The sequence below is a fragment of the Anomaloglossus baeobatrachus genome, chromosome 7, assembly GCF_048569485.1.
Source record: "Anomaloglossus baeobatrachus isolate aAnoBae1 chromosome 7, aAnoBae1.hap1, whole genome shotgun sequence".
Taxonomy (NCBI): Eukaryota; Metazoa; Chordata; class Amphibia; order Anura; family Aromobatidae; genus Anomaloglossus; species Anomaloglossus baeobatrachus.
The window spans coordinates 141,349,899-141,421,987 of NC_134359.1; positions in this window are offsets into that span (position 1 = coordinate 141,349,899).

Sequence of the window (72,089 nt, forward strand, 5' to 3'; positions counted from 1 at the left end):
GGACTTGGTCCGCATGGCTGCGCAAGACACATGAGTGCCTTCTTGTTGCACTACCTCCAACATGACCCTCGTATTGTCAAAATTAGAAGTGATGATGACTACTGGCTTGCCACACTATTAGATCCTTGGTACAAATCCAAATTTTGTGACATAATTCCAGCCATAGAAAGGGACGCACGTATGCAGGAGTATCAGCAGAAGCTGTTACTCGATCTTAGATCCGCTTTTCCACCAAACAACCGTGCAGGTGCAGGGAGTGAATCTCCCAGTTGTAACTTGACAAACATGGGACGGTCTCGTCATCTTCAACTGTCTACCCGTACCAGTAGGACCGTATCTGGTGCTGGTAACAGCAATTTTATGGAATCTTTTCATAATTTTTTTAGACCCTCCTTTGCAAGGCCACCAGAGACAACAAGTCTGACACATAGTCAACGGCTGGAGAGGATGATACAGGAGTATCTAAAATTGAACATCGATGCCATGACTTTGCAAATGGAGCCTTGCTCATTTTGGGCTTTAAATCTAGAAAAATGGCCAGAGCTCTCCAGTTACGCCTTGGAGATTTTGTCGTGTCCAGCTGCCAGCGTTGTCTCTGAACGTGTCTTCAGTGCTGCTGGGTGTGTGCTGACAGATAAGCGCACGCATCTGTCCAGTGACAATGTGGACAGACTGACGTTCATCAAAATGAACAAGTCATGGATCCAGAAGGAATTTACTACCCCTGTGTCATCCTGGGGAGAGTAAATGCTTGTGGATTTGGAATGTGCTTGATGCAAATCTAGCTGTGAAGTGTACAACTAGGGCACAAGTGCTGCCACTGAATGGGTGGGTGTGTGTGGGGCACAATTTTTGGAAAAAAGGGAGGCTCCGCTTGGAGTAACCCTTGCTTGATGTGTTTTTAAAAGAAGCCAAGATGAACAGAGCTGGGATCAGGAAAGACTTTGCTACCTACCCCGGTGTCATCCTGGGGACGGTTAATTATGGCGTATTTTTGAATGTGCTTGATGCAAATCTAGCTGTGAAGTGTACAACTAGGGCACAAGTGCTGTCACTGAATGGGTGGGTGTGTGTGGGGCACAATTTTTGGAAAAAAGGGAGGCTCCACTTGGAGTAACCCTTGCTTGATGTGTTTTTAAAAGAAGCCAAGATGAACAGAGCTGGGATCAGGAAAGACTTTGCTACCTACCCTGGTGTCATCCTGGGGATGGTTAATTATGGCGTATTTTTTAATGTGCTTGATGCAAATCTAGCTGTGAAGTGTACAACTAGGGCACAAGTGCTGCCACTGAATGGGTGGGTGTGTGTGGGTCAGAATTTTTGGAAAAAAGGGAGGCTCCGCTTGGAGTAACCCTTGCTTGATGTGTTTTTAAAAGAAGCCAAGATGAACAGAGCTGGGATCAGGAAAGACTTTGCTACCTACCCCGGTGTCATCCTGGGGACGGATATGAATGGCGTATTTTGGAATGTGCTTGATGCAAATCTAGCTGTGAAGTGTACAACTAGGGCACAAGTGCTGCCACTGAATGGGTGGGTGTGTGTGGGGCCCAATTTTTGGAAAAAAGGGAGACTCCGCTTGGAGTAACTCTTGCTTGCTGTGTTTTTTAAAAGGAGCCAAGATGAACAAGTCATGGTTCAGCAAAGACTTTTACCTACCCCGGTGTCTTCCTGGGGACGGTTAATTATGGCGTATTTTTGAATGTGCTTGATGCAAATCTAGCTGTGAAGTGTACAACTGGAGCACAACTGCTGCCACTGAAAGGGTGGGTGTGTGTGGGGCCCAATTTTTGGAAAAAAGGGAGACTCCGCTTGGAGTAACCCTTGCTTGATGTGTTTTTTAAAAGGAGCCAAGATGAACAGAGCTGGGATCAGGAAAGACTTTGCTACTTACCCCGGTGTCATCCGGGGGACGGATAAGAATGGCGTATTTTGGAATGTGCTTGATGCAAATCTAGCTGTGAAGTGTACAACTAGGGCACAAGTGCTGCCACTGAATGGGTGGGTGTGTGTGGGGCCCAATTTTTGGAAAAAAGGGAGGCTCCGCTTGGAGTAACCCTTGCTTGATGTGTTTTTAAAAGAAGCCAAGATGAACAGAGCTGGGATCAGGAAAGACTTTGCTACCTACCCCGGTGTCATCCTGGGGACGGATAAGAATGGCGTATTTTGGAATGTGCTTGATGCAAATCTAGCTGTGAAGTGTACAACTCGGGCACAAGTGCTGCCACTGATGGGGTGTCTGTGTGGCCCAATTTTTGGAAAAAAGGGAGACTCCGCTTGGAGTAACCCTTGCTTGCTGTTTTTTTTAAAAGGTGCCAAGATGAACAAGTCATGGTTCAGCAAATACTTTGCTACCTACCCCGGAGTCATCCTGGGGACGGTTAAGTATGGCGTATTTTTGAATGTGCTTGATGCAAATCTAGCTGTGAAGTGTACAACTAGGGCACAAGTGCTGCCACTGAATGGGTGGGTGTGTGTGGGGCACAATTTTTGGAAAAAAGGGAGACTCCGCTTGGAGTAACCCTTGCTTGCTGTGTTTTTAAAAGAAGCCAAGATGAACAGAGCTGGGATCAGGAAAGACTTTGCTACCTACCCTGGTGTCATCCTGGGGACGGTTAATTAGGCCGTATTTTTGAATGTGCTTGATGCAAATCAAAACATCATGTTTGCAACTAGGGCACAAGTGCTGCCACTGATGGGGTGTCTGTGTGGCACAATTTTTGGAAAAAAGGGAGGCTCCGCTTGGAGTAACCCTTGCTTGATGTGTTTTTAAAAGAAGCCAAGATGAACAGAGCTGGGATCAGGAAAGACTTTGCTACCTACCCTGGTGTCATCCTGGGGACGGTTAATTATGGCGTATTTTTGAATGTGCTTGATGCAAATCTATCTGTGAAGTGTACAACTAGGGCACAAGTGCTGCCACTGAATGGGTGGGTGTGTGTGGGTCACAATTTTTGGAAAAAAGGGAGGCTCCACTTGGAGTAACCCTTGCTTGATGTGTTTTTAAAAGAAGCCAAGATGAACAGAGCTGGGATCAGGAAAGACTTTGCTACCTACCCCGGTGTCATCCTGGGGACGGATAAGACTGGCGTATTTTGGAATGTGCTTGATGCAAATCTAGCTGTGAAGTGTACAACTAGGGCACAAGTGCTGCCACTGAATGGGTGGGTGTGTGTGGGGCCCAATTTTTGGAAAAAAAGGGAGACTACACTTGGAGTCACCTTGCGGTGTTTTACATGATTTTAGAAGGGCGTGCGATGCCTATATCTGTGTGTCCTCCTCTTTTTCCTTGTCCAGCTCTTTTGTTTTCGCATGAGTATATGTCCTTGTCACTTTCCCATGTGTTTGTGTTGTGTTGTGAGTTGTTTGTCACCTTTTGGACACCTTTGAGGGTGTTTTCTAGGTGTTTTTATGTGTTTGTGATTGCCTGCCATTGTTTCCTATGCAGTTCGAGTTCGGTTCGTCGAACGTTCGACGAGCCGAACTCGAACGGGACCTCCGTTCGGCGAACCGACCTCGAGCCGAACCGGGACCGGTTCGCTCATCTCTAGTTGTGAGTTGTTTGTCACCTTTCGGACACCTTTGAGGGTGTTTTCTAGGTGTTTTTTTATGTGTTTGTGAATGCCTGCCATTGTTTCCTATGCGGTACGAGTTCGGTTCGTCGAATGTTCGACGAACCGAACTCGAACGGGACCTCCGTTCAGCGAACCGACCTCGAGCCAAACCGGGACCGGTTCGCTCATCTCTAATGGTGACACTAAGGAACATGCATAATAAACCAAACAGAAATACAACTCAAAATGTATAGACAAATCACAGCACATTTGCAATAGACAATGCACAGACATGCAAACCACAAAAAAACCCAAACATGTTTAATAGTGGCTTAACCACCCTGAAATGCCTTTTGTACATGCATAAAATGCTTTGCAGACCACATATACACATGATGACATTACTAGTAAACTGCAATGAATACTTCAAAAGGCCAAATAAATACACTCTCCTGTTTGTGAGTCTCCAGTGTATCTCAAAATGAATCAGGCCCATTAATACATGCCAAACAAACAATACAAATATATTTATACTCTGCCTACAGAATGTGCACATGTAGGTAAAGACAGAAGCAAGGCAAATATCTGTACTCACCATATCTATTTTTCTTTCCAGCGGTACATTGAGACCATCCATTCCTAGGGCAGACTACCTCTGCCACAGATATCCATGCTCGTTCCACCATTAACCTGTCATGATAGCCATCAACACGTGTGTCCCACAGCTCTGGATACCTCTCCACTTCTCCAATCAGCCTCTCTGTATCGATTCTGGGCGCCATACTCAGTACCTGTGTTGTTCTCTGTGCTCAAAGTTCCCCTGCAGTGAGAGGACAGGTGCCCAGCTGCTGTCTGGCGTGCAAATGAGACACGGAATGTATGTTTGGCGCCAGAATTAATGGCCATCAATTGACCTAATAGATTGGTAACAAGTGTTTCAGATTTTGTGATGAAAAACGGACACGGACGATACGTGCTGAACACGGACATACTCCGTGTGCGGTCCGTGCAGGCACGGACCCATAGACTAAAGCGGGTCTGTGCCTGCGTGTTGCCGGCCAAAAACGGACATGTCGTCCGTGTAGAAGAGCGCACACACGTACTTACCACACGGACACACGTTCCGTGTGATTTTACGTACGTGTGCCATATTCCATTGAATAACATGGGTCTCCGTGTGTACGTGTCTCCGGTACGTGCAAATGCGTACCGCACACGTACAAATTACACGGATGTGTGTTGCGGGTCTATCAGTGTAAGGTTATATTCAGACATGTGTGCCGCAACCTGGTGCTGTCCATTTGTTCTTATACAGCATAATGACCCAAAGAGTTTCATTGAGCTATACATACATCAGTTTTCAAAACAGATCCATATTTCTGGTCCGTAATACTCAAAGCTTGTCCAACTCTCATCTTTTTTGGTAATCACATTCAGCCGTTAAAGTCTATGTTGATTCGTGAAAAATGGATGGTACACTCAAATAATATTTTGTATTTTCAAGTTTCTTCAGAATTTCCATCCATTCTTAACTGGTACATTTTTAAAAGTCAATGGATAAAAAAATTCCAGATAATCCATCTTATCAGTGAAAAAAAATCAAATGAGAAAAAAAAATGGAAGCTATTAATATGCAACTAGGATGCAATCAGGATCACACTTGTATGAATATCGCTTTACACTGACAGGTATTATACTGCAAATTATGAAAGTCTTTAAGTGATCGAATGTATTCAGGGTAAAATGGGTCAACAAAAAGTAAAGAAAATCAAATAACATTTTTGGAAACTTATTCAAAATATTAAGAACATAAAAACAGTCCCTCTTTTACAATGTGTTAAAATTAAATAAATACAGTATATATTAAAAAAAATACAAAAAGCGAACATATCTTGTTCTCCTGCATCCATATGAAACTGTATTACATATAAGAAATTAATTCACTGGCGGGCACAGATAGAAAATTGCCCTTGTCAATATTTGATCCCACTGCAACCCAAAAGCTCATCATAATGTACAATTCCTCCTACTTTGGAGGTAGAGCTGGGCCTCCTTACCTTTAAGGCCCCTGTGTGGCTCTATAGATTGCACTAATGATTTGTCAGCCCTGAATTAAATATCAACTAAAAAATAAAAGAAACAATACCAGAATTGCTGTTGTTTTTTCATCTTCATCAAGAATAACATTTGTTTTTTTATAAAAAGTTATACGTAACCTAAGTTGGGATTAGTGAACAGATGACATTTTAACAGTAGAATGCAGCCTAGTAGAACAGCCTTTCAGTAGAATACAACTTGAGCTCTAGGGCAACCTTTTGAACATAGCATTCCTATCAATATTGAAATATTAAAAAGCCTTGCCATATGCATCCCGAGTGTAAAGAGACTTATAGGCCAGCACTCATATAGCCACACTCACTGAAAAATAAAAATGTAAATTGTACATACAAAGGTTCATAGTGCTGGAAGTAAAGTTATAATAGCTATAACACAGATGTTAAAAATATTGTACTATTCCTTAATAGAGATGACAAACCCTATGAAGAAAATAGCCAAAAACAAAGAATACAATGTATAAAGTTTATTAGTACAATATAAAAATATATAAAACGGCAAGGTAGAAGCTAATGATTAAAGTGCAATTAGCACCACAGAAATCGACACAGAAGGAGGACAAAGAGCAGCAAATGTTATATCACAAAAAACAGTGTAAGGCCCCCTTCACATGTCAGTGAAAAACACTGACGTTCTTCACTGATGTGTAAAACACGCACATGTCCCTCCGAGTTCTGTGATTCACGGCATACGTGGGTTGTCCATGTGCAATCCGTGATCTGTGATCCTTGATTGCATTTGGACATTACTCACCTGCCTTCGCTCTTGCTGTCCATGGTGCTGAACTCCTCGGCTCTGCAGCGTCCGCCCACCACTCTCTGCAGCTACTTCAGGGTCGGCTGTTCCTGCTTTCATGAATATTCATGAGCCGGGCAGGAGCTGCAGAGAGCGGAGGCTGCACAGCGAATCACTGGAAAGGTTAGTTGAAAATGTTTATTATTTAAAATGTCAGTGTTTCTCTGGTACGTGTTTCACAGATCACACATGGATCACACCATAGTGTGGTTCGTGGGTCATCAGTGATGCCAGAAAAAAATGGACTTGTCTCTGTGCAGAATCACGGACACGCGTGTACGCTGTGCGGATACACGGTCAGTGAAAAATCACTGATGTGTGAGCAGACCCATTGATTATAATGTGTCTGCGTATGTCAGTGATTCTGGTACGTACAAAAAAAAGCACATACGTACCAGAATCACTGACGTGTAAAGGGGGCCTAAGAAAGTGTATACAGTATATGTGTGTATATGGCTCTGGAAATGTGTCTCTAAATAGGTAGACACGATTCCCATACAGCACAGGTGTATCATGGCTTCAGGTATACACCTCTAATTCTGGGCATTGTCTTTCTTCTTACATATTGGGGTACTCTGCCCGATTGTTCTACTCTGCCATGTCTACTCCCTGAGCAGTTTATATGTTTTTAGGCAAAAACACTGACATCCTATAAGCAAACACATTGGCATTTGGCCCTATATAATGTATTGTAACCAGGGGATTTTTTGATTGATATTTTTTTTGATCCGCCTATAATATATATTTGTATGTACTCTGTGGGAATTGTGTATACCTATTTAGGGACACTTTTTCACAGCCATATACACACACATATATATACACTTCCTTACACTATTTTTTTGTGATATAACATTTGCTGGTCTTTGTCCTCCTCCTGTATCATTTTTTGTGGTGCTAATTGCACTTTAATCGTTACCTTCTACCATGCCATTTTATATACTGTATTTTTATATTGTACTATTACTGAGATATTGGTAGTGCATTGACATCATCAGATATATTATCTTAATATCTTCTATAGAGATACAATTTGGGTCTTAATAGAGATGAGCGAACTTGTTCGAAAAAGGTTCTCCAATTTCAAATTTGCTATGAACCTTGGCTCATTAAGCTAATGTTCGGATTCATGAAAATGTTCTCAAAAATCATCAAAGATCAGTTTTGTTCAGTAACTGTTCACACTTGCACTAATTTTCCTCTAAGGCCATCATCCTTTTGGGTTCCAGCACCTGACCTCGGACCTCCATGATTTTTATTCACCGTTTTCAATAAAGTCTGGATGTTATTTTACATCAGGTGCAGCTTCTTTCCTCTCTTCACTGGCTCACTTTTAGGCCCCCTTCACACACACGTGTCTCCGGTACGTGCTAGGTCCATTTCCGCATGTACAGGAGACACGGGCATACGTATACCCATTAAAATCAATGGGTTTATGTGCACGCACGTGTTCAGCCATTGGCTCGTGCCCGTGGAGAACATGCATGTGCCACAAACACGGCACATGGGGAGCAAAGCACCCCTTTAATACGTCAGTGAAAAAACGTTGTTTTTTTTTCACGTGCGTGTGAAAGGGGGCCTTAGATGTATATACACTGAAGTAGGAGAAAATTAAATACGAAACACAGTATGTAAAAAAATACTAAAAAAGTATATATATATATATATATATATATATATATATATATATATATATATATATATATATATATATATATATTGTAACATCCTGGAGGTGGATTATTCACTGGGCCGTGCACAGGACTCCCCCCCGAGGCAACCTGGAGCTAACGCCTATACAGGGACTGTCCAATCACCCCACCAGAGGGCCTAGATGCACTGTAGCCGGAACACTAGGGGTACGGGATAAGAGTCCTTCAGGGATCTGTACAGGAATGTCTCTGAGTCCAACGGGCACTGTAGGCAGGACGGATAACTGGTACCAGATTCAGGTGCCGGGTAGGAACAGCAGACAGGGTCTGGGTCCAGCGAGACGTGCAGGCTGATGTTACCAGGTGAAGTCGGGGATCGGTGATGGGTTCAGGCTGATGGGAGATGGCGGGATCCTCAGCAGACAGTCACTGGGAGACTTCCTGGGAAATCAGCCATCAGGACCGGGTTAGGGTGGCAGGCAGGCTCTGCGGAAGAGACAGAGTTAAACAGAGAAAAGGCACAGAGGGACCTGAACATCTAGCTATGGGAACACGTTGATCAGGCACCACCCACATGGAAAGGAAGTCCTAATATACCCTGTACCTGTAATTGGCCACATCCTGTTTCCGGGATGCTGGCCCTTTAAGAAGAGGTGAGTGAACGCACACGCGCCCTAATGCGCAAGTGCGAGGTTCGTCTGCCGGAGACCAGAGCAGGAAGCGGTGCAGGAGATGCAGGGGGACCAGACAGAGTGTCCTTGGTCGCAGGGATACGCCGGGACCGGCGGGCAGAAGGCACGGAGGACACAGAAGAGTGAGGGGAGCAGCCGCGGGCAGGAGGACCGGGAACCGGAGCGGTGAGTGACAGATGGCGCCGGGACCCGGGGAGCGTGACAGTACCCCCTCCCTCACGTCCCCCTCCCCACAATCGGGACAAGAAGTCGCGTAGTAGAGGAGTGCTAACGTTCTTCGGGGTTCCCAGGATCGGTCCTCGGGACTGTAGCCCTCCCAATCAACAAGGAAAAACTGCTTACCCCGCATGGTCTTCATGGCCACTACATCTCTTACCGCGTACACATCATCGTCAGCAATGGGAGGAGGACGCCGGGACCCGGGGAGCGTGACAGTACCCCCTCCCTCACGCCCCCCTCCCCACAACCGGGACAAGAAGTCACATAGTAGAGGAGTGCTAACGTTCTTCGGGGTTCCCAGGATCGGTCCTCGTGACCGTAGCCCTCCCAATCAACAAGGAAAAACTGCTTACCCCGCATGGTCTTCATGGCCACTACATCTCTTACCGGGTACACATCGTCGTCAGCAATTGGAGGAGTACGAGTACCGGCTTCAGAGGAGAAGGGACCAAGGACGACAGGCTTGAGCAAGGAGACGTGGAAGGAGATAGGGATCCGCATTGTGGCCGGGAGCTGCAGTTTGTATGAAACCTCATTGATCCGTTTGACAATTTTGAAAGGACCGATGTACTGTGGACCCAACTTGTAAGATGGAATCTTCAACCAGACGTGTTTGGAGGCAAGCAACACCAAATCCCCAGGAGAGAAGCGAGGAGGGTCAAGGCATCTGTTGTCCGCATGTTTCTTCATCTGGAAGGAAGCACGTTCAAGGGAGGTTTTGACAGAACTCCATATAGTAGAGAAGTCCCGGGACAGAGCATCTGCAGCGGGAACATCAGAAGTCGAGGATACCGGTAATGGAACAGAAGGCTGAAGACCGTAGCCAACATAGAAGGGAGAGCTGGAGGAGGATTCACTGACGTGATGATTATGGGAGAACTCAGCCCAAGGGAGTAGCATGGACCAGTCGTCATGATGGCCGTTGATGTAGTGTCGAAGGAAGGAAGTCAGGACCTGGTTGACACGTTCCACTTGGCCATTCGACTGGGGATGGTAGGCAGAGGAAAAGCCCAGGGATACTCCCAGATGTTTACAGAGCGCCCTCCAGAAGCGCGAGGTGAACGGAGGTCCCCTGTCGGACACTAATGCAAGGGAAAGCCGTGCAGCCGGAAGATATACTGAATGAAGGCATCAGCAAGCTCCTGGGCAGAGGGCAGTCCGACCATGGGGACGAAATGAGCCATCTTCGAGAAATGATCCACCACGACTTAGATGACCGTATGTCCGGAAGACAAAGGCAAGTCCGTGATAAAATCCATGGCAATGTGTTGCCATGGAATGGAGGGAATCGGCAGAGGCAGGAGATGGCCATAGGGTAAGTGCTTGGCCGTCTTGTTCCGGGCACAGGATGGACAAGCAGAGAAAAAGGAAACGACATCCTTACGGAGAGACGGCCACCAATAGTGACGAACGATAGCACTCCACGTTTTCTTCTGACCGGCATGTCCGGCCACTTTCGAAGAATGCCCCCATTGAAGGACTTTAAGTTTGTCGTTCTCCGTGACGAAAGTCTTCCCAGGGGGTATCTGTGCCAGAGTGACGGGAGCCACCGGAAGGCCGTTACTGGGACAGATAATGGACTGGTTTGTCTCTTCTTCTTGTTCTACTGGAACAAAGGACCGGGACAAGGCATTAGCCCGCACGTTCTTGTCTGCGGGCCGAAAATGTAGTTGGAAGTCAAACCGGGCAAAGAACAGAGACCAACGGGCTTGTCGCAGGTTCAGTCTTCGAGCAGATCGCAGATACTCCAGGTTCTTATGGTCGGTGTAAATGATAACCGGGTATACCGCACCCTCCAAGAGGTAACGTCATTCCTCCAAAGCCAGCTTGACAGCCAGGAGCTCTCGATCGCCAATGGTATAGTTGCGTTCGGGTGCCGAGAAGATTTTGGAGAAGAAGCCGCAGATGATTATCTTCCCAGTGGACGACCTCTGCATGAGCACGGCCCCAGCCCCTGAAGAGGAGGCATCCACCTCCTATGGGAATTGTCTGTTCAACTCTGATCTGTGGAGAACGGGAGAGGAGGAAAACGCCCGCTTCAGGGAACAGAAAGCAGCGTCGACCTCAGGTGACCAGTCTTTCGGGTTGGCCCCCTTCTTGGTCAAAGCGGAGAGAGGCGCCGTCAGAGCAGAGAAGTGAGGGATGAACTGGCGATAATAATTAATGAAGCCTAGGAAATGTTGGATGGCTTTCAGTCTGGAAGGAGGGGGCCACTTAAGGATAGAAGACACCTTCTCAGGAACCATCTGCAAGCCCGTGTCGGAGATCACATAGCCCAGAAAGGGGAAGGGACGTCCGTTCAAACACATATTTCTCGTACGTAGCGTACAGGCGGTTCTCCCTAAGCCTTTGAAGAACAAGTCGCATGTGAAGATGAGCGAACCGGCCGTGGTTCGGCTCGAGTTCGGTTCGCCGAACGGAGGTCTCGTTCGGTTCGGCGAACCACTCGAACCGCATAGGAAACAATGGGAGGCAAACACAAACACATAAAAACACCTAGAAAACACCCTCAAAGGTGTCCAAAAGGTGAAAAACAACTCACAACACAACACAAACACATGGGAAAGTGACAAGAACAAATTCTCATGCTTAAACAAAACAGCGTTACAAGGAAAAAAAGATGAGACACAGATATAGGCATGGCATGCCCTTCTAAAAATCATGCAAAACACCGCAAGGGTTACTCCAAGCGGAGTGGCAGCACTTGTGCCCCAGCTGTACACTTCACAGGTAGATTTGCATCAAGCACATTCAAAAATACGCCACACTTAACCGATCCCAGGATGACACCGGGGTAGGTAGCTAAGTCTTTCCTGATCCCAGCTCTGTTCATCTTGGATCATTTTTAAAAACAATGTAAGCAAGGGTTACTCCAAGCGGAGTCTCCCTTTTTTCCAAAAATTGGACCACACACACACCCACCCCTTCAGTAGCAGCACTTGTGCCCCAGTTGTACACTTCACAGGTAAATTTGCATCAAGCACATTCAAAAATACGCCATACTTAACCGTCCCCAGGATGACACCGGGGTAGGTAGCAAAGTCTTTGCTGAACCATGACTTGTTCATCTTGGCTCCTTTTAAAAAACACAGCAAGCAAGGGTTACTCCAAGCGGAGTCTCCCTTTTTTCCAAAAATTGGAGCACACACACACACCCACTCCTTCAGTGGCAGCACTTGTGCCCCAGTTGTACACTTCACAGGTAGATTTGCATCAAGCACATTCAAAAATACGCCATACTTAACCGTCCCCAGGATGACACCGGGTTAGGTAGCTAAGTCTTTCCTGATCCCAGCTCTGTTCATCTTGGATCAATTTTAAAAACACAGCAAGCAAGGGTTACTCCAAGCGGAGTCTCCCTTTTTTCCAAAAATTGGGCCCCACACACACACACCCACCCCTTCAGTGGCAGCACTTGTGCCCCAGTTGTACACTTCACAGGTAGATTTGCATCAAGCACATTAAAAAATACACCATACTTAACCGTCCCCAGGATGACCCCGGGGTAGGTAGCTAAGTCTTTGCTGAACCATGACTTGTTCATCTTGGCTCCTTTTAAAAAACACAGCAAGCAAGAGTTACTCCAAGCGGAGTCTCCCTTTTTTCCAAAAATTGGGCCACACACACACACCCACCCCTTCAGTGGCAGCACTTGTGCCCCAGTTGTACACTTCACAGGTAGATTTGCATCAAGCACATTCAAAAATATGCCATACTTAACCATCCCCAGGATGACACCGGGGTAGGTAGCTAAGTCTTTCCTGATCCCAGCTCTGTTCATCTTGGATCATTTTTAAAAACTATGTAAGCAAGGGTTACTCCAAGCGGAGTCTCCCTTTTTTCCAAAAATTGGGCCACACACACCCACCCCTTCAGTGGCAGCACTTGTGCCCCAGTTGTACACTTCACAGGTAGATTTGCATCAAGCACATTCAAAATCCACAAGCATTTACTCTCCCCAGGATGACACAGCGGTAGTAAATTCCTTGTGGATCTATGACTTGTTCATTTTAATGAACGTTAGTCTGTCCACATTGTCACTGGACAGACGCGTGCGCTTATCTGTCAGCACACACCCAGCAGCACTGAAGACACGTTCAGAGACAACGCTGGCAGCTGGACACAACAAAATCTCCAAGGCGTAAGTGGAGAGCTTTGGCCATTTTTCAAGATTTGAAGCCCAAAATGAGCAAGGCTCCATTTGCAAAGTCATGGCATCGATGTTCATTTAGAGATACTCCTGTATCATCCTCTCCAGCCGTTGACTATGTGTCAGACTTGTTGTCTCTGGTGGCCTTGCAAAGGATGGTCTAAAAAAATTATGAAAAGATTCAATAAAATTGCTATTACCAGCTCCAGATATGGTGCTGCTGGTACGGGTAGACTTTTGAAGATGACGAGACCGTCCCATGTTTGTCAAGTTACAACTGGGAGATTCACTCCATGCACCACGGTTGTTTGGTGGAAAAGCCGAGTTAAGATCGAGTAACAGCTTTTCCTGATACTCCTGCATACGTGCGTCCCTTTCTATGGCTGGAATTATGTCACAAAATTTGGAATTGTACCGGGGATCCAATAGTGTGGCAAGCCAGTACTAATCATCACTTTTAATTTTGACAGTAAGAGGGTCATGTCGAAGGTAGTGCAGCAAGAAGGCGCTCATGTGTCTTGCGCAGCCATGCCGACCAAGTCCACGCTTTGTTTGTGGCATAGAGGTGGTAACCATTCTTTCTTCCTCTGACATCTCCCCCCAACCTCTTTCAACTGAAATTTGACCAAGGTCTCCCTTATCCGCTGAGTCTTCCATGTCCATGGACAGTTAGTCCTCCATTTCTTCATGTTCTCCTGCACCTTCCTCAACATTTCGCCTGCTACCATGCGCCCTTGTTGATCCCTGTCCCCCATGGTCCCATGCCTGCCGCCTTGGTAATGATGAACGTCTGGACCTTGGTGATGTTGTTGTCTCTTGCGCAAATGAATCCTCCTGTAGTTCCTCCCCTTCCTGTTGTCCCACCCCCTGACTCCGAATAGTGTTTAGTGTGTGCTCCAGCATGTAAATGACTGGAATTGTCATGCTGATAATGGCATTGTCAGCGCTAAACATATTCGTCGCCATGTTGAAACTATGCAGAAGGGTGCATAGGTCCTTGATCTGAGACCACTTCATCAGGGTAATCTGCCCCACCTCTGCATCTCGTTGGCCCAGGCTATTCGTAATCACGTTTTGCACCAGGGCTCGATGGTGCTGCCACAGTCGCTGTAACATGTGGAGAGTCGAATTCCAGTGTGTCGGCACATCGCATTTCAGGCGATGAACCGGCAGGCCGAAAGACTTCTGGAGCGATGCAAATCGCTCAGCAGCGGTGGTTGAACGGCGGAAGTGAGCAGACAGTTTTCGTGCCCTGTTCAGAAGGCCATCTAGGCCGGGATAGTGTGTTAAAAATTGCTGGACAACAAGGTTCAACACGTGAGCCATACAAGGCACTTGTGTCACCTTGCCCAGGTGAAGGGCCGCACCCAGATTTGCAGCATTGTGGCACATGGCCTTAGCAGGTTGCAGGTTGAGTGGAGACAACCATTTACTAAACTCAGTCTCCAGAGCTGCCCACAACTCAGCCGCTGTGTGACTCTTATTTCCAAGACATTTCAAGCTAAAGACCGCCTGATGCCGTTGCGCTCTGCTGCCAGCATAGTAATGAGGGGTGCGTGATTCCTTCTGCGCAGTTACAATGCTGGTGGCCTGACCAGGCAGGCTTGGGGCGGAGGTGGAGGACCCAGACGAGGTGGAGGAGGCAGAAGCAGTGGCGGAACTTGGACAGACAGAGGATTGACCCACAAGTCGTGGGGACGCAAGACCCTTCACTAGCTATCACCATAGTTACCCAGTGCCCAGTCAGCGACATGTAACGTCCCTGTCCATGCTTACTGGTCCAAGAATCTGTGGTGAACTGCACCCGTTCACACACAGAGTTTCTCAAGGAAGCGGTGATGTAGTGTGCGACATGCTGGTGTAGCGCAGGCACACCTTTCTTAGAGAAGTAGTGGCGACTGGGCATCTGGTACTGGGGCACAGCGACAGACATAAGGTCTCTAAAATCCTGTGTGTCCACCAGGCGGAAAGGCAGCATTTCGGTAGCCAAGAGCGTACAGAGGGATAAAGTCAACCTCTTAGCTTTGTCATGGGTCGCAGGAAATGGCCTTTTATTTGTCCGCATCTGAGGGACAGAGATCTGGCTGCGGTGTGTAGATGGTGGTGAGTAAGGTGTCCCTGAAAAAATGCAGGTTTGTGAGGAAAGTGCAGGCGTAGACATGATGTTGCCTTCATCCAACGTTGATGCTATCGATGTCTGAGAGAGCTGTACACACGCACTTTTTTCCTCTTCCAAACCAACTGACGACCTACCAAGAAAACTGCCTGTTGCGGTTACAGTGGTGGAAATTGTGCGTGGAAAACCAGGTGTGACATCTGTCCCCACAGTCCTAGAAGATGAAGAGCGCGCGGATGCACTTGAAGGGGCAGGCGGTGGATGGTTCGCTCCGCTAGACCGCATTGCAGCACGGTGAGCTTCCCACTGGGACATATGATATTTATTCATGTGATGATTCATGGAAGAAGTTGTCAAACTCCTGAGGTTTTGCCCTCTACTAACAGAATCACTACAAATTTTACATATCACATGATTTGGGCGATCTTTTGCTATGTCAAAAAAAGTCCAGGCTAGGCAAGGCTTAGAGGGCATGCGACCTGCTGAGCCCCCCCGACTAGTGCTCAGAGACAGAGTGGTGGCTGAGGTTGCAGTTGTAGACGTGCTACCAGTACTACTCCTCTGTCCAGGAAGGCGCAAGGTAATTTCGTCATCAGTAGCATCCTCCTCCACCGCCTCTGTTGACCTGCTCAAGTGCCTGACTGTGGGTTGACGGTAGGTGGGATCTAGAACTTCCTCATCAAGCATTGTGTTTGCACTCCCCTCACCCTCAGACCGAGCCTCTTCCTGACGTGAACCAATATTTAAGTTGTCATCCCAATCTGGTATTACAGTTACAATCAGGTGTTACAGTTTGTGAATAAGGGTCAACATTATGCTCTGAAACTTTGTCCTCACGGCCTGAATCTGAGTCACAAAGGTTCTGGGCATCACTGCAGGCCATTTCCTGGTCTGTACTCACTGTAGCTTGGGAGCAGACCAACTGCATGTATTTACGCAACGTGCGCACATAGCCTTAAACTGTATGACTTAGGTCAAATGTTTTGGATATGCTTTCTTAAGCTTTTCACAATAGTTGGTAGGAATTTGGGCCCATTCCTCCTGACAGACAGGTGTATTGAGTCATGTCTTTAGGTCGCCTTGCTCGCACCTGCCTTTTCAGCTTTGCCCATAAACTTTCAATAGGACTGAGATCAGGGTTTTGTGATGGTCACTCCAAAACATTGACTTTGTTATCCTTAGGTAACTTTGTAACCAGTTTAGCAGTATACTTCTGGTCATTGTCCATTTGGAAGACCCAATTCTGCCAAAGCTTTAAGTTCCTTGGTGATGTCTTGAGATGATGCTTCAGTATTGCCACATAATCTTCTTTCCTCATGATGCCATCTATTTTGTGAAGTGCACCAGTCCCTCCTGCAGCAAAACAAACCCACAACATGATGCTGCCACCCTGTGTTTCACAGTTGGGATTGTGTTCTTAGGCTTCAATGCTTCTCCCTTTCTCCTCAAAAGGTAGCAGTGGTCATTATGGCCAAACAGTCAATTTCATTTTAATCAGACCACAGGACATGTCTCCGAAAATTAAGGTGTTTGTTCCTGTGTGCATTTGCAAACATTAATCTGGCTTTTTATGTTTCTTTTGGAGTAATGGCCTCTTCTTGGCAGAGTGGCTTTTCAGCCCATTTTGATACAGTACTAATTTCACTCTGGATAATGAGACAATCTTCAGAACGTCTGCCAGCATCTTCACAAGGTCTTTTGCTTTGTTCTTCGGTTGATATGCACATGTCTTACCAAAGCATGTTCACCTCTGGTACTCAGAACCCATCTCCTTCCTGAGCGGCATGATGGTTACACATTCCCGTTTTGTTTGTACTTGCATATAATTGTTTGTACAGATGAACGAGGCACCTTCAGGTATCTGGAAATTGCACTCAACGATAAACCAGGCTTGTGCAAGTCCATAATTCTCTTCCTGAGACCTTGGCTTATTTATTTTGACTTCCCATGATGCTACATAAAGAAGCAGTGTGTTTCAGGTGTGCATTAACCCTAGAACGCATACCTGGGGCCTCGCAGGCCTGCTAGGTTACTTGTATTCTATTGTAGATTTCTATGGTTGCGCATTCTAGGGTTAAAATACATCCACAGGTGTGTCTCTAATTAACACACATGTTACCAATAAACCTATCAGAAGCTTCCAACGACATGACATCATTATATGGGCTTTTCCATATTGTTTTCTAGACATAACACTTTTAGTGTACTGTATGTAAACTTTTGACTTTGCAGAAAGTAATAAAAATGGCTTAAAACATTCTCATTATTCTGGCATTTGTTTAAAGTGTAGTATACTATTTGTATAGAGTCTAGAGCATGGGTGCAAAGGGAAAACAGGAGACACAGATTCTGCAAATAGTTTTTCTATTACGTCATACAAGTAAATGCACAGAGCAGAAGATTGTTTTAATGGGCTGCAGAATACAAAAGCTCAGTGTCTAAGTAAGCAGGCAGATACTTCCAAGGTATAACAGATGTCTCTATAAATAGTCCAGATTCTGTCTTACTTCCTTATAAGCGTCAGTGGTGATGCAGGAGGGTAGCTGTGTGGAGATGAGCTCCAGTAATCCGAGGCGGAGTACAGCTCAGGTTATCAGAGGAATCAGGAACGCTGGCAGGTAGCAAGGGAACCCTTAGCGGAGCAAGAACCGGCTGGAAAGTAGTCAGTCCTAGTAGTTTCAGGAGGGATGTTTACAGACAGGCTGCCAACAGGATTCAAAAGCACTGGTCAATCAGCTGAGCCATCTTAAGCAGGTAATTGGCAGGAACAGGATGGGAATGTAGAAACTGAGAAATCCATATTGACTGAGGGCAAGGTGTGGACAGCAGAACAGGAAACAAGATGGCCAATGGAAAAAAAACAGATTAAAGCAAAAATTACAGAAAACATGGCAAAAAGTCTGAAAACTTCACAATTTGGCAAATATAAATAATTTTGGTAATCCTAATTGACCTAAACCGGGAAAGGTTTATTTTGATTTCATGTCAGATAGTGAGAAAAACATGCATATGTGTATGTAAACTTCTGGTTTCAACTGTATATAAATAAATAATAGCAGCATATGAATCTCATAATAAATAGCTCTAATAGCAGCAAATGAGTACAATTAAAAACATATAGTCACAAATAATGTGTAGTTTACACTAGAAAGTGCCAAAAGAAAAAATAATTAAGATGTAGGACTTTAAATTACAATGCAATTTCCTCATATACCAATAATATATTGGTATAGTTATAGCAGTATATGGACAATGCACACTTACATTACTCTTAATATTTGTATTCACATTATTTCACTTTATAATATATTTTCACTTTATTTATACCGTATTTTTTGCTTTATAAGACGCACTTTTGTTCCCCCAAATTTTGGGGGAAAGTAGTGGGTGCGTCTTATAATCCGAATATATGGGTCCAGGGGAAGTGGGGGCAGCTCTGGAGTGGTGCTGGGGGCTGGTGGAGGCTGGTAGAGGCTTGTGAAGGCTGCTGGAGGCAGCGAGAGATCTCCTGCTCCCGCTCATATAATATACACTGCCGCTGTCCATCACCGTGGTGCTGAAACCGCACCGCGGTGATGGGCTGGGGGAGCAGCGCATATTATATCTACCTGCGTCCCCCTTTGATCGCACATGCCCCCCCCTTTGATAGATATGGCCCCCATGCTGCTGCCCATCCTAAAAAAACCTCTTTACTTACCTCCTCCAGCGTGTCTCCCGGTGTCTTCCCGATCTCACTGCTGCCGCTGTGATCAGGCACGCAGAGATCATGTCACTCTGCTGTGCTAAATGCCGATCAAATGACCGGCACCGAGAGCCAGGAAGTGCAGGAGATCAGAGCACGGAGGGAGACACAAGGGATTACAGCACTGGAGAAGGTAAAGTAGAGTGTTTATTTTACTATGGGTATCAGCATGAGGGCCATATCTAACACAGGGGGACGTGTGTCAGCAATAGGAGACCTGTGCCAGCTGTATTGGATGTGTGCCAGCAACAGGAAACCTGTACCAGCTGTATTGGACGTGTGCCAGCAATAGGAGACCTGTGCCAGCTGTATTGGATGTGTGCCAGCAATAGGAGACCTGTGCCGCCTGTATTGAATGTGTGCCAGCAATAGGAGACCTGTGCCACCTGTATTGGATGTGTGCCAGCAATAGGAGAGCTGTGCCAGCTGTATTGGATGTGTGCCAGCAATAGGAGACCTGTGCCAGCTGTATTGATGTGTGCCAGCAATAGGAGACCTGTGCCACCTGTATTGGATGTGTGCCAGCAATAGGAGACCTGTACCACCTGTATTGGATGTGTGCCAGCAATAGGACAGCTGTGCCACCTGTATTGGATGTGTGCCAGCAATAGGAGACCTGTGCCAGCTGTATTGATGTGTGCCAGCAATAGGAGACCTGTGCCACCTGTATTGGATGTGTGCCAGCAATAGGTGACCTGTGCCACCTGTATTGATGTGTGACAGCAATAGGAGACCTGTGCCAGCTGTATTGGATGTGTGCCAGCAATAGGAGACCTGTGCCACCTGTATTGGATGTGTGCCAGCAATAGGAGACCTGTGCCACCTGTATTTGATGTGTGTCAGCAATAGGAGACCTGTGCCAGCTGTATTGATATGTGACAGCAATAAGAGACCTGTGCCAGCTGTATTGATGTGTGCCAGCAATAGGAGACTTGTGCCACCTGTATTGGATGTGTGCCAGCAATAGAAGAACTATGCCACCTGTATTGGATGTGTGGCAGCAATAGGAGACCTGTGCCACCTGTATTGGATGTGTGTCTGTAATAGGAGACCTGTGCCAGCTGTATTGATGTGTGCCAGCAATAGGTGACCTGTGCCACCTGTATTGATGTGTGACAGCAATAGGAGACCTGTGCCACCTGTATTGGATGTGTGCCAGCAATAGGAGACCTGTGCCACCTGTATTTGATGTGTGTCAGCAATAGGAGACCTGTGCTAGCAGTATTGATATGTGACAGCAATAAGAGACCTGTGCCAGCTGTATTGATGTGTGCCAGCAATAGGAGACTTGTGCCACCTGTATTGGATGTGTGCCAGCAATAGAAGAACTGTGCCACCTGTATTGGATGTGTGGCAGCAATAGGAGACCTGTGCCACCTGTATTGGATGTGTGTCTGTAATAGGAGACCTGTGCCAGCTGTATTGATGTGTGACAGCAATAGGAGACCTGTGCCACCTGTATTGGATGTGTGCCAGCAATAGGATGCCTGTGCCACCTGTTTTGGATGTGTGCCAGCAATAGGAGACCTGTGCCAGCTGTATTGATGTTTGCCAGCAATAGGAGACCTGTGCCACCTGTATTGGATGTGTGTCAGCAATAGGAGACCTGTGCCAGCTGTATTGATGTGTGACAGCAATAAGAGACCTGTGCCAGCTGTATTGATGTGTGCTAGCAATAGGAAACCTGTGCCAGCTGTATTGATGTGTGCCAGCAATCGGAGACCTGTGCCACCTGTATTGGATGTGTGCCAGCAATAGGACACCTGTGCCAGCTGTATTGATGTGTGCCAGCAATAGGAGACCTGTGCCACCTGTATTGGATGTGTGCCAGCAATAGGAGACCTGTGCCAGCTGTATTGATGTGTGCCAGCAATAGAAGACATGTGCCAGCTGTATTGGATGTGTGCCAGCAATAGGAGACCTGTGCCACCTGTATGGGATGTGTGCCAGCTATAGGAGACTTGTGCCAGCACAGGGGAACATGTGGCATCACAGGGGGACATGTGCAAGCACAAGGGGGCTATATTCAATATAAGGGGGGGCTATAAGAGACATATACCCTATATGATTTGTTAGACGGACACTGGCATTATAAGACGGACGCCATTTAACATTAAAAAAAAAATTCTCTTTACGTTCACCAAATTTGGGGATGCGTCTTATTATCAGGTGCGTCTTATAAAGCGAAAATACGGTATATACATATTTATATTTATATTTGTTATTGTATTTCATCATACATCTGTGAATTATACACATTTTGGTTGGCAACTATTTTTTCACTATATATTTTTGTGTTCACATTTATATTTTTGATATATTCACGTCATTCATATTCATACTCTTTAGACAATATATTACAATTTACACTACTTCATTTTCCCTTTCTATATAAATGTTATATATATTTCTTATTTCACATTACACTTGATAATTTATTAATATATACATACTCACATTCATATATATTATTTATATATTTTATTTATATTATAATATAAATTCATGTAATATACATATATGGACTGACATTTATTTTTCACTATATAATTTTGATAATTTATGTTTTGATTTTTTTAAAGATATGTCTGTTATTAATGTATTCATTTTTTACATTCACTTTGTTCTTCTGTGTATTATCTAATATATAAAGCTCAGTGTATGAGTGTATGTTTGTGTGTATGTGTGTGTGTGTGTGTGTGTGTGTGTATGTCCGCTAAAGGAATCCGCACCGTCGCATGTACAATCATGAAATTTTGCACAGACACTCCATGTGACTCAGGGAACGTCATAGACTATGTTTGGGTGGGAAAATTTAACCCCGTGCTTTCCAGTTACTCTACAAAAATCCTGCAGCCATTAAACTGAATGAAGCTGGGAGCTGTAGTAGACTATAAATAGCAACTGTCAGTGGTTGCTATACGAACAAAATAAACTGTTAGTATAAGATAGGATAGACGGATAGAGAGAGACAGAAAAAGACAGACAGACAGAGAGACAGACTGGGAAAAAGACAGCCTGGCAAACAGACAGCCGGGCAAACAGACAGCCGGGCAAACAGACAGCCGGGCTAAGAGACAGTCGGGCAAAGAGACAGTCGGGCAAAGAGACAGCCGGGGAAAGAGACAGCCGGGGAAAGAGACAGCCGGGGAAAGAGACAGCCCGGGAAAGAGACAGCGCGGGAAAGAGACAGCGTGGGAAAGAGACAGAGCGGGAAAGAGACAGAGCAGGAAAGAGACAGACGGGGAAAGAGACAGACGGGGAAAGAGACAGACCTGGAAAGAGACAGACTTGGAAAGAGACAGACCTGGAAAGAGACAGATGGGCAAAGAGACAGACGGACAAAGGGACAGAGAGAAAGAGAGAGACAGATACAGAGATTAAGACAGATAGACATGCAAATACAAAGAGATAGAAACAGACAGACAAGGAAAGAGACAGACAGCGAGACAGACAAACAGCGACACACAGACAGAGACTGGGAGAGAGACAGTTACTATCCCGGGCAACGACCGGGTACTACAGCTAGTATAGAATATTGTACTCTTTTAAAAATTGTAGGTCCACAAGTTAATATTTACTTATGGCACTCTCCCTTCAGCATGTGTCTCTGTCACTAATCTGTGCCCAGGTGTGTTCTACAGTGGAACGCATTCTCCCTTTCAAATGGGGCGCCATTACTTCTGGAGATCTCTGCTAATGACTTGCACCTGGGTGCGTTCCACAGTGGAACACATTATCTTTTCTACTTGAGGTTATGTCATTGACTTTCCTCTTGGTGTGTTCCACTGTGGAAGGTACACTGAGATCATCCTCCTGCATTGGAACGCACTCTGCTGACGCGCTCTGATAGCGGGATATGATGTCAGACTCTGCACGGCTGTGCAGCGCTGACTTTCTATTGGTGTGACGACCTGGCAAAACCAGGTAGTCACAGATAGGCCCCCGCATAACACCCTTCCCTCACTAAGGAAACACACAGCCGACCTGAAACCCTAGTCACCCCCCCTTAGGGCAAGATAGACACACCAGTGGGCGTTGCCAGGTGTTTGGACATACCCACCCAGGGGTCTAGACAGCCCGGGGCGGGAAAACAGTTAGTTCAGTTTGTAGTTCAAGTGGAGAGGAGTGTGGGCTGGAGCTAAGTGTAGCTCCAGCAGAGAAAGTTCAAGTTTAACGGTGCCAGGGTAGAAGCTCTGGTGCCACTGGCTAGGTGGCAGACGGTGGTTTCCGTCAGCAGGAGATGGGAAGACGGCTCGGCAGAACCGAGGTGAAAAGGGACAGGGTTGTAGCCCGCCGGTACTGACACGGGGAACCAACCTGGTCCATCTTACACAAAGTCAATGCTGAGGAAAAGGATAGAGACCACCAGCCAGGGTGGGGGATCCGAATGCAACCGGCCGTCAGCACCTTGGTTTACCAGAAACTCGTGTGACTTATTGACTGTGAGTAATCAAGCATCCCCTTGCCATTGCTATACCCTGCACCAGACACTGGGCCCCGGGAAACCATCCCTACCCATGGAGGGGTTAACATCCAGCTGCCACTACACCTCTCCCGGGTGCCCCATAACAGCAGCGGTGGTGTCCCAACTCACCACACACTGTGGGTGGCGTCACGAACTTAATACAGCCTAGCCCGTACATCTACGTCCCCCCATTTATTCGGCGTGTCCGCGAGACCCCGGGGTCCGGGGACCCTCGAGCCACCACCCCGGAAGGCCCGGACCCGAGCAGCCCCAACTGCTGGCACGGGGGCGGCACACCCCGAAAACTTGGCGTCACGAACAGGATACTTACTTATCCACTTACCTTGTGGAAGTGCGCCTTTTATTGGAGAGTCAGTGGTGATACGTTGAGAAATTTTCAGAAGTCACCATTTTTGCCGCCATTTTTAGGTGCGAAAACTGCAGCCCAGCGTCTTCTTCCCTGAGGAAGGGCACGAAAGCCGAATTCCCGCCCCCTGGGAACATGGCCGGAAGGTGAACCCCGAGGTCGTAAAACGAAACTAACAAGAAGCATGAAGGAGTGCCGGAAAAAGACCGAGGGGGAGAAGCGAGAAGATGCCTGCCCCTAAACCTGAAGCTGGTGCCGCGCCGACCACTTTTGCAGCGGTGCCCCGATGCGGAGCGGAGATCCCTGTGGAGGAACACGAGTCAGATCGCTTACCGATGGGGACCGCTGCCTGGCTGGAGCGAGAGCTGGCGAGATTCTGTGTCCGGGTGCAGTTGCAGTCTCCGCAACAAGTGCTGGAGTGAAAAGCGGAGGTCCGGAGAATGGTGGCCGTGGTGTGGGCCCGTGAGAGCCGAGCTACCCGTACAGTGTCGCGACGGGAGAAAGGTACCCAGACCGTTTCGTCATCGCTGACCTGCCCGGAGCTGGAGCCTGTTTCCTATGTGATGGGAGAGTGCCGGCCGGCACTGCTCCCAGGAGCAGCGGTATCACCTGCTCTACCACCTCCGTTCCCGATGGAAGTTCAAAGCTCCGGGATGCATTGCAGCTGGTCCCGGAATGCTGACCCCCGGGGACCAAATGAGCCATATGGCCCCATGCAGCAGTGGTAGTGGTTCCCGGCTACCTCCAGGTAAAGTCTCCCGTTGGGACCGTCTATTGTTCCCAGTTTTCAGTTAAAAAAGGCCCATGGCTTTGAACTTGCAGGCCAACACATAAACTACTGGGTTTTGTAAATAGTCCCTGACCAACCTTCTCACCTAGCCGCAGTCTCTGGAGAGGCTGATTGGAGGATGGGCCTGTGTTAGAGTCGGCCGAGGCCCTGTCACCAGCAAAACCGGTGACTAATCTCCGGGTCAGGGGTCCCCTGGATGTGGGGCCCTTGAAAAAGAACTGCCGGGTAAGGAACTTTTTACCCGGCCCGTTTGGGCAACACCTAGACCTACCCTGGACTTGGGCAAGGAGTGCCAACCTGTGTTTTAGGAGTGGCATCAGGGCTAGGTTGTTTTGGGTGGGTGAGGTGAGAAGGACCCGGTCCGCCCCATCCCGGTTTTTATATGTGCAACGTTTAAGAAAAATGCCTCCCGTAAGGGAAGAAACCAAATAGTACTTGAATGTAAATATGTTAGTATACATGTAATCTGTTTTACCCTTTTTCATCTTTTTCAGTTCCTGTTCAATAAATATTGGTGGTCAGACAGCCCGCTGGCGGTCTGTGTTAAACCAAGGGGGGATGTGACGCCCTGACAAAACCAGGTAGTCATAGATAGGCCCCCGCATAACACCCTTCCCTCACTAAGGAAACACACAGCCGACCTGAAACCCTAGTCACCCCCCCTTAGGGAAAGATAGACACACCACTGGGCGTGACCAGGCAGTTGGACATGTCCCACCCAGGGGTCTAGACAGCCCAGGGTGGGAAAACAGTTCAGTTTGTAGTTCAAGTGGAGAGGAGTGTGGGCTGGAGCTAAGTGTAGCTCCAGCAGAGAAAGTTCAAGTTGAACGGTGCCAGGGTAGGAGCCCTGGTGCCTCTGGCTAGGTGGCAGACGGTGGTCTCCGTCAACAGGAGACGGGAAGACGGCTCCACAGAACCAAGGTGGACCGGGACAGGGTTGTAGCCCGCCGGTACCGACACGGGGAATCGACCCGTAAACCAGAGCACAAAGGGGGGTACATGGACCATGAAGCCAGGACTGGAAACCAGCGGCCTGGTTAATTAACCAATTGAGGCCAGGATTATAGGTCCTGTCCCACCCAAAGTCCCTCATAGAAGACAACAGCTCATCGATAGGGATAAGAGGTCACCGCCAGGGCCCATAGATCCCACAGGCCAGCATCTGCGGGCACGGCTCCTTAGGCCACATCCACCTAGGAACAGACTCCTGAGTTCCAGACTAGGAAGTCCATCTTACACAAAGTCAGTGCAGAGGAAAAGGATAGAGACCACCAGCCCGGGTGGGGGATCCAAATGCAACCAGCCGCGGTGTCGGCCACCAGAACCTTGGTTTACCAGAGACTCGTGTGATTTATTGACTGTGAGTAATCAAGCATCCCCTTGCCGTCGCTATACCCTGCACCAGACACTGGGCCCCGGGCAACCATCCCTACCCACGGAGGGGTTAACATCCAGCTGCCACTACACCTCTCCTGGGTGACCCATAACAGCAGCGGTGGTGTCCCAACTCACCACACACCATGGGTGGCGTCACAAACTTAATATGGCCTAGCCCGTAAATCTACGTCCCCCCATTTATTCGGCATGTCCACGAGACCCCCGGGTCCGGGGACCCTTGATCCACCACCTCGGAAGGCCCGGACCCGAGCAGTGCCGGAGGGCGGCATATTGGCACCACCACCATTAAAATACCCCATAATTTTAATTTAATACATGTATTTCCTTGAAAAAGTGAAAAAGACAGCAAAACAAGCGTTGGCGGTGCTCCCTGGCTATATAGGTGTGCATTTTACATATAATTTCTATAACTGTGCCAATATATTAATGGTATGTAGGGATATTACATTGTAATTTAAAGTCCTACACCTTAATTATTTTTCTTTTGGCACATTCTAGTGTAAACTACACATTATTTGTGACTATATGTTTTCAATTGTACTCATATGCTGCTATTAGAACAATTTATAATCTAAATGAGATTCATATGCTGCTATTATTTATACAGTGTGTCCACCCATATCCTGTCCACCGCCATTAACTTGAGAATGGTGGCAGCTATAGGCATAGAAGTAGTGTCTAGGTATAGTTGTGCCGCACCCGGGGAAGCAGCCGAGATGCTCGGATCCGGATTCGCTGTGGCTCGAGAGTCTCCGGACCCGGGGTCGTGCAGCAACTCAAATGAAGGGGGAGTATGTACAGGGGAATGTAGATATAGTTCGTGACGCCACCCGTGGTGTACGGTAATTGGGAGTACCGCCGCTGCCGTTGGGAGTACCCGTAGTGAGGATTTGGGGCAGCAAGGTGTTGTAGCTCTCTACGGGTAGGGGGAATGCCCCGGAACTCGGTGTGGGATGCTGTGGGATGCAGGGGTCACTCTCGTACTCACTCAGTCAATAAGCAGACGCTAACAACTATGTAAACCAACTCTCTGGGTGCCGCTGGGGCTGAGAGGAGCTTGCAGGGTCCCGTCCCTTATAGTGTTGCCATGTGATCCATGACCTTCCTCCTGGCACTAAGTTTAACTTCAATGTGGTGACCCATGAGTCTGAAACTTGCCGGGCCCCGCTCCCTACTATGGCTAAGTGTGGGAGCTTGCTCTCAGGGCTCACACTTGGGATTTTCTGGATCGTTTTGGATTGGAAAGTCCTTTCCCCCTCGTTGCGCTAATGCCCCGATTCTGGAGCGGGTGGGAACAGATCATAAAGGCTCCGTTCTCCTCTGGTGAATTGTCTGGTTGCCTGAAGCTTCGCGCCGACTTAGGATCCGTGTACCCCGCTGTGCCTTTGGTCCCGGACCGGTGATAGTGATAGGCTTCCGGCTGTCCTCCTCAATAGCTCCAGGCACCTTGCCACAATCCCCTGCGACCGGGTCCGACTCCTCTAGGTCAAGACCATGGTCTGCAACCTTGACAGCTTTTCTTAGGAGTCACGGTTCCCGACCTCCTCTTACCCACTCTCTCTGACTGCTCTCTGACTACACTCCTCACCTCCCCTCCCTGACCCCCCGGGTGGGTGACTCTATTCCACTCAAGCCGTCCACTGGTGGGCCTGGTGGGTGTGGTGCAGGGTGTATCTAGGATTTGATTTGCTGTTGGATGCAACACTACCAAGATTGGGACCCAGAACCAAAAGGTAGGTGGAATACTGCATGGGAGGATAGATTGTGCAGTAACCTGTGATGACCTGGTAGTCCAGGGACGTCACATTCCCCCTTGGTTAAACATAGCTCGTCCTCAAGCTACATGACATCCAGAGGTTTATTTTTGTAACTGAAAGGAAAAAAGGTATAACATTTTATTTACAGGTTTTATGTCCCACATTAGGGAGGCACATTACTTAAATGTTACTTTAACTTTTGGAGTTCATCCTTTACCATGGAACACTGCCGGTTATGCTAGTAGCGGAGCCTCAACATGCTCTGTTGCAGCCTCTTCCTGTGACAGTCCAGTCCCAACGTCCCGGATCCCATCAACCCGCCACCCAAACAACCTGACCCGCTGCATTCCTATCCGTGGGTCCGTGACCAGGTTAAGGTCCCGGGTGTTGAAAAGACGACTCTGGCGGGCACAAGAGGTGCAACTATTTACAATAACACATGTCCGTGCTGGCCGCAACCAGTCCAGCAGTCATGGTCCATTTTTACTGATAAAATATATCTTAAGGAAACAAGATCCATGCACCTGGTGCAAACATTATATAAACTTTTTCTTAATCTAGTGAGGTTCTCTGTTGATTTAACCCGGTATGATTATTCATCATTTTTTTCTTTTTATAAACACCACTATTTATTATTATTCAAGAAAAATTACAAACTATGAAAAATAATAAAGGAAAACACAGATCTTTCTTAACATTCCTAACTTTAAATAGCAGGACCCCGCTCACATTCTTCCCTATACCTCAGTAGGGGCTGACCAAAATTAACCCGGGTCGACCTTCTCAATATTGGACCCTCTTCCTCCCCCTGTGATATGGTAATGCTTCCTACAGGTCCCTCACCCTCAGTGGCATGGGTGGCTGATAGGACCCTACGTGTGCGGGGTAAAGCCCGCTACACACGCTTCAATATATCTCACAATCTGTCGTTGGGGTCAAGTTGTAAGTGACGCACATCCAGCATCGTTTGTGAGGTATCTGCGTGTGACAGCTACGTGCGATCAGGATTGAACGCAAAACCGTTGATCGCAAACACATCGTATCATTCTCTAGAATTGAGCGTTTTGTTGCACGAACCTAGTCAATTGTAACGTGTGACATCCCTCATACGATTTTTGTGTCTGAGGCTATGTGCGCAGGTGTGCGCTCTGCACCGCAGCTTAAGAAAGGTCCGCTTCAGAGCACAGCTGAAAAGCTGCGTTCTGAAGCGCCTCACAATGTCTGTCATTCACTAATCTCTGTCAGTCCGTCACTATCTCTGTCCCTCACTCTCAGTCCATGTCAGTCTATCCCCCTCTCTCATATACTCACCGATCCCCGATCCCCGGCGCTGCACGGCGTTCACACTGCTCCAGCGGCTTTTACTGTTTTGAAAAAGCCGGCCGCCCATTAAACAATTTCGTATTCCCTGCTTTCCCCGCCCACCGGCGCCTATGATTGGTTACAGTGAGACACGCCCCCACGCTGAGTGACAGGTGTCACACTGCACCCAATCACAGCAGCCGGTGGGCGTGTCTATACTGTGTAGTGAAATAAATAATTAAATAATTAAAAAAAACGGCGTGCGGTTCCCCCCCAATTTTAAAACCAGCCAGATAAAGCCATACGGCTGAAGGCTGGTATTCTCAGGATGGGGAGCTCCACGTTATGGGGAGCCCCCCAGCCTAACAATATCAGCCAACAGCCGCCCAGAATTACCGCATACATTAGATGCGACAGTTCTGGGGCTGTACCCGGCTCTTCCCGATTTACCCTGGTGCGTTGGCAAATCGGGGTAATAAGGAGTTATTGGCAGCCCATAGCTGCCAATAAGTCCTAGATTAATCATGTCAGGCGTCTATGAGACACCCTCCATGATTAATCTGTAAATTACAGTAAATAAACACACACACCCGAAAAAATCCTTTATTGGAAATAAAAAACACACACACATTCCCTGGTTCACCACTTTAATCAGCCCCAAAAAGCCCTCCTTGTCCGGCGTAATCCAGGATGCTCCAGCGTCGCTTCCAGCGCTGCTGCATGGAGGTGACCGGAGCTGCAGAAGACACCGCCGCTCCGGTCACCTCCACGCAGGTAATGAAGACAGCCGCGCGATCAGCTGCTGTCACTGAGGTTACCCGCTGTCACTGGATCCAGCGGTGGATGCAGCGGGTAACCTCAGTGACAGCTCAGCTGATCGCGCGGCTCACCTCAGTTGCTGACTGGAGCTGACCGGAGCGGCGGTGAGTAGCGCGATCAGCTGATCTGTCACTGAGGTTACCCGCGGCCACCGCTGGATCCAGTGACAGCGGGTAACCTCAGTGACAGATCAGCTGATCGCGCGGCTGTCTTCATTACCTGCGTGGAGGTGACCGGAGCGGCTGTGTGTGCTGCAGCTCCGGTCACCTCCATGCAGCAGCGCTGGATGCGTCGCTGGACCATCCTGGATTACCGGGGATCGGTGAGTATGAGAGAGGGCTGCTAACTTCAGTAACTTAGGAGATTAGCGGTCACCGGTGAGTCCTTCACTGGTGACCGCTAATCAGGGCGCGGCACAGACAGAGCCGCAGCATGACCATGAAGTCGAGTGAAGTTCACCCGAGTTCATTCTGACAGTGCGGCTCTGTCTGTGTCTGCTGTCATCTGCCATTCAGCTCTGCTACATGGCTGTCTGTGTCTGCTGTTAGCGGCCATGTAGCAGAGCTGAATGGCAGATGACATAGTAAAAACACATCCCTACACATTACACACGCTTGGCAAGTCAATAAATAATAAAAAAAAAAGGTGCCCAATGCATACGTCACAGAACACATGATCTAAAGGAGCGCACACAAAATTGATCAATTTAACATAGACTACTAACGCTCGTGAGACAGCAAATGAGCGACCTACGTGCAATCTCATAAGATCCCGTATGCAACCTGGGCGTGTCACATCGCAAATGCGATTGTACAACTGATTGCAACGTGTAAAGTGGGCTTAAGGGTATAGGTGCTACTCCAGGTGCTGAAGTGGGTGCAGTGTCAGTAAGCCTTTCCTTTTTTGGTTCTTCCACGGGTTTTGGGTATTGTTAACACAGGGACTATCACTGCTGCATTTTGCATAGGTCAATCTTCTGGAAAATCACCTAGATTGGTACGGATCATCCTCTTCTTTCTTTCCACTACTTGAGGTTGGGGCTGGGGTTCATCTGCAACTCTTAAGGGCTCTGGTCATTTCTTCAGGTGGTCTCAGGAGATGGTAGCCGTGGTTCTTTCCTGATCCTTGCTGATAAGGCAAGTCGTTTGGTTGTCGAAGTTGGATAGTTGCACCACATAAGGCTCCTTTTCCCATTGATCGTCCAGTTTGTGCAGCTTCCTCTTCGGGGTACTTTGCACACTACGACATTGCAAGCCGATGCTTGCGATGCTGAGCGCGATAGTACCCGCCCCCGTCGCAGCAGCGATATCTTGTGATCGCTGCCATAGCGAACATTATCGCTACAGCAGCTTCACATGCACTCACCTGCCATGCGTCGTCGCTCTGGCCTGCGACCCACCTCCTTCCTAAGGGGGTGGGTTGTGCTCCGTCACAGCGATGTCACACGGCATGCGGCCAATAGAAGCAGAGGGGCGGAGATGAGCGGGACGTAAACATCCCGCCCACCTCCGTCCTTCTGCATAGCCGGCGTGAGCCGCGGTGACGCAGGTAGGAGATGTTCCTCGCTCCTGCGGGTTCTCACACAGCGATGTGTGCTGCCACAGGGGAACGAGGAACAACATCGTACCATCGCTGCCGTGCAATTATGAAAATGTCAGACACTACACCGATGATACGATTACGACGCTTTTGCGCTCATTAATCATATCAAAAACGCTTTACCCACTACGATATCGACAGCGACGCCGGATGTGTGTCACTTTCGATTTGACTCCACCGACATCGCAGCTGCGATGTCGTAGTGTGCAAAGTACCCCTTCCTCTTCAGTACCACCTCACCTGGTGAGAAAGGGATTGCTTTTGCCTTCTTGTTAAAGTATCTCTCTTGCCTTTCTCTATTCTGATTCAAATTCTCTTCAACACACTTTTGAATCTGCTTATACTGGATCTGACGACGTGAGTCCCAATCCGCCTCGGGCAAGTAGACCTCAGGCAATTCGACTCCCATCTCTAAGTCCACTGGGAGTCTTCCAGGTCTGGCTCTCATCAAGTAAGCGGGTGTACAGTTGATGGATCCCACAGGAATATTGTTGTAGATATCTACAAGGTCTGGCAGTTTTTCAGGCCACTGGTTTCGCTCCTCAAGTGGAAGAGTCTTCAGCAGATTGATCACCAAATGGTTCATCTTCTCGCACATCCTATTCGTCTGCACATGATAGGGTGTAGTGCGTATCTTCTTGCACCTGTACAGACTACAGAATTCCTGGAAGATTTCAGCCTCAAACGCTTGACCTTGATCGGTGAGGACTCGATCGGGATATCCATGCAGCCTGCAGAAGTGCGTTTGGAATGCCTTCGTCGCTGTGCTGGCAGTTAATTCCTTATCGGGTACCACCACCAGGAATCAAGAGTAGTGGTCTACAATCGTGAGTGCATAGGTGTAACCACTTCTGCTTGGGGTTAGATTGACGTGATCCAAGGCTACAATCTGCAGGGGCTGCTTGGTGACTATCGGTTGGAGTGGTGCTCGCTGCCTGGTGCCATCTTGTCTCCTCAAGGTGCAGTGTCTTTCACCAGGCTTCTATCGAATCTCTCATCCCTATCCAGTAGAAGCGACTTCTCAGCAACATCTCCAACTTCTTTCATCCAAAGTGCCCTGCTCCATCGTGGTACGCTTCCAGGACCACCGGGACATACGCTTGGGATATCACAATCTGGCAGATTCTTTCATGTGTCTTGGGATTGGTTAGACTCCTGCACAATTTACCTTGGTGAAGATGTAGCTAACTCCTGTCCTGCCACAACCTCTTTGCTTCTACTGGGGAGCCCGGCTCGAGGTGGGAACCGGCCCAGGCTAGCAATGTTTTAACCAGCCTGATTGCAGGGTCACCATCCTGGGCCTCTTGCCAACGGTGATGGGGCAATGGATCTGTAGCGCCCTGGAAAACCAGGTAGGTGTACATATAGGCCCCCGCATAACACCTATCCCACAAAGGGTTAAAGCAGTTGACCTGAAACCCTAGTCACCCCCCTCAGGGAAAGACGGACACACCAGTGGGTGGGACCAGGCAGTTGGAAACGCCCACCTAGGTGTCTGGGGCGGGAAAACAGTCAGATCAGATCAGGTTGAGTTCAAGTTTGGAGGTGAAGTCTGGCAGGTGCCAGGGTCGGAGCCCTGACACCTTGGCTAGGTGGCAGACGGTAGCCAGAGTCTGCAGGAGACGGGAAGATGGCAGCCGGAGATCCGAGGTGGACCGGGACATGGTTGGAGCCCGCCGGTACTGACATCGGAGAACCGACCCGGAAACCGTGTGCACAGAGAGGGTACTTGGACCCTGAAGCCAGGACCGGCAGTGACGGCCTAGCTAATTAACCAATTGAGGGCAGGATTTTAGGTCCTGTCCTAACCTAAGTCCCGAAAAGTAGACAACCACCCACAGAGAGGGATAGGGCCACTGCCGGGGCCCATAGATCCCAAGGGTCAGCGTCAGACGGGCACGGCTCTCAACCAAAGGACCGGGAGCGGACTCCCGTGTTTCACACCGGGAAGTCCTACTTACAAAACAGAGTGCAGAGGAGTGAGACTTTGACTACCAACCCAGGTGTGGGATCAGATACACCCGTCTGCGGCAGCCGGCCACCATCACCTTGGTTTACCACAGGACTTGTGTACTTTATTCGACCATGATAAACATCCCTGGCACCGTCCCCTGCAATCACCATCCTCAGCATAGAGACACTGGGCCCCGGGACATCCAACCCTATCCACGGAGGGGTTAACATCCAGCTGCCAGCCCAACGTTCCCGAGAGCCCCGCAGTGGCAGCGGTGGTGCTACATCTCACCACACACCGTGGGTGGCGTCACAAACATTCTACAACCAATCCCGTATAAATATGTCCCCTTTTATTTGGAGTGCCCGCGTGACCCCGGGTCCGGAGAACCCCTCGAGCCGTACCGTAGATCCAAATCCGAGCAGCACCGGCTGCTGGCACGGGGGCGGCACAGATCAAAGGCCGCTTCTTGCTGATGGCTCCAGGGCCGAGATTGTTCTATGTCAGTGGGCCGGTGAAAAGCAGGTAATTCAATTTCCTCCAGGTCATCCTCATCCTTCCCATCGTCAGACAAATGGGGCATCCTGGACACCTGGACAAAGCATCTGCATTAGTGTTCTTGCGGTCAGCCCTGTATTTTATGATGAAATCATAGTTCGCCAACCTTCCAATCCAGCGTTGTTCCAATGCTCCCAGCTTCGCCGTGTCCAGATTGGTTGGTAGATTATTGTCCGTGTACACGGTAGACTTCGTAGCAGCAAGGTAGTGCTAAAACTTCTCTGTCACGGCCCATACAAGTGCCAGGATCTCTAGCTTGAAAGAACTTTAGTTCTCTGAGTTCCTTTCGGTGGGCCTAAGGTTCTGGCTGGCGTAGGCGATTACCTTTTCTTTGCCTTTTTGCACTTGTGACAGGACCGCTCCCAGTCCTACATTGCTAGCATCCGTATACAGTATAAATAGGAGACCGTAGTCAGGATATGCAATGATCTCATCATCCGTCAGGACTGACTTCATCTGCTCAAAGGAATCTTCCTGTTCCTTACCCCACTTGAACGGAGGGCCAGAGGACTTGCCATGCATGGGTTGTCCCACCAGGAGGTCTTGTAAGGGGGCTGCCATCTGAATGTAACCCTTGACAAACCTTCGGTAGTACCCCATCAGGCCTAGGAACTGCTGCACCTCCCTGACAGTGTTGGGCCTTAGCCAGTTCTGGATGGTGGTGATCTTCTCAGGATCCGGTGCCACACCCTCAGCGCTGACCACATGTAACAGGTATTGCACCTTAGGCTTCAGTAGATGACACTTGGATGGATAGTGCCTCAAATACCTCTGCCAGATGTTCCAGATGTGCCTCGTATGTCTAAAGGGGGTGTTACACGCAGCAATATGGTTAGTGATATTGCTGGTGAAAGCACCCGCTTCCGTTGTTTGTGCGTCACGGGCAAATCGCTGCCCGTGGCTCACAATATCGTTCAGAGCCGTCACACGGACTTACCTATCTAGCGATGTCGCTGTTGCCGGCGAACCGCCTCCTTTCTAAGGGGGTGGTTCGTGCGGCATCACAGCGGCATCACTAAGCGGCAGCCCAATAGAAGCGGAGGGGCGGAGATGAGCAGCCGTAACATCCCGCCCACCTCCTTCCTTCCTCATTGCCAGCGGCTGCAGGTAAGCTGCAGCTCGTCGTTCCCGAGGTGTCACACATAGCGATGTGTGCTGCCACGGGAACGACGAACAACCTGCGACCTCAACAATCAACGATTTTATGAAAATGAACGATGTGTCAACGATCAACGATAAGGTGAGTATTTTTGATTGTTAATGGCTGTTCGTTGGTGTCACACGCAACGACGTCGCTAACGATGCCGGATGTGCGTCACGGAATCCGTGACCCCGGCGATATATCGTGAGATACGTTGTTGTGTGTAATGGGGACTTTAGAGTACACAATGACATTGCCCAAGTACAGCAGGACAATTTCAAAATTACAGTGACCCAAGCAGCACTCCATGATCCTCTGGAACGTCCCTGGTGCATTGCACAGACCGAAAGGCATGCTGTTGAATTCACACAGTCCCATCGGGGTAGGAAACGCAGTCTTCTCATGGTCCTCCTCAGCAACAGCCACTTGCCAGTATCCACTAGTGAGATCAAGAGTAGAGAAATAAGTAGCAGACTTTAGGGCAGCCAACGATTCCTCAATGCGGGGTAAGGGGTAGGCATCTTTATGCATGATCTTATCGATTTGTCTGTAATCCACACACATCCTCAGAGTGCCGTCCTTCTTCGTCACTAGTACCAGAGGGGCTGCCCAGGGGCTGCAACTATCACGGATTACCTCAGCTTCCTTCCGTGCTGCCCCCGTGCCAGCAGCCGGCGCTGCTCGGATCCGGGCCTTCAGGGGAGGTGGCTCGAGGGTCTCCGGACCCGGGGGTCTCGCGGACACGCCGAATAAATGGGGGGACGTATATGTACGGGCTAGGCCGTAATAAGTTCATGACGCCACCCACGGTGTGTGGTGAGTTGGGACACCACCGCTGCTGTTATGGGGCACCCGGGGGAGATGTTGTGCAGCAAGTTGTTAACCCCTCCGTGGGCAGGGATGGTGGCCCCGGGACCCTGTGGCTCAGTGCACGGTATAGCGACTGCAGGGAATGTTGGTGTACTCACTGTTAATAAACCACACAAGTCTCTGGTAAATCAAGGTGATGGTGGCCAGTGCCGCGGCCGGTTGCATTCAGGTCCCCCACCTGGCTGGTGGTCTCTATCCTTTTCCTGCAGTGCTTGTGTAAGGTGGACTTTCCTAGTGTGAAACTCAGGAGTCTTATCCCGGCTGGATGTGGGCTAAGGAGCCATGCCCGCAGACACTGGCCCATGAGATCTATGGGCCCTGGCGGTGGCCTCTTATCCCTATCGGTGGAATCTTGTCTTCTATGAAGGACTTTAAGTGGGACAGAACCTGTAGTCCTGGCCTCAAGCAGTTAATTAACCAGTCCGCTTGGTTCTGTTTTCTGGCTTCAGAGTCCGAGTACCCCCCTTTGTGCTACGGTTTTCGGGTCGGTTCCCCGTGTCAGTACCGGCGGGCTACAACCCTGTCCCGGTCCACCTCATTTCTGCTGAGCCGTTTTCCCGCCTCCTGCTGATGGAGACCACCGTTTGCCACCTAGCCAGTGGCACCAGGGCTCCTATGCTGGTACCGTTCAACTTGAACTCTCCTGCTGGAGCTACACTTAGCTCCAGCCCACACTCATCTCCAAACTGAACTGCAAACTTCTCTGCTTGTTTTCCCACCCCGAGCTGTCTAGACCCCTGGGTGGGCGTGTCCCAATTGCCTGGTCAAACCCACTGGTGTGTCTATCTTTCCCTAAGGGGGGGGTGACTAGGGTTTCTGGTTGACTGTGTGTTTCCTAGTGAGGGAAGGGTGTAATGCTGGGGCCTATTTGTGACTACCTGGTTTTGCCAGGGCGTCACATCCCCCCTTGGTTAAATACAGACCGTCCACGGGCTGTCCAATCACCACCATTTATTTAACTGCAAAAAATAAAAAGATGAACAGTTTACAAGTATAATAACATATTTACAATCATGTATATTTTGTTTCTTCCCTTATGGGAGGCATTTTACTTAAACGTTGCACATTTAAAACCGGGACGGGACGGATCGGGTCCTTGTCACCTCACCCACCCAAAACAACCTAGCCCTGATGCCACCTCTAAAACATAGGTTGGCCCCCCTTTCCCAAGTCCAGGGTAGATACGGGTGTTGCCCAAACAGGCCAGGTAAAAAGTTCCTTACCTGGCAGTCTTTTACAGGGACCCCACGTCAAGGGGACCCCTAACCCGGAGGTTAGTCACCGGTTTTGCTGGTGACAGGGCCTCGGCCGTCTCTACCACAGGCCCATCCTCCAATCAGCCTCTCCAGAAAATGCTGAAACTTAGTAGCATCCAAAAAGTGTCTGTTGTACTCCATTTGTGTCCCACTGGTGCCAACTAATTTCCAGCACCTCTGCATTACACCCTCCTGCTCATTTTTAATAAGCTATTATAATAGCAAAAAAATGCGGAAACTTAGTGGCATCCAAAAAGTGGCTGTTGTACTCCATTTGTGTCCTATTGGTGCCAAGCAATTTCTAGCACCTCTGCATTACAACCTCCTGCTCATTTTTAATAAGATATTATAATAGCAAAAAATGCTAAAACTTAGTAGCATCCAAAAAGTGGCTGTTGTACTCCATTTGTGTCCCACTGGTGCCAAGAAATTTCCAGCACCTCTGCATTACAACCTCCTGCTCATTTTTAATAAGATATTATAATAGCAAAAAATGCTAAAACTTAGTGGCATCCACAAAGTGGCTGTTGTACTCCATTTGTGTCCCACTGGTGCCAAGCAATTTCCAGCACCTCTGCATTACACCCTCCTGCTCATTTTTAATAAGCTATTATAATTAGAGATGAGCGAACCGGCCGTGGTTCGGCTCGAGTTCGGTTCGCCGAACCGTTTCGGCGAACCATTCGAACCGCATAGGAAACAATGGGAGGCAATCACAAACACATAAAAACACCTAGAAAACACCCTCAAAGGTGTCCAATAGGTGACAAACAACTCACAACACAACACAAACACATGGTAAAGTGACAAGAACAAATCCTCATGCTTAAACAAAACAGCGTTACAAGGAAAAGAGGATGAGACACAGATATAGGCAAGGCATGCCCTTCTAAAATCATGCAAAACACCGCAAGGGTTACTCCAAGCGGAGTCTCCCTTTTTTTCCAAAAATTGGGCCACACAGACACCCACCCCTTCAGTGGCAGCACTTGTGCCCCAGTTGTACACTTAACAGGTAGATTTGCATCAAGCACATTCAAAAATACACCATCCTTAACTGTCCCCAGGATGACACCGGGGTAGGTAGCAAAGTCTTTGCTGAACCATGACTTGTTCATCTTGGCTCCTTTTTAAAAACACTGCAAGCAAGAGATATTCCAAGCCGAGTCTCCCTTTTTTCCAAAAATTGGGCCACACACACCCACCCCTTCAGTGGCAGCACTTGTGCCCCAGTTGTACACTTCACAGGTAGATTTGCATCTAGCATATTCAAAATCCACAAGCATTTACTCTCCCCAGGATGACACAGGGGTAGTAAATTTCTTGTGGATCCATGACTTGTTCATTTTGATGAGCGTTAGTCTGTCCACATTTTCACTGGACAGACGCGTGCGCTTATCTGTCAGCACACACCCAGCAGCACTGAAGACACGTTCAGAGACAACGCTGGCAGCTGGACACGACAAAATCTCCAAGGCGTAAGTGGAGAGCTCTGGCCATTTTTCAAGATTTGAAGCCCAAAATGAGCAAGGCTCCATTTGCAAAGTCATGGCATCGATGTTCATTTGGAGATACTCCTGTATCATCCTCTCCAGCCGTTGACTATGTGTCAGACTTGTTGTCTCTGGTGGCCTTGCAAAGGATGGTCTAAAAAAATTATGAAAAGATTCAATAAAATTACTGTTACCAGCACCAGATACGGTGCTGCTGGTATGGGTAGACCGTCCCATGTTTGTCAAGTTACAACTGGGAGATTCACTCCCTGCATCACGGTTGTTTGGTGGAAAAGCCGAGCTAAGATCGAGTAACAGCTTTTGCTGATACTCCTGCATATGTGCGTCCCTTTCTATGGCTGGAATTATGTCACAAAATTTGGACTTGTACTGGGGATCTAATAGTGTGGCAAGCCAGTACTCATCATCACTTCTAATTTTGACAACATGAGGGTCATGTTGGAGGTAGTGCAGCAAGAAGGCGCTCATGTGTCTTGCGCAGCCATGCGGACCAAGTCCACGCTGTGTTTGTGGCATAGAGGTGCTAACCGTTCTTTCTTCCTCTGACATCTCCCTCCAACCTCTTTCAACTGAAATTTGACCAAGGTCTCCCTCATCCGCTGAGTCTTCTATGTCCATGGACAGTTCGTCCTCCATTTCTTCATGTTCTCCTGCACCTTCCTCAACATTTCGCCTGCTACCATGCGCCCTTGTTGATCCCTGTGCCCCATGGTCCCATGCCTGCCGCGTTGGTGATGATGAACATCTGGACCTTGGTGATGTTGTTGTCTCTTGCGCATATGAATCCTCATGTAGTTCCTCTTCTTCCTGTTGTCCCACCCCCCGACTCCGAATAGTGTTTAGCGTGTGCTCCAGCATGTAAATGACTGGAATTGTCATGCTGATAATGGCATTGTCAGCGCTAAACATATTTGTCGCCATGTCGAAACTGTGCAGAAGGGTGCATAAGTCCTTGATCTGAGACCACTCCATCAGGGTGATCTGCCCCACCTCTGCATCTCGTTGGCCCAGGTTATACGTCATGACGTATTGCACCAGGGCTCGACGGTGCTGCCACAGTCGCTGTAACATGTGGAGAGTCGAATTCCAGCGTGTCGGCACATCGCATTTCAGGCGATGAACCGGCAGGCCGAAAGACTTCTGGAGCGATGCAAGTCGCTCAGCAGCAGTGGTTGAACGGCGGAAGTGAGCAGACAGTTTTCGTGCCCTGTTCAGAAGGCCATCTAGGCCGGGATAGTGTGTTAAAAATTGCTGGACAACAAGGTTCAACACGTGAGCCATACAAGGCACGTGTGTCACCTTGCCCAGGCAAAGGGCCGCACCCAGGTTTGCAGCATTGTCGCACACGGCCTTACCAGGCTGTAGGTTGTGTGGAGACAACCATTTATTAAACTCAGTCTCCAGAGCCGCTCACAACTCAGCCGCTGTGTGACTCTTATTTCCAAGACATTTTAAGCTAAAGACCGCCTGATGCCGTTGCGCTCTGCTGCCAGCATAGTAATGAGGGGTGCATGATTCCTTCTGCGCAGTTAGAATGCTGGTGGCCTGACCAGGCAGGATTGGGGCGGAGGTATTGGACCCAGACGAGGTGGAGGAGGCAGAAGCAGTGGCGGAACTTGGACAGACAGAGGATTGACACACAAGTCGTGGGGATGGCAAGACTTGTGCAGCAGACCCTTCACCATCTATTACCATAGTTACCCAGTGCCCAGTCAGCGACATGTAACGTCCCTGTCCTTGCTTACTGGTCCAAGTATCGGTGGTGAAATGCACCCGTTCACACACAGAGTTTCTCAAATATGCGGTGATGTTGTGGGCGACATGCTGGTGTAGCGCAGGCACACCTTTCTTAGAGAATACCTATAATCAGGAGGACATTCATCCCAAAAATAACTTATGGAAAAGTTGAGCTCAGGAACACAAGCAATAATTAACCTCAAAATATTCCATAAACATGATATGATAAATAATCAGTATTTTATTGATTAAAACTATACACACATTTTAAAAACAAAAACATAGACCAGACAAATGAGGGAAAAGGCAAAAGTACATATGAAGGGTGGCCTATAGAAAAATACAATGGTACAAACTTTCTTTGATTCACCAGTGTAGAATGCTGTTCATGATATTAATCACGTATATGATGTATAGAGTTAAATAAACAAGCAAACACTGCGCCAACATTCTATGATACAAATCAGATATATATAGTATACCACAAAGTGCAAGGTGCAAAAAATAATGATAGTAGCGGCCTGCACTAACACTTTCATAGTATAGATGTGCTATTAAGCATACAATAAAGTGCAGGGTGCAAAAACGTAGCAGCATACATAGATCATGAGGTAGTAAAAAAATTAGCAGCAGTTAAACCAGTATAAGAATGACCAAAAGTTGCTCAAGCCATATCCAGAGATTAGTAGCCAACCCTCACCAGACACTCCAACGACCGTTTCTCTACCGCTTCGTCAGGGAGTGAGGTGGGAAGGTTTTTGGGTGCTTTAAATACCTGTGGTGGCAGCTGTATCTAATGAAAAACGTGGAGACACCATATTATTGGGCGTCGTGGTTCGCGCATGCACAAAGCCCCGCTTCCGCGTCCGGAAGTCCACCCGCGTGCATCAAGGGCGACGTTGTCACCGTTGATGACGCAAGCAGAACAGCCACACACGGATCACGGCCCGTGCATGCGCGCCGCGCCGCACAATGTCATCCGCCGACATCTTAGTAAAGGTATAGGCCGTACATCATTGCAGAAAGACATCCAAAGAGAACAGAATATATAATCTAAAATATTCTTGCATATATTGCATACATACGTTTATCCTTAAAAAGTGACCTTTTATAATATGGAATAACTATCCAAGGCATATAATGTATAATGATGTATGCGCAGATATAACAATAAAATCATAAGTCAATCAATATTTTTGGCAATACAAGGTACAAATATAAAACCTGGACTAAGAGAACAAATATCAATTCATAAGTAAATCAATATATCTGACAATATGTGCAATTTTAGAATCTTTGAATATTATTAAGGGCAAGCATGCATAGACTATAACAATCCATATATCTTATATAGTCATATCAGTACATAATCAGATAAAGAAATGTTTATATTAGCATAAACCAACAGTTGGGATGCTCACATTCCAAATTCTCTCGGATGCTTAACAAACTACAAGGGGGCAACACAGAGCACTCTCGTAATCAGATCCCAGGAGCCAATCCAGATTATGTGTATAAGTGCCCAACTATAATTATCACAAGGAGGAAAAAAAACCACAAAAACCTACCCATCAAAAAGCAAGGAGCTCTATGAATAGGTGGAAATAAAGAAAAGGAGATAAAAATTGTACATAGTACAGCATATCAAGAGAAAGTATATGGATGGTGAGGACAATGAGACCGAGAGAGAACAAACATTTCATCGAACGTAAGTATGTGGATAGAGGGAACAAAACTACAGAAAACTGGAGAAACCCCACTGGTCATTAAGACCCCTTGGTTTCATGCACTTCAAAAGTGTGATCCACCTGCATGCCCTCTGACTGAGTTTTTTAAAAAGGTCTCCTCTTCTATTACCTGGATAAAGTCGATCTATCCCACTGAATCTCAGTAGGTGTGACTGCCCAGGGTGGCAATCTCTGAAGTGTCTAGCAAGAGGTTTAAGTTTTGCAATCGTAAACACCTGATCAGCGGGAACCTTCTCTGCTGCCCTTATGTCTCTAATGTGTTCCTGTAAACGGACACGAAATTCTCTTGTAGTCATACCTACATACTGTAGGTTACATGGACATTTCGCCACATAAATAACCATTGATGTTTTACAGTTAATAAAATGCAAGATTCTGTATTCTCGTTCATTGTTGGAATCTGAGAATACACTAACCTTAGAGACATAATGGCAGGCAGTACAGCCCCCACAAGACCAGCAACCCCATTTAGGGCCTTTGGAACCAAATAGAAAATTAGATGGAGAAGGTACATGATGACTATGCACTAATAAATCCCTTAGGGTTTTCCCCCATTTTGCAACGAAATAAGGTTTCTCTGGGACAATCTCAGCCAGAGATGAGTCCTCTCTGAGGATAGGCCAGAACTTAGTAACCGCATTGGTAAGCTCCCGCCATCTGGATTGATAGTTAGAGATGAAGCGAGTGATGTCCTCCGATTCTTTCTTCTTTTTAGAATATAGTAATGAATGTCTCCCAATATTCCTGGAGGCCTGATATGCATTATTGATATTATCAATACGGTAACCTCGTTGTGAAAATCTCTTTTTGAGCTCTTGCGCTTGAATCTCAAAATCTTCGTCCCTGTCACAAATCCGTCTGGTATGAATAAATTGTCCCTTTGGGATTGCTCGGATGACGTGAGAGGGGTGAGCAGAGCGTGCGTGTAGGAGAAAATTCACACTGGTGTCCTTTCGAAAGACGGTGGTATGTAGGTGACCTTCTGTGTCGGCCAGAATGTGTAGATCCAAAAAATCTTGATGTTCCTTGAATTCGTGTTAAGATGAAGAAGAAATTGGTCCAGGAGTGATCTTTTACCCTGCCAAATAAACAGCACGTCATCAATATAACGGGTCCACAATATGACCGACGTACAGAAGTCATCATTATTTTGTATGAATTCTCTCTCCCATAATCCCAAAAAGAGGTTAGCGTAGCAGGGGGCACAAGCTGCCCCCATTGCCACGCCCCTCTTCTGTAGGTAAAACCTATCCTTAAAACTGAAATAATTGTGTAATAACACAAAATTTATCAAGGATAAGAGAAATTCCACCATTTTGGGATCCAAGTCTCGGCCACAGAGAAAGAATTTCAATGCAGACAAACCCAAATTGTGACTAATACATGTGTACAAAGATTCTACGTCACAAGTAACTAGAAACATATTGGGAGCCATACAGTATGTATTCCCTCCAATCTTTGAAGGACTTCAGTGGAATCTCGCACATAAGAGGGCAGTTCCATAATGATTGGTTTGAGGACGTGATCCAAGAGTCTGGAGATGGGTTCCAGGAGACCCCCCATTCCCAGACACAATTAGTCTGCCCGGGGGATTGTGCAGGTCTTTATGCACTTTGGGCAATAAGTATAGTGTGGGCACTGAGGGGTTCTTGGTCTTCAAACCTTCCCATGTTTTTTTAGGGAGAATACAATCCTTATATGCATCATCCAAAACTATCCCCAACTCAGTTTGAAATATTATCTTTTTGTAGTTTCTGATAGCATAAGGGATCCCCTAACTGTCTAAACACCTCCCTCTCATAGAGCTTATTCGGCCACACTACTATATTGCCCCCTTTGTCCGCTGGCTTGAAAGTGACTCCCTTCATCCTCCTCAATTTCCCCAAAGCCTGTCTCTGCTCCTTGGTCAGATTATCATATGGTCTGTGTCCAGGAATCCTAAATATGTCCCCCACAACCATCTTTACAAAAACCTCAATAGAGGCGCTCATAGAAAAAGGTGGAAAGAAAGAGCTTTTTTTGTTTAAAAATTCCGGGAATTTACCTGGTTGTATTTCCATTTGCTCCATCAAAAGGTCCTCTAAAACCTGTAAGGCCTCCAATTCTTTCTCTGTTGAAAAGGAATGATGAGATGACTTATTATGGTTGTATTTTTTCAGAAGTAATTTTCTGGCGAACAAAAAAGTATCTTTGATCGCAGTGAAGTGATCAAAGGTTGCCACTGGGCTAAAACCTAAACCCAAAGAAAGGACAGAAATTTGACCTGGGGAGAGGATAAGATTAGATAGATTAATCACCTTAAGAGATCCCCCATCAGCAGGTTCCGTCTCTCGATTCATTTGTTTCTTATCTCTTTTCTTAGCCTTAGTCCGGGTATAATATCCTGATGTCTAAGCCGTGATGTCATATGTCCTACTGCCATCAGATTCATACGTCACTTGTTACTGTTGATAGCGATATTGCTCTCCCCATGGGAGGTCGACTTTTCCATTTATAGACTAGATTTTGCTGGTAGTCACGTGTATCTCTTAAAAATTTATTAGCCTTGCTAGATTGGACATCACCCTCGAATTTAGAGAGGGCGGTGTCTAAATCCTGCTGAAAGGTTCGCATTTGTTCCTCAGTCAGTTTAGTTTTAATTTTTGCCTGAAGGGTCTGAATTTTTTCCTCCACTAAGCTCAGGTTTTTCTTGTCTACCTCAATGAGAATGTCCAAGAAAACAAATGAGCATGTGTCACAGGCTTCCTAACACCTTTTAGTCAATGGAGCTTCCTCCATAGGGAATGAGGGGAAAGTTTGTATATGCAGACCCCTGGGAATAAATCTACGTTGTACATATTGTTCTAATGTAGTTTTGTTCCACCATATTTTGGTTCTTTTCATCATAAGCTCTTTTAAACTTTGTTTGTCTCTCAGAATCTCATCGTCATCACCATCAACATTAACAACACCACCATCTTTAAAAACAGTGGATAGTTTAGATAGCCAATTGCTATCATGGATTCTAAAGTCCATAGTGGGGTCTTCCCTAGAAAACACAAATAGAATACCTATAATCAGGAGGACATTCATCCCAAAAATAACTTATGCAAAAGTTGAGCTCAGGAACACAAGCAATAATTAACCTCACTGGTGTAGCGCAGGCACACCTTTCTTAGAGAAGTAGTGGCGACTGGGCATCTGGTACTAGGGCACAGCGACAGACATAATGTCTCTAAAATTCTGTGTGTCCACCAGGCGGAAAGGCAGAATTTCGGTAGCCAAGAGCTTACAGAGGGATAAAGTCAACCTCCTAGCTTTGTCATGGGTCGCAGGAAATGGCCTTTTATTTGTCCACATCTGAGGGACAGAGATCTGGCTGCTGTGTGTAGACGGTGGTGAGTAGGGTGTCCCTGAAAAAATGCAGGTTTGTGAGGAAAGTGCAGGCGTAGACATGATGTTGCCTTCATCCAACGTTGATGCTATCGATGTCTGAGAGAGCTGTACACACGCACTTGTTTCCTCTTCCAAACCAACTGACGACCTACCAAGCAAACTGCCTGTTGCGGTTACAGTGGTGGAAGTTGTGCGTGGAAAAACAGGTGTGACAGCTGTCCCCACAGTCCTAGAAGATGAAGAGCGTGCGGATGCACTTGATGGGGCCGGCGGTAATTGGTTCGCTCCGCTAGACCACATTGCAGCACAGTGAGCTTCCCACTGGGACATATAATATTTATTCATGTGACGATTCATGGAAGAAGTTGTCAAACTCCTGAGGTTTTGCCCTCTACTAACATAATCACGACAAATTTTACATATCACATGATTTGGGCGATCTTTTGCTATGTCAAAAAAGGTCCAGGCTAGGCAAGGTTTAGAGGGCATGCAACCTGCTGAGTCCCCCCGACTAGTGCTCAGAGGCAGAGTGGTGGCTGAGGATGCAGTTGTAGACGTGCTACCAGTACTACTCCTCTGTCCAGGAAGGCGCAAGGTAACTTCGTCGTCAGTAGCATCCTCCTCCACCGCCTCTGTTGACCTCCTCGAGTGCCTGACTGTGGGTTGACAGTAGGTGGGATCTAGAACTTCCTCATCAAGCGTTGTGTTTGCACTCCCCTCACCCTCAGACCGAGCCTCTTCCTGTTATGAACCAATATTTAAATTGTCATCCCAATCTGGTATCTGCGTCTCATCGTCATCAGTATGTTCCTCATTGTCTATACCAGGTGTTACAGTTTGTGAATAAGTGTCAACATTATGCTCAGAAACTTGGTCCTAACGGCCTGAATCAGAGTCACAAAGGTTCTGGGCATCACTGCAGACCATTTCCTGGTCTGTACTCACTGTGGCTTGGGAGCACACCTCTGATTCCCAGGCTATAGTGTGACTGAACAGCTCTGCAGACTCAGCCATCTCAGTTCCACCATACTGTGCAGGGCGGATGGAGACTTCAGAGCTGGGAGAAAGCAAGTGTGATGGGATGACAACTCAGAGGACTGGTGTTTTTTGGATGCGGTAGTTGAGGTGGGGGAGAGGGCACTTGTTGGACCACTTGAGATCCATAGAAGCATTTTCTTTTTTTGGCCATCATCAACCTTTGTTCCAGTTGTTCGTGTCCGTAAAAAAGGGAGTACATCGGATTGTCCACGGTAAGTAGTAGACATCTTACTTTTGCTGGAAGATAGTCTATCTTCAGCAGATGTTAATGGAGCTTTGCCACCTTCCCCATGGACAAACCCTTTTTTTCCTTTTCCAACACTCCTCTTCCCCTTTCCACCAGCATCTGTCATTTTGCCACTCATATTGATTGCGACAAGATTGTGCACTTAAAATGTGGTAGTAAAAATTGAGAGGTGGTGTAGATTTCAGCAGTGGTCTAGCTTTATTACCAGCAGAATAAACAACAATAACTATCCCTGATAATGCAACTACGGCTCTTAAACTGGCAGCATAGTTTGCTATTAGAATGGCTTAGTAACAATGAGCTTGAGTGTGCAATGCAGAGGTGCTGCAAATAGATTTGCACTAGTGGGACACTAATGGAAGTCCAACAGCCACTTTTAGGATGCCACTAAGTTTACTCAGTGTTTGCCAGTATAATGGCTTAGTAACAATGAGTTTGAGTGTGCAATGCAGTAGTGCTGCAAATAGCTTTGCACCAGTGGGACAATAATGAAGTCCAACAGCCACTTTTAGGATGCCACTAAGTTTCCTCAGTGTTTACCAGTATAATGGCTTAGTAACAATGAGCTTGAGTGTGCAATGCAGAGGTGCTGCAAATAGATTTGCACTAGTGGGACACTAATGGAAGTCCAACAGCCACTTTTAGGATGCCACTAAGTTTACTCAGTGTTTGCTAGTATAATGGCTTAGTAACAATGAGCTTGAGTGTGCAATGCAGAGGTGCTGCGAATAGATTTGCACTAGTGGGACACTAATGGAAGTCCAACAGCCGCTTTTAGGATGCCAATAAGTTTACTCAGTGTTTGCTAGTATAATGGCTTAGTAACAACGAGTTTGAGTGTGCAATGCAGAGGTGCTGCAAATAGCTTTGCAACAGTGGGACAATAATGAAGTCCAACAGCCACTTTTAGGATGCCACTAAGTTTCCTCAGTGTTTGCTAGTATAATGGCATAGTAACAATGAGCTGGAGTGTGCAAAGGGCAGGAGGGTACAGTGGCAGGGTTGTGGGTCTGTGTAGAGGAAAGGAAGCCTCATTTTATATCCCTCCTAATGGGGAAATGCAGCGAGGAACTCCCTGACCTTAGCTACACAGACGCTCTTATCTGTAGCTGTTAAAATCTGTTTCCACTGACCTGACTGTCACCTATGGCTCTGAGCCTGCTGTTATTAGCCCTTACAAGGGCTAAAAGAAACTTCTATCCCTATTCTGTATAGCGCTGTGTGTAGAGCATACACAGCAGTATCGGAGACAGGAGCTACGCCAGCGGTGACTGACACCCAGACGCATAAGGCAGATAATGGCGTCCTGACGGGCAGAGACCCGTTTTTATAATGCAGGGACACGTGACATGGACATCCTATCACACATGCCATTGCTTCTCTGGATCAAACTCCACTTAGCTGTGTGTGTGTGTGTCTGGGATTGGCTGACATGATAGCCCGCCCCACTACACGCACGCGCTTAGGGAAGGAAGACAAGGAAAAAAAAAATGGCGATCGCCATTATCCCAGCAGCAGTGATCTGAATGCGCTGTTCCCGCACACTATACGTTGAAATTTCATAATAGTGTGACTTACACTATTACAGCGGAAAGCGAGTTAATAATTAGCTTGGCTTTTTGCTGCTAGAACCGTTCTCGAACATAAAGCTCGAGTTCTAGTTCGATCTAGAACAGGCCCCAAAATCACTCGAACCGCGAACTGGAGAACCACGAACCCTGAACCGCGCTCAACTCTAATTATAATAGTAAAAAATGCTGAAACTTAGTGGCATCCAAAAAGTGGCTGTTGTACTCCATTTGTGTCCCACTGGTGCCAAGCAATTTCCAGCACCTCTGCATTACACCCACCTTCTCATTTTTAATAAGCTATTATAATACAAAAAATGCTGAAACTTAGTGGCATCCAAAAAGTGGCTGTTGTACTCCCTTTGTGTCCCACTGGTGCCAAGCAATTGCCAGCACCTCTGCATTACACCCACCTTCTCATTTTTAATAAGCTATTATAATACAAAAAATGCTGAAACTTAGTGGCATCCAAAAAGTGGCTGTTGTACTCCATTTGTGTCCCACTGGTGCCAAGCAATTTCCAGCACCTCTGCATTACACCCTCCTGCTCATTTTTAATAAGCTATTATAATAGCAAAATATGCTGAAACTTAGTGGCATCCAAAAAGTGGCTGTTGTACTCCATTAGTGCCCCACTGGTGCCAAGCAATTTCCAGCACCTCTGCATTACACCCACCTGCTCATTTTTACTAAGCTATTATAATAGCAAACACTGCTGAAACTTAGTGGCATCCAAAAAGTGGCTATTGGACTCCATTAGTGTCCCACTGGTGCCAAGCAAGTCCCACCACCTCTGCATTACACCATCCTGCACAATTTTGCAAAGCCATTTAAATTGAAAATAGTGCTGCCAGTTAGTGCCATCCAAAGAGTGGCTGCTGTACTCCATTATTGTGCCCCTTGTGCCAAGCAACTCAAACCACCTCTGCATTGCACCCTCCTGCTCATTTTGCTACGCAAATTTTATAGCAAAGTCAGGGAATTCCTTGCTGCATTTCATCTTTAGGAGGGATAGAAATTGAGGCTTCCTTTACTGTCCTGGTACCCACAGAACACGGCCACTGTACCCACCTGCCCACTTTTGCCACGCTATTTAATTTGCCCAAAGAGCTGACTTTTTCTGCCATCCTAAAATTGTCTAGAATACTAAGTTAGTGTTCCTTTGCTGGCAAGCAAGGTGCGACACCTGGGCATTCTACACTCCTTTCCATTTGTGGAACGCAATTATTAACTGCAGGTAGTCCAGACAATCTTTGACGAAGGTGCAGGCATGGATATAATGTTGCCTTCATCCAATGGTGGTTCTCTCGATGTCTGACAGCTCAACAATACCATCTGTTTGCACTTACAAAACAAGTGACGACCTGCCAATCACACTCCCGCTTACGGGTAACGGGGTGGAAGTTCAGTGGGAAAAAGCATGTGTGACTGCTGTCCCCACAGTCACAGAGGATGAAGAGCACGCAGATGCACTTGATGGGGCAGGCGGTGGTTGCACAGTCCCTCGAGGCAGCATTGTAGCACAGTGAAATTCCCATTGCGACTTATGCTTCATTTTAAGTCTTGTACTTGGTGAGCTCCCCAGTATGCAGCAAATCCATGCAACAGGAAAAGCACTCTAGGCAGTTGGGTTGATAAATGATTGTTTAACTTTCCCAAAACAAACAATAAGAACCATGCATAAAATTGAAATAATAGAACAATCTATTCAGTTGCCTACTACCTGCTAATCCCTCTGCGTAGCAGCAGTAATTGTGCGTGTGTGCGTGTGTGTGTGTGTGTGTGTGTGTGTGTGTGTGTGTGTGTGTGTGTGCGAACACGACTTACCAGTGGCGCATCACAAGAGCTTCAAAGTTATCTACCTAAACATAGACAAAACACATTACCCCTCCTGAATACCCTTGTTAGCTGAAGTCTCACAGATAAGGCAGATGATAACAGTGTGAATGCAAACCACACAACTCAGCAACACAGTCATGGAAATCTTGAAAAGCAACAGTCAATGCAAACATGTGTTGCTGTCCCTCTATGATTTAAACTGTACGTGACTATTTGGCAGCAAGTTTCATTGTCTATATAGTCGGCCTACCCAGAACAGATATGTGTTTTGCTAATAAAACAAAGTGTTGCGTGCAAGCATTACTGTCTGGGCACAGCCTACCGCACCCGGGTACTGTGATGTCTAGTTGCCTTAAATACAGACTTTACGCTCTTCTCATGGTAAACAGTATAGACAGTACCGGAAGAATGTTGGTCTGTGGCACAGGATGCTGCTCACTGTCGTTCGTGGTCCTCCTCACCAAACTCCAACACGACTCCCCTCACAATTGAACAAAGTGTTTCCGCGGTGGCTCCTTGCTGTAACACACACCTTTAGCTTTTCCTTCTGTTCATAGACAACATCTCCAAGTCCACACCTGAAGACCGTTTTGCTATTGCTATAGTGACGAAACAGACAAAGGCAGATCCAAAAAAACAGCAGCCCCTTGTGTGTAGTCTGCAACAATGCATGCAATGAACGGCAAATAAGCATGTTGCATTGACAGTGGCTAAAAATGAGCAAAACATCCTCACGCAATCAATTCATATCCATGTGACACTTCATGGTGGAAGTACTCAAAGTTGTGAGTTTTTGCCTTCTACTTAGAGATTGTTACAGACTACATGACTTGGGTGATCCTTTGCTATGTCCAAAAAGTCCCAGGCTAGGCAAGGCTTACAGCCCATGCGACCTGCATAGCCAACATGACTTATGCTCAGAGGCAGAGTTGTGGCCGAGGATTCAGTTGTTGACGTGCTCCAGTACTTTGTCTCTGTCCAGGAAGACATAACGTAAACTCGTCGTCAGTAGCATCCTCCTCTACCTCCTCTGCTGACGTCATCGACTGGCTGACTTTGGTTGGACAGTAAGTGGGGTCTCCAACCTCATCATCACCCTGTGTGTTTTCATTCCCATCGTCCTGAGTCCTCTGTGACAAACTCTTCCTGCCCTGACCGAATAGCAAAGTTGTCTTTACAATCAGGTATCTGAGTCTCCTCATCATGTTCCCCATTGTCTCCACCAGGATGATGTACAGTTTGGAAATGAGGGTGTACATTATGCTCAGCACCTTCTTCATCGGGACCTGGATCCGACTCACAAAGCTTCTGGCCATCTGTGCAGATCATTTCCCCTGTCTCCTGGAACTCGCTGCCTCAACACATCAAATTATCTGCTACACTCGCAATCTTCAAACGGAACCTGAAAACTCATCGGTTCAGAAATTACTATAACCTTCAATGACCCCACCACCGTGCGGAGCTGCCGCCCAACATACACCCCACCTACTGTCTCGTCCCCAAAATACTTTACAATGTAATCCCGCAAGGGCTGGGCCCTCTTTCCTCTGTACCAGTCTGTCTATTGTTACTTGTATATGTATTGTGTATGTAACCCCCTTCTCATGTACAGCACCATGGAATCAATGGTGCTCAATAAATAAATAATAATAATAACTTCTTTGTCTGTACTCACTGCAGCTTTTGAGCAGACGTGTGACTGAACAGCTCTGCAGACTCAACCATCTCTGTAACCACATACTCAGCAGGGGAAACTTGAGAGCTGTTATAAAGCAAGTGCTATTGGGTTGACACCACAGTGGAATGGAGTATTTGTGATATTGAACTTGAGGTGGAGGAGAGGCCACTTTATGGCGCACTTGAGATCCATTGAAGCAGCTCCTGTTTTGGTGCCTCATCTACATTTGTTAGCGATGGTCGTGTCCATGAAAAAAGGATCATAGTGCGAAAAGCCTCTTTGCGCAAATACTTGCACTCCGTGCCGGGTCTAAGTACTGTGTTGTGCCTAGACAGCATGCTGAAGCGGATAGTCTTTTTTTTGAGACTGTATTTCATGCTACTGAGTATGCTCAGGCACTTACTGCATCAGAGGCTAGGTCCGGTAATGAACTCTTTGGCCCTGTCCCTGATGTGGGGGGCCAATATAGACCACAGGGCATCAGGTGTCCTGACGATGTGACCAGGCCACTCCCAACTGGCTTGCAGAGGCCCGCCCCTATGACTTGTCACGTCATTATTGTTGATCAGACGATGACTGGTGAGGTGTTTGGGTCGTGGCAGCCATGAGGTCATCATTGAAGTGGCGGTTCCAAATTGGACGCTAGTTATACCACTCATGACGTGTCACTCTGCTTTTGCCTCCAGGAGGTGCATTGTGGTCCACCCTGGTTTGGGGCTGACCCAGGTTATAAAGGGGGCTGGAGCCAACAAGGAGGTGCGCAGTCTTCTATTATGCTCCGAAAGAGCACACCTCCATGTGTTGAACCCATTGTGGCTTTAGGCCAGAGGTAAGCAGGGATAGGGCATCGATGCAGGCCGCCACCACAGTTGGTAACGCGGAACGGTTAAGACCAGCTCCTGTCCTACCAGTCCTGCTAGTGCAGCCCAGTGGCATTAACAGGCCTGCTGCTGCAGATGCGCCTGCTGTCCACAGGTGTGGCCCCTACGCACACGGACAGCGTACCCAATGTCCCCTGTATTGTTAACAGGGAGTTCCTGGGCTGGGTGGGCGTGTGGACCCTGTGACGCTAACAGGGCTCCCACTCTCCAGATCCGAGTGGCGTCTAACTCGGTTCAGGCTACTATTAGTTTCATAGCCACTCAGCTCTGTATCTTCCACCTAACCTTCCAGTTGCCAGCCTATCCTTTTCCATCTGGGAGCACGGTGGACACCGACTGGCAATGGGGATATATACCTTTCTCTTTCTTTTCTTCTTAATTTTTTTATATAGCGGTAACATAGTATATACCACCTTATCCAAATCTGCCTTTCCCACCATAACAGATGTTGTTTCTTCAGCAAATGTTACTGTTGCTTAACCACCAAACCCACAGACACAAATTTTTTTCCCCTTACCAACACACCTGTTCCCCTTTCCACCAGCATCTGTCCTTTTTCAACTCATTTTGTATATGACCAAAAGTGCAACTCTGCGGGGACACCGTACTCAATGCCATCTCAGCACAATAGCCAGCCCTCGGTCCCTCAGATCCGGACAAGTAAAAGACCATTTCCTCCTATCCCTGACAAAGCGTTGAGATTCACTCTGTGCAGCACAGGTATTTAGTGGAAAGCAAATCTAAGATTGTGTACCACCTTCTGCTGATACTCCTGCATACGTGCGTCCCTTTCTATGGCCAGAATTATTTTGCAAAATTTTGTGTTGTACCGGGGATCTAACAGTGTGGCAACCCAGTAGTCAGCATTACTTTGAATTCGTACAATCCGAGGGTCATGTTGTAGGTAGTCCAGCAAGAAGGCGCTCATGTGTCTTGTGCATCCAGGAGGACCAAGTCCTTGCTGTGTTGGTGGCGGAGAGGTGAAAATCATGCCTCCTTCCTCTGCCCTCTCCCCACAACCTCGCACAACCGAAATGTGAGCAAGCTCTCACTCGTCTGCTGAGTCTTCCATGCCCATCGCCAGTTGGTCCTCCATTTTTTCATGGGCTCCTGCACCTTCCTCAACTGTTTTGCTGATTCTATGCGCCCTTGTTAATCCCTCTCCCCCACCGTCCCATGACTGCCGCCTAGGTGCCGCTGACCATCTGGAACTTGTAGATCTTGTTATCCCTTCCGCATATGACTCCACCTGTACTTCCTCCCCTTCCTCCTGTCCCAACACCTGACTCCGAATAATGCTTACAGTGTGCTAAATCATGTAGATGACCAGATATGTCACGCTAAGAATGGCATCGCCAGTGCTAAACATCTTCGTCGACATTTGTAAACTGTGTAGAAGGGTGCATAGGTCCTTGATCTGACACCACTCCAGCAGCGTGATCTGCACCACCTCTGGATCAAGTTAGCCCAGGGTATACATCATAACGTATTTCAGCAGGGCTCTGCGGTGCTGCCACAGACGCTGCAACATGTGCAGATTCTAATTCCGGCGTGTCGGCACATCGCATTTCAGGCGTTGACCCGCCAGAGCTTAAGAATTCTGGAGCGATGAAAGTTGTTGAGCTGCTGGGTGCGAACGAAGGAAGTGAACACATAGTAAGGCTATGTGCGCACAGTGCATTTTTCGCGGCGTTTTTGCGCGTTTTTCGGGTGCGTTTTTGGCCTCAAAACTGCAGGACTTTGCTTCCCCAGCAAAGTCTATGAGTTTTCATTTTTGCTGTCCGCACACATCTGTTTTTTTTACCTGCGTTTTTGAGTTAAAAAAAAAAAATGGACATGTCAGTTCTTTCCTGCGTTTTTCTGCGTTTTCCCCCAACAATCAACAATTGATTTACTGGTCCTGAAGAAGAGGTCTTAGACCTTGAAACGCGTAGACCCATGGAATAAAAGATTGTTTAATTTATCAACATCTCCTTCTGGATTACTGGCGGATTGCGCGGGTTTAACCCCTTCTCCCTCTCCACTTTGAAGTCTGAAACACGTGGGGCCGCATCAGCCGCCATTATCTCATGCTATCTGTGGTGGTTGTGACCTCTCACAACCTCAATCGGTGAGTGCATTTACCATTTGCTAACCGTGTGTTTAATCTGGTAAAACCCTATCAGCGCTTCTCTTTTCTCCCCCTTCTCCCTCTCCACTTTGAAGTCTGTTTTCAGATTAAGTCCTGGCCGTCCCATTCTGTTCCTCTTCCTCAATTAATGTTTTGACCCTGCATGACTACTATTCTCTGGAACTGCAGCCTTCCACAGGTATTGATCACTTTGGGCCCTGTGTAATTCCAAATCACTGTATAAAGGTTAAAGGGTTTCAGGGTTCTGGGGGTTCAGATTGGTGAGTGGCTTCCCTCTAGCCTATAATTTACAGCCCGTCTGAGTGTGTCGATCCAGGCAGGCGTTACACCGTGCCCTCTGCAGAAGGCCATGTAGGCCGGGATAGTGGTTTAAAAATTGCTGGACAACCAGGTTCAAAACGTGAGCCATACAAGGCACGTGTGTCACATTGCCCTGAAGAAGGGCCGCAGACTGGTTTGCATCATTGTCGCAACCGGCCTTCCCTGGCTGCTGGTTGAGTGGAGACAACCATTGATGAAACTCGGTCTCACTCTCCACAGCTTACCGTCCACAACTCCTCAGCAGTGTGACTCACATTTCCCAGACATTTCTAAGTAAAGAGTCACACTATGTAACCGCATCATGCTGTTGAGCTCTGCTGCCAGCACACTAAGGAGGTGTGTGGGATTCCTTGGCCGCAGTTACAAGGAAGGGTGGCCTGACCACACAGTGTTTGGGCCGAGGTGGAGGACCCACACGAGGTTGAGGAGGCAGAAGCAGTGGAGAAACTTGTACATATAAAAGAAGGATTGACACACAACTCGTGGGGACGGAAAGACTTGTACAGCAGACCATTCTTCATCTCTCACCATAAATACCCAGTGCACAGTCAGCAACATGTAACTCCCCTGTCCATGCTTACTGGTCCAAGTATCTGTGGTGAAATGCACCCTGTAACACACAGAGTTCCTCAAGGAATCAGGGATGTTGTGTGCGACCTGCTGTGGTGGCGCGGGCACACCTTTCTTGGAGAAGGAATGGCGACTGGCCAACAACTCTTGGGGCACTGCAATGGGCATAAGGTCTCAAAAATCCTCGATCTCAAAAGGGTGTAAAGGCAGCCTTTCTGTAGCCAACAAGTTGCAGATGCTGAAACTCAACCTCTTAGGCATGTCATGCCCTTCGAAAATCATGTAAAACACAGCGAGGGGACTCCAACCACAGTCTCCCTCGTTTCCACTAATTGGGCCACACACACCCCACTTGACTGGCATCAGTTGACCCCCCTTTTCAAAATGAAAAAGATGCTTTGCATGAAGCACACTCAAAAATACGCGTGCCTTTCGCCTCCCCTGGATGACCCAGGGGAAGAAAAGTCCTCTGAGAGCCATGACTTGTTCATCTTGGTTCTTTTAGAAACACAGCGAGTGGACTCCAACCACAGTCTCCCTCGTTTCCACTAATTGGGCCACACACACCCCACTTGACTGGCATCAGTTGACCCCCCTTTTCAAAATGAAAAAGATGCTTGGCATGAAGCACTCTCAAAAATACACGTGCCTTTCGCCTCCACTGGATGACCCAGGGGAAGAAAAGTCCTCTGAGAGCCATGACTTGTTCATCTTGGTTCTTTTAGAAACACAGCGAGGGGACTCCAACCACAGTCTCCCTCATTTCCACTAATTGGGACACACACACCCCACTTGACTGGCATCAGTTGACCCCCCTTTTCAAAATGAAAAAGATGCTTTGCATGAAGCACTCTCAAAAATATGCGTGCCTTTCGCCACCCCTGGATAACCCAGGGGAAGAAAAGTCCTCTGAGAGCCATGACTTGTTCATCTTGGTTCCTTTAGAAACATAGCGAGGGGACTCCAACCACAGTCTCTCTCGTTTCCACTAATTGGGCCACACACACCCCACTTGACTGGCATCAGTTGACCCCCCTTTTCAAAATGAAAAAGATGCTTTGCATGAAGCACTCTCAAAAATACGTGTGCCTTTCGCCTCCCCTGGATGACCCAGGGGAAGAAAAGTCCTTTGAGAGCCATGACTTGTTCATTTTGGGTCTTTTAGAAACACAGTGAGGAGACTCCAACCACAATCTCCCTCGTTTCCACTAATTGGGTCACACACACCCCACTTGTCTGGCATCAGTTGACCCCCCTTTTCAAAATGAAAAAGATGCTTTGCATGAAGCACTCTCAATAATACGCGTGCCTTTCGCCTCCCCTGGATGACCTAGGGGAAGAAAAGTCCTTTGAGAGCCATGACTTGTTCATCTTGGTTCTTTTAGAAACACAGCGAGGGGACTCCAACCACAGTCTCCCTCGTTACCACTAATTGGGCCACACACACCCCACTTGACTGGCATCAGTTGACCCCCCTTTTCAAAATGAAAAAGATGCTTTGCATCAAACACTCTCAAAAATACGTGTGCCTTTCGCCTCCCCTGGATGACCCAGGGGAAGAAAAGTCCTCTGAGAGCCATGACTTGTTCATCTTGGTTCTTCTAGAAACACAGTGAGGGGACTCCAACCACATTTTCCCTCGTTTCCACTAATTGGGCCACACACACCCCACTTGACTGGCATCAGTTGACCCCCCTTATCAACATGAAAAAGATGCTTGGCATGAAGCACTCTCAAAAATACGCGTGCCTTTCGTCTCCCCTGCATGACACAGGGGAATAAAAGTCCTCTGAGAGCCATGACTTGTTCATCTTGGTTCTTTTAGAAACACAGCGAGGGGGCTCCAACCACAGTCTCCCTCGTTTCCACTAATTGGGCCACACACACCCCACTTGACTGGCATCAGTTGACCGCCCTTTTCAAAATGAAAAAGATGCTTTGCAAGAAGAACTCTGAAAAATACGCATGCCTATCGCCTCCCCTGGATGACCCAGGGGAAGAAAAGACCTCTGAGAGCCAAGACTTATTCATCTTGGTTTTTTTAGAAACACAGCGAGGGGGCTCCAACCACAGTCTCCCTCATTTCCACTAATTGGGCCACACACACCCCACTTGACTGGCATCAGTTGACCCCCCTTTTCAAAATGAAAAAGATGCTTTGCATGAAGCACTCTTAAAAATACGCGTGCCTTTAGCCTCCCCTGGATGACCCAGGGAAAGAAAAGTCCTCTGAGAGCCATGACTTATTCATCTTGGTTTTTTTAGAAACACAGCGAGGGGGCTCCAACCACAGTCTTCCTCATTTCCACTAATTGGGCCACACACACCCCACTTGACTGGCATCAGTTGACCCCTCTTTTCAAAATGAAAAAGATGCTTTGCATGAAGCACTCTCAAAAATACGCGTGTCTTTTTCCTCCCCTGCATGACCCAGGGGAGGAAAAGTCTTCTGAGAGCCATGAATTTTTCATCTTGGTTCTTTTAGAAACACAGCGAGGGGACTCCAACTACAGTCTCCCTCGTTTCCACTAATTGGGCCACACACACCCCACTTGTCTGGCATCAGTTAACCCCCTTTTCAAAATGAAAAAGATGCTTTGCATAAAGCACTCTCAAAAATACGCGTGCCTTTCACCTCCCCTGGATAACCCAGGGGAAGAAAAGTCCTCTGAGAGCCATGACTTGTTCATCTTGGTTCTTTTAGAAACACAGCAAGGGGACTCCAACCACAGTCTCCCTCATTTACACTAATAAGGCCACACACACCCCACTTGACTGGCATCAGATGACCCCCTTTTCAAAATGAAAAAGATGCTTTGCATGAAGCACTCTCAAAAATATGCATGCCTTTCGCCTCCCCTGGATGACCCAGATGAAGAAAAGTCCTCTGAGAGCCATGACTTCTTCATCTTGGTTCGTTTAGAAACACAGCGAGGGGACTCCAACTACAGTCTCCCTCGTTTCCACTAATTGGGCCACACACCCCACTTGACTGGCATCAGTTGACCCCCCTTTTCAAAATGAAAAAGATGCTTTGCATGAAGCACTCTCAAAAATACGTGTGCCTTTCGCCTCCCCTGGATGACCCAGGGGAAGAAAAGTCCTCTGAGAGCCATGACTTGTTCATCTTGGGTCTTTTAGAAACACAGCGAGGAGACTCCGACCACAATCTCCCTCGTTTCCACTAATTGGATCACACACACCCCACTTGTCTGGCATCAGTTGACCCCCCTTTTCAAAATGAAAAAGATGCTTTGCATGAAGCACTCTCAATAATACGCATGCCTTTCGCCTCCCCTGGATGACCTAGGGGAAGAAAAGTCCTTTGAGAGCAATGACTTGTTTATCTTGGTTCTTTTAGAAACACAGCGAGGGGACTCCAACCACAGTCTCCCTTGTTACCACTAATTGGGCCACACACACCCCACTTGACTGGCATCAGTTGACCCGCCTTTTCAAAATGAAAAAGATGCTTTGCATGAAGCAGTCTCAAAAATACGCGTGCCTGTCCCCTCCCCTGGATTACCGAGGGGAAGAAAACTCCTCTGAGAGCCATGACTTGTTCATCTTGGTTCTTCTAGAAACACAGTGAGGGGACTCATACCACATTTTCCCTCGTTTCCACTAATTGGGCCACACACACCCCACTTGACTGGCATCAGTTGACCCCCCTTTTCAAAATAAATAAAGATGCTTTGCATGAAGCACTCTCAAAAATATGCGTGCCTTTCGCCTCCCCTGGATGATCCAGGGGAAGAAAATTCCTCTGAGAGCCATGACTTGTTCCTCTTGGTTCTTTTAGAAACACAGCGAGGGGACTCCAACCACAGTCTCCCTCTTTTCCACTAATTGGGCCACACACAACCCACTTGACTGACATCAGTTGACCCCCCTTATCAACATGAAAAAGATGCTTGGCATGAAGCACTCTCAAAAATACGCGTGCCTTTCGCCTCCCCTGGATGACACAGGGGAATAAAAGTCCTCTGAGAGCCATGACTTGTTCATCTTGGTTCTTTTAGAAACACAGCGAGGGGGCTCCAACCACAGTCTCCCTCGTTTCCACTAATTGGGCCACACACACCCCACTTGACTGGCATCAGTTGACCGCCCTTTTCAAAATGAAAAAGATGCTTTGCAAGAAGAACTCTGAACAATACGCATGCCTATCGCCTCCCCTGGATGACCCAGGGGAAGAAAAGACCTCTGAGAGCCAAGACTTGTTCATCTTGGTTCTTTTAGAAACACAGCGAGGGGGCTCCAACCACAGTCTCCCTCATTTCCACTAATTGGGCCACACACACCCCACTTGACTGGCATCAGTTGACCCCCCTTTTCAAAATAAAAAAGATGCTTTGCATGAAGCACTCTCAAAAATACGCGTGCCTTTCGCCTCCCCTGGATGACCCAGGGAAAGAAAAGTCCTCTGAGAGCCATGACTTCTTCATCTTCGTTTTTTTAGAAACACAGCGAGGGGGCTCCAACCACAGTCTTCCTCATTTCCACTAATTGGGCCACACACCCCACTTGACTGGCATCAGTTGACCCCCCTTTTCAAAATGAAAAAGATGCTTTGCATGAAGCACTCTCAAAAATACGTGTGCCTTTTTCCTCCCCTGCATGACCCAGGGGAGGAAAAGTCCTCTGAGACCCATGACTTCTTCATCTTGGTACGTTTAGAAACACAGCGAGAGGACTCCAACCACAGTCTCCCTCGTTACCACTAATTGAGCCACACACACCCCACTTGACTGGCATCAGTTGACCCCCTTTTCAAAATGAAAAAGATGCTTTGCATGAAGCACTCTCAATAATATGCGTGCCTTTCGCCTCCCCTGGATGACCTAGGGGAAGAAAAGTCCTTTGAGAGCCATGACTTGTTCATCTTGGTTTTTTTAGAAGCACACCGAGGGGACTCCAACCACAGTCTCCCTTGTTACCACTAATTGGGCAACACACACCCCACTTGACTGGCATCAGTTGACCCCCCTTTTCAAAATAAAAAAGATGCTTTGCATGAAGCACTCTCAAAAATACGCATGCCTTTCGCCTCCCCTGGATGACACAGGGGAAGAAAAGTCTTCAGAGAGCCATGACTTGTTCATCTTGGTTCTTTTAGAAACACAGCGAGGGGATTCCAACCACAGTCTCCCTCTTTTCCACTAATTGGGCCACACACAACCCACTTGACTGGCATCAGTTGACCCCCCTTATCAACATGAAAAAGATGCTTGGCATGAAGCACTCTCAAAAATACGCGTGCCTTTCGCCTCCCCTGGATGACACAGGGGAATAAAAGTCCTCTGAGAGCCATGACTTGTTCATCTTGGTTCTTTTAGAAACACAGCGAGGGGGCTCCAACCACAGTCTCCCTTGTTTCCACTAATTGGGCCACACCCACCCCACTTGACTGGCATCAGTTGACCGCCCTTTTCAAAATGAAAAAGATGCTTTGCAAGAAGAACTCTGAACAATACGCATGCCTATCGCCTCCCCTGGATGACCCAGGGGAAGAAAAGACCTCTGAGAGCCAAGACTTGTTCATCTTGGTTCTTTTAGAAACACAGCGAGGGGGCTCCAACCACAGTCTCCCTCATTTCCACTAATTGGGCCACACACACCCCACTTGACTGGCATCAGTTGACCCCCCTTTTCAAAATAAAAAAGATGCTTTGCATGAAGCACTCTCAAAAATACGCGTGCCTTTCGCCTCCCCTGGATGACCCAGGGAAAGAAAAGTCCTCTAAATGCCATGACTTCTTCATCTTGTTTTTTTTAGAAACCCAGCGAGGGGGCTCCAACCACAGTCTCCCTTATTCCACTAATTGGGCCACACACACCCCATTTGACTGGCATCAGTTGACCCCCCTTTTCAAAATAAATAAAGATGCTTTGCATGAAGCACTCTCAAAAATATGCGTGCCTTTCGCCTCCCATGGATGACCCAGGGGAAGAAAATTCCTCTGAGAGCCATGACTTGTTCATCTTGGTTCTTTTAGAAACACAGCGAGGGGATTCCAACCACAGTCTCCCTCTTTTCCACTAATTGGGCCACACCCACCCCACTTGACTGGCATCAGTTGACCGCCCTTTTCAAAATGAAAAAGATGCTTTGCAAGAAGAACTCTGAACAATACGCATGCCTATCGCCTCCCCTGGATGACCCAGGGGAAGAAAAGACCTCTGAGAGCCAAGACTTGTTCATCTTGGTTCTTTTAGAAACACAGCGAGGGGGCTCCAACCACAGTCTCCCTCATTTCCACTAATTGGGCCACACACACCCCACTTGACTGGCATCAGTTGACCCCCCTTTTCAAAATAAAAAAGATGCTTTGCATGAAGCACTCTCAAAAATACGCGTGCCTTTCGCCTCCCCTGGATGACCCAGGGAAAGAAAAGTCCTCTAAATGCCATGACTTCTTCATCTTGTTTTTTTTAGAAACACAGCGAGGGGGCTCCAACCACAGTCTCCCTTATTCCACTAATTGGGCCACACACACCCCACTTGACTGGCATCAGTTGACCGCCCTTTTCAAAATGAAAAAGATGCTTTGCATGAAGCACTCTTAAAAATACGCGTGCCTTTAGCCTCCCCTGGATGACCCAGGGAAAGAAAAGTCCTCTGAGAGCCAAGACTTGTTCATCTTGGTTTTTTTAGAAGCACAGCGAGGGGACTCCAACCACAGTCTCCCTCGTTACCACTAATTGGGCCACACACACCCCACTTGACTGGCATCAGTTGACCCCCCTTTTCAAAATAAAAAAGATGCTTTGCATGAAGCACTCTCAAAAATACGCGTGCCTTTCGCCTCCCCTAGATGACACAGGGGAAGAAAAGTCTTCTGAGAGCCATGACTTGTTCATCTTGGTTCTTTTAGAAACACAGTGAGGGGACTCCAACCACATTTTTCCTCGGTTCCACTAATTGGGCCACACACACCCCACTTGACTGGCATCAGTTGACCCCCCTTTTCAAAATAAATAAAGATGCTTTGCATGAAGCACTCTCCAAAATATGCGTGCCTTTCGCCTCCCATGGATGACCCAGGGGAAGAAAATTCCTCTGAGAGCCATGACTTGTTCATCTTGGTTCTTTTAGAAACACAGCGAGGGGATTCCAACCACAGTCTCCCTCTTTTCCACTAATTGGGCCACACCCACCCCACTTGACTGGCATCAGTTGACCGCCCTTTTCAAAATGAAAAAGATGCTTTGCAAGAAGAACTCTGAACAATACGCATGCCTATCGCCTCCCCTGGATGACCCAGGGGAAGAAAAGACCTCTGAGAGCCAAGACTTGTTCATCTTGGTTCTTTTAGAAACACAGCGAGGGGGCTCCAACCACAGTCTCCCTCATTTCCACTAATTGGGCCACACACACCCCACTTGACTGGCATCGGTTGACCCCCCTTTTCAAAATAAAAAAGATGCTTTGCATGAAGCACTCTCAAAAATACGCGTGCCTTTCGCCTCCCCTGGATGACCCAGGGAAAGAAAAGTCCTCTGAGAGCCATGACTTCTTCGTCTTGGTTTTTTTAGAAACACAGCGAGGGGGCTCCAACCACAGTCTCCCTCATTTTCACTAATTGGGCCACACACACACCCCACTTGACTGGCATCAGTTGACCCCCCTTTTCAAAATAAAAAAGATGCTTTGCATGAAGCACTCTCAAAAATACGCGTGCCTTTCGCCTCCCCTGGATGACACAGGGGAAGAAAAGTCTTCTGAGAGCCATGACTTGTTCATCTTGGTTCTTTTAGAAACACAGTGAGGGGGCTCCAACCACAGTCTCCCTCATTTCCACTAATTGGGCCACACACACCCCACTTGACTGGCATCAGTTGACCCCCCTTTTCAAAATGAAAAAGATGCTTTGCATGAAGCACTCTTAAAAATACGCGTGCCTTTCGCCTCCCCTGGATGACCCAGGGGAAGAAAATACCTCTAAAAGCCATGACTTGTTCATCTTGGTTCTTTTAGAAACACAGCGAGGGGACTCCAAACACAGTCTCCTTCGTTTTCACTAATTAGGCCACACACACCCCACTTGACTGGCATCAGTTGACCCCCCTTTTCAAAATGAAAAAGATGCTTTGCATGAAGCACTCTCAATAATACGCGTGCCTTTCGCCTCCCCTGGATGACCCAGGGAAAGAAAAGTCCTCTGAGAGCCATGACTTCTTCATCTTGGTTTTTTTAGAAACACAGCGAGGGGGCTCCAACCACAGTCTTCCTCATTTCCACTAATTGGGCCACACACACCCCACTTGACTGGCATCAGTTGACCCCCCTTTTCAAAATGAAAAAGATGCTTTGCATGAAGCACTCTTAAAAATACGCGTGCCTTTAGCCTCCCCTGGATGACCCAGGGAAAGAAAAGTCCTCTGAGAGCCATGACTTGTTCATCTTGGTTTTTTTAGAAGCACAGCGAGGGGCTCCAACCACAGTCTCCCTCGTTACCACTAATTGGGCCACACACACCCCACTTGACTGGCATCAGTTGACCCCCCTTTTCAAAATAAAAAAGATGCTTTGCATGAAGCACTCTCAAAAATACGCGTGCCTTTCGCCTCCCCTGGATGACACAGGGGAAGAAAAGTCTTCTGAGAGCCATGACTTGTTCATCTTGGTTCTTTTAGAAACACAGTGAGGGGACTCCAACCACATTTTCCCTCGGTTCCACTAATTGGGCCACACACACCCCACTTGACTGGCATCAGTTGACCCCCCTTTTCAAAATAAATAAAGATGCTTTGCATGAAGCACTCTCAAAAATATGCGTGCCTTTCGCCTCCCATGGATGACCCAGGGGAAGAAAATTCCTCTGAGAGCCATGACTTGTTCATCTTGGTTCTTTTAGAAACACAGCGAGGGGATTCCAACCACAGTCTCCCTCTTTTCCACTAATTGGGCCACACACAACCCACTTGACTGGCATCAGTTGACCCCCCTTTTCAAAATAAAAAAGATGGTTTGCATGAAGCACTCTCAAAGATACACGTGCCTTTCGCCTCCCCTGGATGACCCAGGGAAAGAAAAGTCCTCTGAGAGCCATGACTTCTTCATCTTGTTTTTTTTAGAAACACAGTGAGGGGGCTCCAACCACAGTCTCCCTCATTTCCACTAATTGGGCCACACACACCCCACTTGACTGGCATCAGTTGACCCCCCTTTTCAAAATGAAAAAGATGCTTTGCATGAAGCACTCTTAAAAATACGCGTGCCTTTAGCCTCCCCTGGATGACCCAGGGAAAGAAAAGTCCTCTGAGAGCCATGACTTCTTCATCTTGGTTTTTTTAGAAACACAGCGAGGGGACTCCAAACACAGTCTCCCTCGTTTTCACTAATTAGGCCACACACACCCCACTTGACTGACATCAGTTGACCCCCCTTTTCAAAATAAAAAAGATGCTTTGCATGAAGCACTCTTAAAAATACGCGTGCCTTTCGCCTCCCCTGGATGACCCAGGGGAAGAAAAGTCCTCTAAAAGCCATGACTTGTTCATCTTGGTTCTTTTAGAAACACAGCGAGGGGACTCCAAACACAGTCTCCCTCGTTTTCACTAATTAGGCCACACACACCTCACTTGACTGGCATCAGTTGACCCCCCTTTTCAAAATGAAAAAGATGCTTTGCATGAAGCACTCTCAATAATACGCGTGCCTTTCGCCTCCCCTGGATGACCCAGGGAAAGAAAAGTCCTCTGAGAGCCATGACTTCTTCATCTTGGTTTTTTTAGAAACACAGCGAGGGGGCTCCAACCACAGTCTTCCTCATTTCCACTAATTGGGCCACACACACCCCACTTGACTGGCATCAGTTGACCCCCCTTTTCAAAATGAAAAAGATGCTTTGCATGAAGCACTCTCAAAAATACGCGTGCCTTTTTCCTCCCCTGCATGACCCAGGGGAGGAAAAGTCCTCTGAGAGCCATGAATTGTTCATCTTGGTTCTTTTAGAAACACAGCGAGGGGACTCCAACTACAGTCTCCCTCATTTACACTAATAAGGCCACACACACCCCACTTGACTGGCATCAGTTGACCCCCCTTTTCAAAATGAAAAAGATGCTTTGCATGAAGCACTCTCAATAATACGCGTGCCTTTCGCCTCCCCTGGATGACCTAGGGGAAGAAAAGTCCTTTGAGAGCCATGACTTGTTCATCTTGGTTTTTTTAGAAACACAGCGAGGGGACTCCAACCACAGTCTCCCTCGTTACCACTAATTAGGCCACACACACCCCACTTGACTGGCATCAGTTGACCCCCCTTTTCAAAATAAAAAAGATGCTTTGCATGAAGCACTCTCAAAAATACGCGTGCCTGTCCCCTCCCCTGGTTTACCGCGGGGAAGAAATCTCCTCTGAGAGCCATGACTTGTTCATCTTGGTTCTTTTAGAAACACAGAGAGGGGACTTTAACCACAATCTCCCTCGTTTCCACTAATTGGGTCACACACACCCCACTTGTCTGGCATCAGTTGACCCCCCTTTTCAAAATGAAAAAGATGCTTTGCATGAAGCACTCTCAAAAATACACGTGCCTTTTGCCTCCTCTGGATGACACAGGGGAAGAAAATTCCTCTGAGAGCCATGACTTATTCATCTTGGTTCTTTTAGAAACACAGCGAGGGGACTCCAAACACAGTCTCCCTCATTTTCACTAATTAGGCCACACACACCCCACTTGACTGGAATCAGTTGACCCCCCTTTTCAAAATGAAAAAGATGCTTTACATGAAGCACTCTCAAAAATACGCGTGCCTTTCGCCTCCCCTGGATGACCCAGGGGAAGAAAAGTCCTCTAAAAGCCATGACTTGTTCATCTTGGTTCTTTTAAAATCACAGCGAGGGGACTCCAACCACAGTCTCCCTCGTTTCAACTAATTGGGCCACACACACCCCATCAGACTGGCATCAGGTCACCACCCTTTTCAAAATGAAAAATATGCTTGGCAGGAAGCACTCTCAAAAATACGTGTGCCTTTCGCCTCCCCTGGATGACACGGGGGAAGAAAAGTCCTCTGAGTGCCATGACTTGTTCATCTTGGTTCTTTTAGAAACACAGCGAGGGGACTCCAACCACAGTCTCCCTCGTTTCCACTAATTGGGCCACACACACCCCACTAGACTGTCATCAGTTGACCACCCTTTTCAAAATGAAAAAGATACTTTGCATGAAATAATCTGAAAAATACGCATGCCTTTCGCCTCCCCTGGATTACCCAGGGGAAGAAAAGACCTCTGAGAGCCATGACTTGTTCATCTTGGTTCTTTTAGAAACACAGCGAGGGGGCTCCAACAACAGTCTCCCTCATTTCCACTAATTGGGCCACACACACCCCACTTGACAGGCATTAGTTGACCACCCTTTTCAAAATGGAAAAGATGCTTTGCATGAAGCACTCTAAAAAATATGCGTGCCTTTCGCCTCCCCTGGATGACCCAGGGAAAGAAAAGTCCTCTGAGAGCCATGACTTCTTCATCTTGGTTCTTTTAGAATCACAGCGAGGGGACTCAAATTACAGTCTCTCTCGTTTCCACTAATTGGGCCACACACACCCCACTTGACTGGCATCAGTTGACCCCCCTTTTCAAAAAGAAAAACATGCTTCGCATGAAGCACTCTTAAAAATACGCGTGCCTTTCGCCTCCCCTGGATGACCCAGGGAAAGAAAAGTCCTCTGAGACCCATGACTTCTTCATCTTGGTTTTTTTAGAAACACAGCGAGGGGACTCCAACCACAGTCTCCCTCATTTCCACTAATTGGGCCACACACACCCCACTTGACTGGCATCAGTTGACCCCCCTTTTCAAAATGAAAAAGATGCTTTGCATGAAGCACTCTTAAAAATTCGCGTGCCTTTCGCCTCCCCTGGATGACCCAGGGAAAGAAAAGTCCTCTGAGAGCCATGACTTCTTCATCTTGGTTTTTTTAGAAACACAGCGAGGGGGCTCCAACCAAAGTCTCCCTCATTTCTACTAATTGGGCCACACACACCCCACTTGACTGGCATGAGTTGACCCCCGTGTTGAAAATGATAAAGATGCTTTGCATGAAGCACTCTCAAAAATATGCGTGCCTTTCGCCTCCCATGGATGACCCAGGGGAAGAAAATTCCTCTGAGAGCCATGACTTGTTCATCTTGGTTCTTTCAGAAACACAGCGAGGGGATTCCAACCACAGTCTCCCTCTTTTCCACTAATTGGGCCACACACAACCCACTTGACTGGCATCAGTTGACCCCCCTTTTCAAAATAAAAAAGATGGTTTGCATGAAGCACTCTCAAAAATACACGTGCCTTTCGCCTCCCCTGGATGACCCAGGGAAAGAAAAGTCCTCTGAGAGCCATGACTTCTTCATCTTGTTTTTTTTAGAAACACAGTGAGGGGGCTCCAACCACAGTCTCCCTCATTTCCACTAATTGGGCCACACACACCCCACTTGACTGGCATCAGTTGACCCCCCTTTTCAAAATAAAAAAGATGCTTTGCATGAAGCACTCTTAAAAATACGCGTGCCTTTAGCCTCCCCTGGATGACCCAGGGAAAGAAAAGTCCTCTGAGAGCCATGACTTCTTCATCTTGGTTTTTTTAGAAACACAGCGAGGGGACTCCAAACACAGTCTCCCTCGTTTTCACTAATTAGGCCACACACACCCCACTTGACTGACATCAGTTGACCCCCCTTTTCAAAATAAAAAAGATGCTTTGCATGAAGCACTCTTAAAAATACGCGTGCCTTTCGCCTCCCCTGGATGACCCAGGGGAAGAAAAGTCCTCTAAAAGCCATGACTTGTTCATCTTGGTTCTTTTAGAAACACAGCGAGGGGACTCCAAACACAGTCTCCCTCGTTTTCACTAATTAGGCCACACACACCCCACTTGACTGGCATCAGTTGACCCCCCTTTTCAAAATGAAAAAGATGCTTTGCATGAAGCACTCTCAATAATACGCGTGCCTTTCGCCTCCCCTGGATGACCCAGGGTAAGAAAAGTCCTCTGAGAGCCATGACTTCTTCATCTTGGTTTTTTTAGAAACACAGCGAGGGGGCTCCAACCACAGTCTTCCTCATTTCCACTAATTGGGCCACACACACCCCACTTGACTGGCATCAGTTGACCCCCCTTTTCAAAATGAAAAAGATGCTTTGCATGAAGCACTCTCAAAAATACGCGTGCCTTTTTCCTCCCCTGCATGACCCAGGGGAGGAAAAGTCCTCTGAGAGCCATGAATTGTTCATCTTGGTTCTTTTAGAAACACAGCGAGGGGACTCCAACTACAGTCTCCCTCATTTACACTAATAAGGCCACACACACCCCACTTGACTGGCATCAGTTGACCCCCCTTTTCAAAATGAAAAAGATGCTGTGCATGAAGCACTCTCAATAATACGCGTGCCTTTCGCCTCCCCTGGATGACCTAGGGGAAGAAAAGTCCTTTGAGAGCCATGACTTGTTCATCTTGGTTTTTTTAGAAACACAGCGAGGGGACTCCAACCACAGTCTCCCTCGTTACCACTAATTAGGCCACACACACCCCACTTGACTGGCATCAGTTGACCCCCCTTTTCAAAATAAAAAAGATGCTTTGCATGAAGCACTCTCAAAAATACGCGTGCCTGTCCCCTCCCCTGGTTTACCGCGGGGAAGAAATCTCCTCTGAGAGCCATGACTTGTTCATCTTGGTTCTTTTAGAAACACAGCGAGGGGACTCCAACCACAATCTCCCTCGTTTCCACTAATTGGGTCACACACACCCCACTTGTCTGGCATCAGTTGACCCCCCTTTTCAAAATGAAAAAGATGCTTTGCATGATGCACTCTCAAAAATACACGTGCCTTTTGCCTCCTCTGGATGACACAGGGGAAGAAAATTCCTCTGAGAGCCATGACTTGTTCATCTTGGTTCTTTTAGAAACACAGCGAGGGGACTCCAAACACAGTCTCCCTCGTTTTCACTAATTAGGCCACACACAACCCACTTGACTGGCATCAGTTGACCCCCCTTTTCAAAATGAAAAAGATGCTTTGCATGAAGCACTCTCAAAAATACGCGTGCCTTTCGCCTCCCCTGGATGACCCAGGGGAAGAAAAGTCCTCTAAAAGCCATGACTTGTTCATCTTGGTTTTTTTAGAAACACAGCGAGGGGACTCCAAACACAGTCTCCCTCGTTTTCACTAATTAGGCCACACACACCCCACTTGACTGACATCAGTTGACCCCCCTTTTCAAAATGAAAAAGATGCTTGGCATGAAGCACTCTTAAAAATACGCGTGCCTTTCGCCTCCCCTGGATGACCCAGGGGAAGAAAAGTCCTCTAAAAGCCATGACTTGTTCATCTTGGTTCTTTTAGAAACACAGCGAGGGGACTCCAAACACAGTCTCCCTCGTTTTCACTAATTAGGCCACACACACCCCACTTGACTGGCATCAGTTGACCCCCCTTTTCAAAATGAAAAAGATGCTTTGCATGAAGCACTCTCAATAATACGCGTGCCTTTCGCCTCCCCTGGATGACCCAGGGTAAGAAAAGTCCTCTGAGAGCCATGACTTCTTCATCTTGTTTTTTTTAGAAACACAGCGAGGGGGCTCCAACCACAGTCTTCCTCATTTCCACTAATTGGGCCACACACACCCCACTTGACTGGCATCAGTTGACCCCCCTTTTCAAAATGAAAAAGATGCTTTGCATGAAGCACTCTCAAAAATACGCGTGCCTTTTTCCTCCCCTGCATGACCCAGGGGAGGAAAAGTCCTCTGAGAGCCATGAATTGTTCATCTTGGTTCTTTTAGAAACACAGCGAGGGGACTCCAACTACAGTCTCCCTCATTTACACTAATAAGGCCACACACACCCCACTTGACTGGCATCAGTTGACCCCCCTTTTCAAAATGAAAAAGATGCTTTGCATGAAGCACTCTCAATAATACGCGTGCCTTTCGCCTCCCCTGGATGACCTAGGGGAAGAAAAGTCCTTTGAGAGCCATGACTTGTTCATCTTGGTTTTTTTAGAAACACAGCGAGGGGACTCCAACCACAGTCTCCCTCGTTACCACTAATTAGGCCACACACACCCCACTTGACTGGCATCAGTTGACCCCCCTTTTCAAAATATAAAAGATGCTTTGCATGAAGCACTCTCAAAAATACGCGTGCCTGTCCCCTCCCCTGGTTTACCGCGGGGAAGAAATCTCCTCTGAGAGCCATGACTTGTTCATCTTGGTTCTTTTAGAAACACAGCGAGGGGACTCCAACCACAATCTCCCTCGTTTCCACTAATTGGGTCACACACACCCCACTTGTCTGGCATCAGTTGACCCCCCTTTTCAAAATGAAAAAGATGCTTTGCATGAAGCACTCTCAAAAATACACGTGCCTTTTGCCTCCTCTGGATGACACAGGGGAAGAAAATTCCTCTGAGAGCCATGACTTGTTCATCTTGGTTCTTTTAGAAACACAGCGAGGGGACTCCAAACACAGTCTCCCTCGTTTTCACTAATTAGGCCACACACAACCCACTTGACTGGCATCAGTTGACCCCCCTTTTCAAAATGAAAAAGATGCTTTGCATGAAGCACTCTCAAAAATACGCGTGCCTTTCGCCTCCCCTGGATGACCCAGGGGAAGAAAAGTCCTCTAAAAGCCATGACTTGTTCATCTTGGTTCTTTTAGAAACACAGCGAGGGGACTCCAAACACAGTCTCCCTCATTTTCACTAATTAGACCACACACACCCCACTTGACTGGAGTCAGTTGACCCCCCTTTTCAAAATGAAAAAGATGCTTTACATGAAGCACTCTCAAAAATACGCGTGCCTTTCGCCTCCCCTGGATGACCCAGGGGAAGAAAAGTCCTCTAAAAGCCATGACTTGTTCATCTTGGTTCTTTCAAAATCACAGCGAGGGGACTCCAACCACAGTCTCCCTCGTTTCAACTAATTGGGCCACACACACCCCATCAGACTGGCATCAGGTCACCACCCTTTTCAAAATGAAAAATATGCTTGGCAGGAAGCACTCTCAAAAATACGTGTGCCTTTCGCCTCCCCTGGATGACCCAGGGGAAGAAAAGTCCTCTGAGTGCCATGACTTGTTCATCTTGGTTCTTTTAGAAACACAGCG